Consider the following 72,089-nt stretch of genomic DNA (forward strand, 5'->3'; position numbering starts at 1 on the left):
AATGGAATGGAAAGGAATCGTATTTAATGGAAAGGAATGCAATGGAATGGAATGGATTGGATTGGATTGGAATGGAATGGAATGGAATGGAATTAAATGGAATACAATGGAATGGAATGCAATGGAATAGAATGGAATGGAATGAAAAGCAATGGAATGGAATGGAACCAACCCGAGTAGAACGGAATGGAATGGAATGCAATGGAATGGAATGGAATGGAATGGAATGCAATTTAATGGAATGGAATGGAATGGAATGGAATCAACTCGATTAGAACGGAATGGAATGGAAAGGAATGCAATAGAATGGCATGGGATGGAATGGAAAGGAATGGATTGGAATCAACAAGAGTAGAATGGAATGGAATGGAACTGAACGGAATGGAATGTAATGGAGTGGAATGGAATTTAAAGGAATGGAATGGAATGCAATGGAATTCAACGGAATGGAATGGAATGGAAAGTAATGCAGTTGAATGGAATGGAATGGAATGCAATGGAATGGAATGGAATGGAATGGAATGGAATGCAATGGAATGGAGTCGATTCAACCCAAGGAGAAAGAAATGCAATGGAATGGAATGGAATGGAATGGAATGGAATGGAATGGAATGGAATGGAATGGCATCAACCTGAGAAGAACGGAATGGAATGGAATGGAATGGAATCAACCTGAGAAGAACGGAATGGAATTTAATGGAATGGAATGGAATGGACTGGAATGGAATAGAATGGAATTGGTTCAACCCGAGTAGAACGGAACGGAATGGAGCAGAACGGAATACAATGGAATTGAATCAACACGAGTAGAATGGAATGGAATGGAATGAAATGCAAAGGAATCTAATGGGATGGAATTGAATGGAATGGAATCAACCCGATTAGAACGGAATGGAGTGGAATGGAATGGAATGGAATGAGATGGAATGGAGTGAAATGCAATGGAATGGAATGGAATGGAATGGAAAGGAATGGAATGGAGTGGAATGGAATGGAATGGAATGGATTGGAAAGGAGTCGTATTTAATGGAAAGGAATGCAATGGAATGGAATGGATTGGATTGGATTGGAATGGAATGGAATGGAATGGAATTAAATGGAATACAATGGAATGGAATGCAATGGAATAGAATGGAATGGAATGAAAAGCAATGGAATGGAATGGAACCAACCCGAGTAGAACGGAATGGAATGGAATGCAATGGAATGGAATGGAATGGAATGGAATGGAATGGAATGGAATGCAATTTAATGGAATGGAATGGAATCAACTCGATTAGAAAGGAATGGAATGGAAAGGAGTGCAATGGAATGGAATGGGATGGAATGGAAAGGAATGGATTGGAATCAACACGAGTAGAATGGAATGGAATGGAACTGAACGGAATGGAATGTAATGGAGTGGAATGGAATTTAAAGGAATGGAATGTAATGGAGTGGAATGGAATTTAAAGAATGGAATGGAATGGAATGGAATGGAATGGAATGGAATGGAATGGAATGGAATGCAATGGAATGGAGTCGATTCAACCCAAGGAGAAAGGAATGCAATGGAATGGAATTGAATGGAATGGAATGGAATGGAATGGAATGGAATGGAATGGCATCAACCTGAGAAGAACGGAATGGAATGGAATGGAATGGAATCAACCTGAGAAGAACGGAATTGAATGGAATGGAATGGAATGGACTGGAATGGAATGGAATGGAATTGGTTCAACCCGAGTAGAACGGAACGGAATGGAGGGGAACGGAATACAATGGAATTGAATCAACCCGAGTAGAATGGAATGGAATGGAATGAAATGCAAAGAATGTAATGGGATGGAATTGAATGGAATGGAATCAACCCGATTAGAACGGAATGGAGTGGAATGGAATGGAATGGAATGAGATGGAATGGAGTGAAATGCAATGGAATGGATTGGAATGGAATGGAAAGGAATGGAATGGAATGGAATCAACCCAAGTAGAACGAAATGGAATGGAATGGAATGGAATCAACCCGAGAAGAACGGAATGGAATGGAATGGAATGGAAAGGAATGGAATGGAATGGAATCAACCCAAGTAGAACGAAATGGAATGGAATGGAATGGAATCAACCCGAGAAGAGCGGAATGGAATGGAATGGAATGGAATGGAATGGAATGGAATGGAATGGAATGGAATGGAATGGAATGGAATGGAATGGAATGGAATGGAATGGAATGGAATGGAATAGAATGAAATGGAATCCTATAGAATGGAATTGAATCAGCCTGAGTAGAATCGAATGGAATGTAACGGAATGGAATGGAATGGAAGGGAACGGAATACAATGGAATTGAATCAACCAGAGTAGAACGGAAAGGAAAGGAATGGAATTGATTGGAATGGAATGGAATGGAATGGAATGGAATGGAAGGGAAAGGAATGGAATGAAGTGGGATGGAATGGAACGGAATGGAATGGAATGGAATGGAATTTTATGGAATGGAATGGAATGCAATGGAATGCAATGGAATGGAATGGAATGCAAAGGATTGCAATGGAATGGAATGGAAAGGAATGGAATGGAATGGAATCAACCTGAGAAGAACGGAACGGAGTGGAATGGAATGGAATGGAATGGAATGGAATGGAATGGAATGGAATGGAATGGCATGGAATGGAATGGAATGGAATGGAATGGAGTGGAATGCAATGGAATCAACCCGAGAAGAACGGAACACAAAGGAATGGAATGGAATGGAATGGAATGGAATGGAATGGATTGGAATGGAATGGAATGGAATAGAATGGAATTGGTTCAACCCGAGTAGAACGGAACGGAACGGAACGGAACGGAAAGCAATACAATGGAATTGAATCAACCCTAGTAGAATGGAATGGAATGGAATGGAATGGAAAGGAATGGAATGGGATGGAATTGAATGGAATGGAATCAACCCCATTAGAATGGAATGGAATGGAAAGGAATGGTATGGAATGGAATGGAATGGAATGGAACGGAATGAAATGGAATGGAATGAAAAGCAGTGGAATGGAATGGAAAGGAATGGAATGGAATGGAGTCAACCCGAGTAGAACGAACTGTGATGGAATGGAATGGAAAGGAATGGAATGGAGTGGCATGGAATGGAATGCAGTGGAATGGAATGGAATGGAATGGAATGGAATGGAATGGAATGGAATGGAATGGAATGGAATCAACCCGAGTAGAATGGAATAGAATGGAATGGAATGGAACGCAAAGGAATCGAATGGAATGGAATGCAATGGAATCGAATGGAATGGAATGGAATGGAATGGAAAGGAGTGGAATGGAACGGAATGGAATGGAATGGAGTGGAATGGAATGGAATGGAAAGGTATGGAATGCAATGGAATGGAATGGAACGGAATGGAATGGAATGGAAAGGAGTGGAATGAAATGGAATGCAATGTAATGGAATGGAATGGAATGGAACGGAATGGAATGGAAAAGAATGGAACTGCATCAACCCGAGTAGAACGGAACGGAACAGAACGAAATGGAAGGGATCGGAATAGAATGGAATTGAATCAACCCGAGTAGAACGGAAAGCATTGGAATGAAATGGAAAGGAACGGAATGGAATGGAATGGAATGGAATGGAATGGAATGGAATGGAATGGAATGGAATGGAGTGGAATGGAATGGAATCAACCCGAGAAGAACGGAATGGAAAGGAATGGAATGGAATGGAATGGAATGGAATGGAATGGAATGGAATGGAATGGAATGGAAAGGAATCGTATTTAATGGAAAGGAATGCAATGGAATGGAATGGATTGGATTGGATTGGAATGGAATGGAATGGAATGGAATTAAATGGAATACAATGGAATGGAATGCAATGGAATAGAATGGAATGGAATGGAAAGCAATGGAATGGAATGGAACCAACCCGAGTAGAACGGAATGGAATGGAATGGAATGGAATGGAATGGAATGGAATGGAATGGAATGCAATTTAATGGAATGGAATGGAATGGAATGGAATCAACTCGATTAGAACGGAATGGAATGGAAAGGAATGCAATAGAATGGAATGGGATGGAATGGAAAGGAATGGATTGGAATCAACAAGAGTAGAATGGAATGGAATGGAACTGAACGGAATGGAATGTAATGGAGTGGAATGGAATTTAAAGGAATGGAATGGAATGCAATGGAATTCAACGGAATGGAATGGAATGGAAAGGAATGCAGTTGAATGGAATGGAATGCAATGGAATGGAATGTAATGGAATGGAATGGAATGCAATGGAATGGAATGGAATGCAATGGAATGGAGTCGATTCAACCCAAGGAGAAAGAAATGCAATGGAATGGAATGGAATGGAATGGAATGGAATGGAATGGAATGGAATGGCATCAACCTGAGAAGAACGGAATGGAATGGAATGGAATGGAATCAACCTGAGAAGAACGGAATGGAATGGAATGGAATGGAATGGAATGGAATGGAATGGAATGGAATAGAATGGAATTGGTTCAACCCGAGTAGAACGGAACGGAATGGAGCAGAACGGAATACAATGGAATTGAATCAACCCGAGTAGAATGGAATGGAATGGAATGAAATGCAAAGGAATCTAATGGGATGGAATTGAATGGAATGGAATCAACCCGATTAGAACGGAATGGAGTGGAATGGAATGGAATGGAATGAGATGGAATGGAGTGAAATGCAATGGAATGGAATGGAATGGAATGGAAAGGAATTGAATGGAATGGAATCAACCCAAGTAGAACGAAATGGAATGGAATGGAATGGAATCAACCCGAGAAGAACGGAATGGAATGGAATGGAATGGAAAGGAAAGGAATGGAATGGAATCAACCGAAGTAGAACGAAATGGAATGGAATGGAATGGAATCAACCAGAGAGGAGCGGAATGGAATGGAATGGAATGGAATGGAATGGAATGGAATGGAATGGAATGGAATGGAATGGAATGGAATGGAATAGAATGAAATGGAATGGTATAGAATGGAATTGAATCAGCCCGAGTAGAATCGAATGGAATGGAACGGAATGGAATGGAATGGAAGGGAACGGAATGCAATGGAATTGAATCAACCAGAGTAGAACGGAAAGGAAAGGAATGGAATTGATTGGAATGGAATGGAATGGAATGGAATGGAACAGAATGGAACGGAAAGAAATGGAATGGAGTGGGATGGAATGGAACGGAATGGAATGGAATGGGATGGAATTTAATGGAATGGAATGGAATGCAATGGAATGCAACGGAATGGAATGGAATGCAAAGGATTGCAATGGAATGGAATGGAATGCAATGGAATGGAATGGAATCAACCTGAGAAGAACGGAACGGAGTGGAATGGAATGGAATGGAATGGAAGGGAATGGAATGGAATGGAATGGAATGGAATGGAATGGAATGGAATGGAATGGAATGGAGTGGAATGCAATGGAATCAACCCGAGAAGAACAGAACACAAAGGAATGGAATGGAATGGAATGGAATGGAATGGAATGGAATGGAATGGAATGGAATGGAATGGAATGGAATGGAATGGATTGGAATGGAATGGAATGGAATAGAATGGAATTGGTTCAACCCGAGTAGAACGGAACGGAATGGAATGGAACGGAAAGGAATACAATGGAATTGAATCAACCCTAGTAGAATGGAATGGAATGGAATGGATTGGAAAGGAATGGAATGGGATGGAATTGAATGGAATGGAATCAACCCGATTAGAATGGAATGGAATGGAAAGGAATGGTATGGAATGGAATGGAATGGAATGGAACGGAATGAAATGGAATGGAATGAAAAGCAGTGGAATGGAATGGAAAGGAATGGAATGGAATGGAATCAACCCGAGTAGAAAGAACTGTGATCGAATGGAATGGAAAGGAATGGAATGGAAAGGTATGGAATGGAGTGGCATGGAATGGAATGCAGTGGAATGGAATGGAATGGAATGGAATGGAATGGAATCAACCCGAGTAGAATGGAATAGAATGGAATGCAATGGAACGCAATGGAATCGAATGGAATGGAATGCAATGGAATCGAATGGAATGGAATGGAATGGAATGGAAAGGAGAGGAATGGAACGGAATGGAATGGAATGGAATGGAATGGAATGGAAAGGAATGGAATGGAATGGAATGGAAAGGTATGGAATGCAATGGAATGGAATGGAACGGAATGGAACGGAATGGAATGGAAAAGAATGGAACTGAATAAACCCGAGTAGAACAGAACGGAACAGAACGAAACGGAAGGGATCGGAATAGAATGGAATTGAATCAACCCGAGTAGAACGGAACGCATTGGAATGAAATCGAATGGAATGGAATGGAATGGAATGGAAGGGAATGGAATGGAATGGAGTGAAATGGAATGGAATCAACCAGAGAAAAACGGAATGGAAAGGAATGGAATGGAATGGAATGGAATGGAATGGAATGGAATGGAATGGAAAGGAATCGTATTTAATGGAAAGGAATGCAATGGAATGGAATGGATTGGATTGGATTGGAATGGAATGGAATGGAATGGAATTAAATGGAATACAATGGAATGGAATGCAGTGGAATAGAATGGAATGGAATGAAAAGCAATGGAATGGAATGGAACCAACCCGAGTAGAACGGAATGGAATGGAATGCAATGGAATGGAATGGAATGGAATGGAATGGAATGGAATGGAATGGAATGGAATGGAATGGAATGCAAATTAATGGAATGGAATGGAATCAACTCGATTAGAAAGGAATGGAATGGAAAGGAGTGCAATGGAATGGAATGGGATGGAATGGAAAGGAATGGATTGGAATCAACACGAGTAGAATGGAATGGAATGGAACTGAACGGAATGGAATGTAATGGAGTGGAATGGAATTTAAAGGAATGGAATGGAATGGAATGGAATGCAATGGAATGGAATGGAATGGAATGGAATGGAATGCAATGGAATGGAGTCGATTCAACCCAAGGAGAAAGGAATGCAATGGAATGGAATTGAATGGAATGGAATGGAATGGAATGGAATGGAATGGCATCAACCTGAGAAGAACGGAATGGAATGGAATGGAATGGAATCAACCTGAGAAGAACGGAATGGAATGGAATGGAATGGAATGGACTGGAATGGAATGGAATGGAATTGGTTCAACCCGAGTAGAACGGAACGGAATGGAGGGGAACGGAATACAATGGAATTGAATCAACCCGAGTAGAATGGAATGGAATGGAATGAAATGCAAAGAATGTAATGGGATGGAATTGAATGGAATGGAATCAACCCGATTAGAACGGAATGGAGTGGAATGGAATGGAATGGAATGAGATGGAATGGAGTGAAATGCAATGGAATGGAATGGAATGGAATGGAATGGAATGGAATCAACCCAAGTAGAACGAAATGGAATGGAATGGAATGGAATCAACCCGAGAAGAACGGAATGGAATGGAATGGAATGGAAAGGAATGGAATGGAATGGAATCAACCCAAGTAGAACGAAATGGAATGGAATGGAATGGAATCAACCCGAGAAAAACGGAATGGAATGGAATGGAATGGAGAGGAATGGAATGGAATGGAATCAACCCAAGTAGAACGAAATGGAATGGAATGGAATGGAATCAACCCGAGAAGAACGGAATGGAATGGAATGGAATGGAATGGAATGGAATGGAATGGAATGGAATGGAATGGAATGGAATGGAATGGAATGGAATAGAATGAAATGGAATGGTATAGAATGGAATTGAATCAGCCCGAGTAGAATCGAATGGAATGGAACGGAATGGAATGGAATGGAAGGGAACGGAATACAATGGAATTGAATCAACCAGAGTAGAACGGAAAGGAAAGGAATGGAATTGATTGTAATGGAATGGAATGGAATGGAATGGAATGGAATGGAACGGAAAGGAATGGAATGGAGTGGGATGGAATGGAACGGAATGGAATGGAATGGAATGGAATTTAATGGAATGGAATGGAATGCAATGGAATGCAAGGGAATGGAATGGAATGCAAAGGATTGCAATGGAATGGAATGGAAAGGAATGGAATGGAATGGAATCAACCTGAGAAGAACGGAACGGAGTGGAATGGAACGGAATGGAATGGAGTGGAATGGAATGGAATGGAATGGAATGGAGTGGAATGCAATGGAATCAACCCGAGAAGAACGGAACACAAAGGAATGGAATGGAATGGAATGGAATGGAATGGAATGGAATGGAATGGAATGGATTGGAATGGAATGGAATGGAATAGAATGGAATTGGTTCAACCCGAGTAGAACGGAACGGAACGGAACGGAACGGAAAGGAATACAATGGAATTGAATCAACCCTAGTAGAATGGAATGGAATGGAATGGAATGGAAAGGAATGGAATGGGATGGAATTGAATGGAAAGGAATCAACCCCATTAGAATGGAATGGAATGGAAAGGAATGGTATGGAATGGAATGGAATGGAATGGAACGGAATGAAATGGAATGGAATGAAAAGCAGTGGAATGGAATGGAAAGGAATGGAATGGAATGGAATCAACCCGAGTAGAACGAACTGTGATGGAATGGAATGGAAAGGAATGGAATGGAGTGGCATGGAATGGAATGCAGTGGAATGGAATGGAATGGAATGGAAAGGAGTGGAATGGAACGGAATGGAATGGAATGGAATGGAAAGGTATGGAATGCAATGGAATGGAATGGAACGGAATGGAAGGGAATGGAATGGAATGGAATGGAATGGAAAGGAGTGGAATGAAATGGAATGCAATGTAATGGAATGGAATGGAATGGAACGGAATGGAATGGAAAAGAATGGAACTGCATCAACCCGAGTAGAACGGAATGGAACAGAACGAAATGGAAGGGATCGGAATAGAATGGAATTGAATCAACCCGAGTAGAACGGAACGCATTGGAATGAAATGGAAAGGAATGGAATGGAATGGAATGGAATGGAATGGAATGGAATGGAATGGAATGGAATGGAGTGGAATGGAATGGAATCAACCCGAGAAGAACGGAATGGAAAGGAATGGAATGGAATGGAATGGAATGGAATGGAATGGAATGCAGTAAAATCTTATTAACTCAACCCGAATAGAACGGAACGAAACGGAACGGAACTGAATGGAACGGAATAGAATGGAATTTAATCAACACGAGTAGAATGGAATGGAATGGAATGGAATGGAATGGAATGGAATGGAATGGAATGGAATGGAGTGGAATGGAATGGAATGAAATTAGCCGGATTGGAGAGAAATGGAATGGAATGGAATGGAATGGAATGAAATTAGCCGGATTGGAGAGAAATGGCATGGAATGGAATGGAATGAAATGGAATGGAATAAACCCGAGAACAGCGGAAGGGAATGGAATGGAACGGAATGGATTGGCGTGGAATGGAATGGAATGGTATGGAATGTAATCAACCCCAGAAGAATGGAATGGAACGGAATTTAATTGAATGGAATGGAATGCAATGTTATGGAATAGAATGGAATTGAATCAACACAAAGAGAACGGAATGGGACAGAATGGAATGGAATGGAAAGGAATGGAACAGACTAGAATGGAATTGAATCAACCAGAGAAGAATGGAATGGAATGGAATGGAATGGAATGGAATGGAATGGAATGGAATGGAATGGAAAGGAATGGAATTGAATGGAGTGGAATGGAATGGAATGGAATGGAGTGGAAAGGAATTTAAAGGTATGGAATGTAATGCAATGGAATTCAACGGAATGGAATGGAATGGAAAGGAATGCAATTGAATGGAATGGAATGGAATGCAATGGAATGGTATGGAATGGAATGGAATGGAATGCAATGGAATGGAATGGATTCAACCCAAGGAGAAAGGAATGCAATGGAATGGAATGGATTGGAATGGAATGGAATGGAATGGAATGGAATGGAATGGCATCATCCTGAGAAGAACGGAATGGAATGGAATGGAATGGAATCACTCTGAGAAGAACGGAATGGAATGGAATGTAATGGAATGGAATGGACTGGAATGGAATAGAATGGAATTGGTTCAACCCGAGTAGAACGGAACGGAATGGAGCGGAACGGAATACAATGGAATTGAATCAACCCGAGTAGAATGGAATGGAATGGAATGAAATGCAAAGGAATGGAATGCGATGGAATTGTTTGGAATGGAATCAACCCAATTAGAACGGAATGGAGTGGAATGGAATGGAATGGAATGAGATGGAATGGAGTGAAATGCAAAGGAATGGAATGGAATGGAAAGGAAAGGAATGGAATGGAATGGAATCAACCCAAGTAGAACGAAATGGAATGGAATGGAATGGAATCAACCCGAGAAGAACGGAATGGAATGGAATGGAATGGAATGGAATGGAATGGAATAGAATGGAATGGAATGGAATGGAATGGAATGGAATGGAATAGAATGAAATGGAATGGTATAGAATGGAATTGAATTAGCCCGAGTAGAATCGAACAGAATAGAACGTAATGGAATGGAATGGAAGGGAACGGAATACAATGGAATTGAAACAACCAGAGTAGAACGGAAAGGAAAGGAATGGAATTGATTGGAATGTAATGGAATGGAATGGAATGGAATGGAACGGAAAGGAATGGAATGGAGTGGGATGGAATGGAACGGAATGGAATGGAATGGAATGGAATTTAATGGAATGGAATGGAATTCAACGGAATGCAACGGAATGGAATGGAATGCAAAGAATGCAATGGAATGGAATGGAATGGAATGGAATCAACCTGAGAAGAACGGAACGGAGTGGAATGGAATGGAATGGAATGGAATGGAATGGAATGGAATGGAATGGAATGGAATGGAAAGGAATGGAAAGGATTGGAATGGAATGGAATGGAATAGAATTGAATTGGTTCAACCCGAGTAGAACGGAACGGAACGGAACGGAAAGGAATACAATGGAATTGAATCCACCCTAGTAGAATGGAATGGAATGGAATGGAATGGAAAGGAATGGAATGGGATGGAATTGAATGGAATGGAATCAACCCTATTAGAATGGAATGGAATGGAAAGAATGGTATGGAATGGAACGGAATGGAATGGAACGGAATGAAATGGAATAGAAAGAAAAGCAGTGGAATGGAATGGAAAGGAATGGAATGGAATGGAATCAACCCGAGTAGAACGAACTGTGATGGAGTGGAATGGAATGGAATGGAATGGAGTGGCATGGAATGGAATTGAGTGGAATGGAATGGAATGGAAAGGAATGGAATGGAATGGAATGGAATGAAATGGAATCAACCCGAGTAGAATGGAATAGAATGGAATGGAATGGAACGCAATGGAATCGAATGGAATGGAATGCAATGGAATCGAATGGAATGGAATGGAATGGAATGGAATGGAAAGGAGTGGAATGGAACGGAATGGAATGGAATGGAATGGAATGGAATGGAATCGAATGGAAAGCTATGGAATGCAATGGAATGGAATGGAACAGAATGGAATGGAAAGGAATGGAATGGAATGGAATGGAATGGAATGGAATGGAATGGAATGGAAAGGAGTGGAATGTAATGGAATGCAATGGAATGGAATGGAATGGAACGAAATGGAATGGAAAAGAATGGAACTGAATCAACCCGAGTAGAACGGAACGGAACAGAACGAAACGGAAGGGATCGGAATAGAATGGAATTGAATCAAGCCGAGTAGAACGGAACGCATTGGAATGAAATGGAATGGAATGGAATGGAAAAGAAAGGAATGGAATGGAATAGAATGGAATGGAATGGAATGGAATGGAATGGAGTGGAATGGAATGGAATGGAACCATACCGAGAAGAAGGGAATGGAATGGAATGGGATGGGATGGAATGGAATGGAATGGAATGGAATGGAATGGAATGGAATTGAATGGAATGGAACGGAATGGAATTGAGTGGAATGGAATGGAATGGAATGGATTCGAATGGAATCGAATGGAATGGAATGGAATAGAATGGAATCAACCCGAGTAGAACTTAATGGGATGGAATGGAATGGAATGGAATGGAATGGAATTGAATGGAATAGAGTGGAATTGAATCAACACGAGTAGAACGCAACGGAACTAAACGGAACGGATTAGAACGGAATGCAACAGAATAGAATTTAATTGAATCAACCAGAGTGGAATGGAACGGAACAGAGTGGAATGGAAAGGAATGGAATGGAAGGGAATGGAATGGAATGGAATGGAATGGAATGCAATGGAATGGAATAGAATGGAATGGAATCAACCCTGGTGGAGAGAAATGGAAAAGAATGGAATGGAATGGAATGGAATGGAATGGAATGGAATGGAATGGAATGGAATGGAATGGAATGGAATCATCCCGAGAAGAAAGGAATGGAAAGGAATGGAATGGATTGGAATGAAATGAAATGGAATGGAAAAGAATGGAATTGAATCAACACGAATAGAACTTAACGGAATGGAATGTAATGGAGTGGAATAGAATGCAATTGAATCCACCCGAGTAGAACGGAATGGAATGGAATGGAATGGAGTGGAATGGAATGCAATGGAATTAAACGGAATAGAATGGAATGGAATGGAATGGAATCAAACCGAGTAGAATGGTATGGAATGGAATGGAATGGAATGGAATGGAATGGAATGGAATGGAATGGAATGGAATGCAATGGAATGGAATGGAAAGGATTGCAATGCAATGGAATGGAATGGAATGGAATGGAATTGAATGGAATGGAATGGAATCGAATGGAGTGGATTGGAATGGAATTTAGTGGAATGGAATGGAATGGAATCAACCCGAGTAAAACGGAATGGAATTTAATGGAATGGAATGGAATGGAATGGAATGGAACGGAAAGGAATGGAATGGAGTGGGATGGAATGGAACGGAATGGAATGGAATGGAATGGAATTTAATGGAATAGAATGGAATGCAATGGAATGCAACGGAATGGAATGGAATGCAAAGAAATGCAATGGAATAGAATGGAATGGAATGGAATCAACCTGAGAAGAACGGAACGGAGTGGAATGGAATGGAATGGAATGGAATGGAAGGGAATGGAATGGAATGGAATGGAATGGAGTGGAATGCAATGGAATCAACCCGAGAAGAACGGTACATAAAGGAATGGAATGGAATGGAATGGAAAGGAATGGAATGGAATGGTAAGGATTGGAATGGAATGGAATGGAATAGAATGGAATTGGTTCAACCCGAGTAGAACGGAACGGAACGGAAAGGAATACAATGGAATTGAATCAACCCTGGTAGAATGGAATGGAATGGAATGGAATGGAATGGAATGGAAAGGAATGGAATGGGATGGAATTGAATGGAATGGAATCAACCCTATTAGAATGGAATGGAATGGAAAGGAATGGTATGGAATGGAATGGAATGGAATGGAACGGAATGAAATGGAATGGAATGAAAAGCAGTGGAATGGAATGGAAAGGAATGGAATGGAATGGAATCAACCCGAGTAGAACGAACTGTGATGGAGTGTAATGGAATGGAATGGAATGGAAAGGAATGGAATGGAATGGAATGGAATGGAAAGGAGTGGAATGAAATGGAATGCAATGGAATGGAATGGAATGGAACGAAATGGAATGGAAAAGAATGGAACTGAATCAACTCGAGTAGAACGGAACGGAACAGAACGAAACGGAAGGGATCGGAATAGAATGGAAAAGTATCAAGCCGAGTAGAACGGAACGTATTGGAATGGAATGGAATGGAATGGAATGGAATGGAATGGAATGGAATGGAATGGAATGGAATGGAATGGAATGGAATGGAATGGAGTAGAATGGAATGGAATCAACCCGAGAAGAACGGAATGGAAAGGAATGGAATGGAATGGAATTGAATGGAATGGAATGGAATGGAATGGAATGGAATGGAATGGAATGGAATGCAGTAGAATCTTATTAACTCAACCCGAATAGAACGGAATGGAACGGAACAGAACGGAACGGAATAGAATGGAATTTAATCAACACGAGTAGAATGGAATGGAATGGAATGGAATGGAATGGAATGGAATGGAATGGAATGGAATGGAAAGGAATAAATTTAGCCAGATTGGAAGGAAATGGAATGGAATGGAATGGAATGGAATGGAATGGAATGGAATAAACCAGAGTAGAATGGAATGAAATGGAACGGAATGGAATGGAATGGAATGGAATGGAATGGAATGGAATGGAATGGAATGGAATGGAATGGAATGGAATGGAATGGAATGGAATGGAATGGAATCAACCCGAGAAGAGGGGAAGGGAATGGAATGGAACGGAATGGATTGGCGTGGAATGGAATGGAATGGTATGGAATGTAATCAACCCGAGAAGAATGGAATGGAATGGAATTTAATTGAATGGAACGAAACAAAATGGAATGGAATAGAATTGAATTGAATCAACCCGAGGAGAACAGAATGGAACAGTATGGAACGGAACGGAACGGAATGGAACGGAGGAGAATGGAATTGAATCAACCCGAGTAGAATGGAATGGACTTGAATGGAATGGAAAGGAATGGAATGGAATGGAATGGAATGGAATGGAATGGAATGGAATGGAATGGAATGGAATGGAACCATCCCGAGAAGAAGGGAATGGAATGGAATGGGATGGGATGGAATGGAATGGAATGGAATGGAATGGAATGGAATTGAATGGAATAGAATGGAATTGAATCAACACGAGTAGAACGCAACGGAACAGAACGGAACGGATTAGAACGGAATGGAACAGAATAGAATTTAATTGAATCAACCAGAGTGGAATGGAACGGAACGGAGTCTAATGGAAAGGAATGGAATGGAATGGAATGGAATGGAATGGAATGGAATGGAATGGAATGGAACGGAATGGAATGGAATAGAATGGAATGGAATCAACCCTGGTGGAGAGAAATGGAAAAGAATGGAATGGAATGGAATGGAATGGAATGGAATGGAATGGAATGGAATGGAATGGAATGGAATCATCCCGAGAAGAACGGAATGGAATGGAATGGAATGGATTGGAATGGAATGAAATGGAATGTAAAAGAATGGAATTGAATCAACACGAATAGAACTTAACGGAATGGAATGTAATGGAGTGGAATAGAATGCAATTGAATCCACCCGAGTAGAACGGAATGGAATGGAATGGAATGGAGTGGAATGGAATGCAATGGAATTAAACGGAATAGAATGGAATGGAATGGAATGGAATCAAACCGAGTAGAATGGTATGGAATGGAATGGAATGGAATGGAATGGAATGGAATGGAATGGAATGGAATGGAATGGAATGGAACGGAACGGAATGGAACGGAAAGGAATAGAATGGAGTTGAATAAAAACGAATCTAATGGAAAATAATGGAATGGAATGGAAAGGAATAGAATGGAATTGTATCAACCCAAGTAGAATGGAACGGAATGGAACGTAACGGAGTGGAATAGAATACAATCGAATCCACCCGACTAGAACGGACTGGAATGTAATGGAATGGAATGCAATGGAATGGGAAGGAATGGAATGGAATGGAATGGAATTGAATGGAATGGAATGGAATGGAATGCAATGGAATCAAGCTGAGTAGATTGGAATGCAATGGAACGGAACGGAACGGAATAGAATGGAATTGAATCAACACGAGTAGAATGGAATGGAATGGAATGGAATGGAATGGAATGGAAAGAATGGAACGGAATGGAATGGAATGAAATGGAATGGAATGGAATCAAACCGAGTGGAGGAAAATGGTATGGAATGGGATGGATTGGAATGGAATGGAATGGAATGGAATGGAAAGGAATGGAATGCAATGGAATGGAATGGAAAGGATTGCAATGCAATGGAATGGAATGGAATGGAATGGAATGGAATGGAATTGAATGGAATGGATTGGAATGGAATTTAGTGGAATGGAATGGAATGGAATCAACCTGAGTAGAACGGAATGGAATGGAATGGAATGGAATGGAACGGAAAGGAATGGAATGGAGTGGGATGGAATGGAACGGAATGGAATGGAATGGAATGGAATTTAATGGAATGGAATGGAATGCAATGGAATGCAACGGAATGGAATGGAATGCAAAGGAATGCAATGGAATGGAATGGAATGGAATGGAATGGAATCAACCTGAGAAGAACGGAACGGAGTGGAATGGAATGGAATGGAATGCAAGGGAATGGAATGGAAAGGAATGGAATGGAATGCAATGGAATGGAATGGAAAGGAATAAAATTAGCCGGATTGGAGAGAAATGGAATGGAATGGAATGGAATGGAATGGAATGGAATGGAATAAACCCGAGTAGAATGGAATGGAATGGAATGGAATGGAATGGAATGGAATGGAATGGAATGGAATGGAATGGAATGGAATGGAATCAACCCGAGAAGAGCGGAAGGGAATGGAATGTAACGGAATGGATTGGCGAGGAATGGAATGGAATGGTATGGAATGTAATCAACCCAAGAAGAATGGAAAGGAATGGAATTTAATTGAATGGAACGAAATGCAATGGAATGGAATAGAATGGAATTGAATCAACCCGAAGAGAGCGGAATGGAACAGTATGGAAAGGAACGGAACAGAATGGAACGGAGTAGAAAGGAATTAAATCAACCCGAGTAGAATGGAATGGACTTGAATGGAATGGGAAGGAATGGAATGGAATGGAAAGGAATGGAACCATCCCGAGAAGAAGGGAATGGAATGGAATGGGATGGGATGGAATGGAATGGAATGGAATGGAAAGGAATGGAATGGAATGGAATGGAATGGAATGGAATGGAATGGAATGGAATTGAATGGAATAGAATGGAATTGAATCAACACGAGTAGAACGCAACGGAACTGAACGGAACGGATTAGAACGGAATGGAACAGAATAGAATTTAATTGAATCAACCAGAGTGGAATGGAACGGAACGGAGTGGAATGGAAAGGAATGGAATGGAATGGAATGGAATGGAATGGAATGGAATGGAATGGAATGGAATGGAATGGAATAGAATGGAATGGAATCAACCCTGGTGGAGAGAAATGGAAAAGAATGGAATGGAATGGAATGGAATGGAATGGAATGGAATGGAATGGAATGGAATGGAATGGAATCATCCCGAGAAGAAAGGAATGGAAAGGAATGGAATGGATTGGAATGGAATGAAATGGAATGGAAAAGAATGGAATTGAATCAACACGAATAGAACTTAACCGAATGGAATGTAATGGTGTGGAATAGAATGCAATTGAATCCACCCGAGTAGAACGGAATGGAATGGAATGGAATGGAGTGGAATGGAATGCAATGGAATTAAACGGAATAGAATGGAATGGAATGGAATGGAATCAAACCGAATAGAATGGTATGGAATGGAATGGAATGGAATGGAATGGAATGGAATGGAATGGAATGGAATGGAATGGAATGGAATGGAATGCAATGGAATGGAATGGAAAGGATTGCAATGCAATGGAATGGAATGGAATGGAATGGAATGGAATGGATTGGAATGGAATTTAGTGGAATGGAATGGAATGGAATCAACCCGAGTAAAACGGAATGGAATGGAGTGGAATGGAATGGAATGGAATGGAATGGAACGGAAAGGAATGGAATGGAGTGGGATGGAATGGAACGGAATGGAATGGAATGGAATGGAATTTAATGGAATGGAATGGAATGCAATGGAATGCAACGGAATGGAATGGAATGCAAAGAAATGCAATGGAATGGAATGGAATGGAATGGAATCAACCTGAGAAGAACCGAACGGAGTGGAATGGAATGGAATGGAATGGAATGGAATGGAAGGGAATGGAATGGAATGGAATGGAATGGAGTGGAATGCAATGGAATCAACCCGAGAAGAACGGTACATAAAGGAATGGAATGGAATGGAATGGAATGGAATGGAATGGAATGGAATGGAATGGAAAGGTATGGAATGCAATGGAATGGAATGGAACGGAATGGAACGGAATGGAATGGAAAAGAATGGAACTGAATAAACCCGAGTAGAACAGAACGGAACAGAACGAAACGGAAGGGATCGGAATAGAATGGAATTGAATCAACCCGAGTAGAACGGAACGCATTGGAATGAAATGGAATGGAATGGAATGGAATGGAATGGAATGGAATGGAATGGAATGGAGTGAAATGGAATGGAATCAACCAGAGAAAAACGGAATGGAAAGGAATGGAATGGAATGGAATGGAATGGAATGGAATGGAATGGAATGGAATGGAAAGGAATCATATTTAATGGAAAGGAATGCAATGGAATGGAATGGATTGGATTGGATTGGAATGGAATGGAATGGAATGGAATTAAATGGAATACAATGGAATGGAATGCAATGGAATAGAATGGAATGGAATGAAAAGCAATGGAATGGAATGGAACCAACCCGAGTAGAACGGAATGGAATGGAATGCAATGGAATGGAATGGAATGGAATGGAATGGAATGGAATGGAATGGAATGGAATGGAATGGAATGCAATTTAATGGAATGGAATGGAATCAACTCGATTAGAAAGGAATGGAATGGAAAGGAGTGCAATGGAATGGAATGGGATGGAATGGAAAGGAATGGATTGGAATCAACACGAGTAGAATGGAATGGAATGGAACTGAACGGAATGGAATGTAATGGAGTGGAATGGAATTTAAAGGAATGGAATGGAATGGAATGGAATGCAATGGAATGGAATGGAATGGAATGGAATGGAATGCAATGGAATGGAGTCGATTCAACCCAAGGAGAAAGGAATGCAATGGAATGGAATTGAATGGAATGGAATGGAATGGAATGGAATGGAATGGCATCAACCTGAGAAGAACGGAATGGAATGGAATGGAATGGAATCAACCTGAGAAGAACGGAATGGAATGGAATGGACTGGAATGGAATGGAATGGAATTGGTTCAACCCGAGTAGAACGGAACGGAATGGAGGGGAACGGAATACAATGGAATTGAATCAACCCGAGTAGAATGGAATGGAATGGAATGAAATGCAAAGAATGTAATGGGATGGAATTGAATGGAATGGAATCAACCCGATTAGAACGGAATGGAGTGGAATGGAATGGAATGGAATGAGATGGAATGGAGTGAAATGCAATGGAATGGAATGGAATGGAATGGAATGGAATGGAATCAACCCAAGTAGAACGAAATGGAATGGAATGGAATGGAATCAACCCGAGAAGAACGGAATGGAATGGAATGGAATGGAAAGGAATGGAATGGAATGGAATCAACCCAAGTAGAACGAAATGGAATGGAATGGAATGGAATCAACCCGAGAAAAACGGAATGGAATGGAATGGAATGGAGAGGAATGGAATGGAATGGAATCAACCCAAGTAGAACGAAATGGAATGGAATGGAATGGAATCAACCCGAGAAGAACGGAATGGAATGGAATGGAATGGAATGGAATGGAATGGAATGGAATGGAATGGAATGGAATGGAATGGAATGGAATAGAATGAAATGGAATGGTATAGAATGGAATTGAATCAGCCCGAGTAGAATCGAATGGAATGGAACGGAATGGAATGGAATGGAAGGGAACGGAATACAATGGAATTGAATCAACCAGAGAAGAAAGGAAAGGAAAGGAATGGAATTGATTGTAATGGAATGGAATGGAATGGAATGGAATGGAATGGAACGGAAAGGAATGGAATGGAGTGGGATGGAATGGAACGGAATGGAATGGAATGGAATGGAATTTAATGGAATGGAATGGAATGCAATGGAATGCAAGGGAATGGAATGGAATGCAAAGGATTGCAATGGAATGGAATGGAAAGGAATGGAATGGAATGGAATCAACCTGAGAAGAACGGAACGGAGTGGAATGGAATGGAATGGAATGGAATGGAATGGAATGGAATGGAATGGAATGGAGTGGAATGCAATGGAATCAACCCGAGAAGAACGGAACACAAAGGAATGGAATGGAATGGAATGGAATGGAATGGAATGGAATGGAATGGAATGGATTGGAATGGAATGGAATGGAATAGAATGGAATTGGTTCAACCCGAGTAGAACGGAACGGAACGGAACGGAACGGAAAGGAATACAATGGAATTGAATCAACCCTAGTAGAATGGAATGGAATGGAATGGAATGGAAAGGAATGGAATGGGATGGAATTGAATGGAAAGGAATCAACCCCATTAGAATGGAATGGAATGGAAAGGAATGGTATGGAATGGAATGGAATGGAATGGAACGGAATGAAATGGAATGGAATGAAAAGCAGTGGAATGGAATGGAAAGGAATGGAATGGAATGGAATCAACCCGAGTAGAACGAACTGTGATGGAATGGAATGGAAAGGAATGGAATGGAGTGGCATGGAATGGAATGCAGTGGAATGGAATGGAATGGAATGGAAAGGAGTGGAATGGAACGGAATGGAATGGAATGGAATGGAAAGGTATGGAATGCAATGGAATGGAATGGAACGGAATGGAAGGGAATGGAATGGAATGGAATGGAATGGAAAGGAGTGGAATGAAATGGAATGCAATGTAATGGAATGGAATGGAATGGAACGGAATGGAATGGAAAAGAATGGAACTGCATCAACCCGAGTAGAACGGAATGGAACAGAACGAAATGGAAGGGATCGGAACAGAATGGAATTGAATCAACCCGAGTAGAACGGAACGCATTGGAATGAAATGGAAAGGAATGGAATGGAATGGAATGGAATGGAATGGAATGGAATGGAATGGAATGGAATGGAGTGGAATGGAATGGAATCAACCCGAGAAGAACGGTATGGAAAGGAATGGAATGGAATGGAATGGAATGGAATGGAATGGAATGGAATGCAGTAAAATCTTATTAACTCAACCCGAATAGAACGGAACGAAACGGAACGGAACTGAATGGAACGGAATAGAATGGAATTTAATCAACACGAGTAGAATGGAATGGAATGGAATGGAATGGAATGGAATGGAATGGAATGGAATGGAATGGAGTGGAATGGAATGGAATGAAATTAGCCGGATTGGAGAGAAATGGAATGGAATGGAATGGAATGGAATGAAATTAGCCGGATTGGAGAGAAATGGCATGGAATGGAATGGAATGAAATGGAATGGAATAAACCCGAGAACAGCGGAAGGGAATGGAATGGAACGGAATGGATTGGCGTGGAATGGAATGGAATGGTATGGAATGTAATCATCCCCAGAAGAATGGAATGGAACGGAATTTAATTGAATGGAATGGAATGCAATGTTATGGAATAGAATGGAATTGAATCAACACAAAGAGAACGGAATGGGACAGAATGGAATGGAATGGAAAGGAATGGAACAGACTAGAATGGAATTGAATCAACCAGAGAAGAATGGAATGGAATGGAATGGAATGGAATGGAATGGAATGGAATGGAATGGAATGGAAAGGAATGGAATTGAATGGAGTGGAATGGAATGGAATGGAATGGAGTGGAAAGGAATTTAAAGGTATGGAATGTAATGCAATGGAATTCAACGGAATGGAATGGAATGGAAAGGAATGCAATTGAATGGAATGGAATGGAATGCAATGGAATGGTATGGAATGGAATGGAATGGAATGCAATGGAATGGAATGGATTCAACCCAAGGAGAAAGGAATGCAATGGAATGGAATGGATTGGAATGGAATGGAATGGAATGGAATGGAATGGAATGGCATCATCCTGAGAAGAACGGAATGGAATGGAATGGAATGGAATCACTCTGAGAAGAACGGAATGGAATGGAATGTAATGGAATGGAATGGACTGGAATGGAATAGAATGGAATTGGTTCAACCCGAGTAGAACGGAACGGAATGGAGCGGAACGGAATACAATGGAATTGAATCAACCCGAGTAGAATGGAATGGAATGGAATGAAATGCAAAGGAATGGAATGCGATGGAATTGTTTGGAATGGAATCAACCCGATTAGAACGGAATGGAGTGGAATGGAATGGAATGGAATGAGATGGAATGGAGTGAAATGCAAAGGAATGGAATGGAATGGAAAGGAAAGGAATGGAATGGAATGGAATCAACCCGAGAAGAACGGAATGGAATGGAATGGAATGGAATGGAATGGAATGGAATAGAATGGAATGGAATGGAATGGAATGGAATAGAATGAAATGGAATGGTATAGAATGGAATTGAATTAGCCCGAGTAGAATCGAACAGAATAGAACGTAATGGAATGGAATGGAAGGGAACGGAATACAATGGAATTGAAACAACCAGAGTAGAACGGAAAGGAAAGGAATGGAATTGATTGGAATGTAATGGAATGGAATGGAATGGAATGGAACGGAAAGGAATGGAATGGAGTGGGATGGAATGGAACGGAATGGAATGGAATGGAATGGAATTTAATGGAATGGAATGGAATTCAACGGAATGCAACGGAATGGAATGGAATGCAAAGAATGCAATGGAATGGAATGGAATGGAATGGAATCAACCTGAGAAGAACGGAACGGAGTGGAATGGAATGGAATGGAATGGAATGGAATGGAATGGAATGGAAAGGAATGGAAAGGATTGGAATGGAATGGAATGGAATAGAATTGAATTGGTTCAACCCGAGTAGAACGGAACGGAACGGAACGGAAAGGAATACAATGGAATTGAATCAACCCTAGTAGAATGGAATGGAATGGAATGGAATGGAAAGGAATGGAATGGGATGGAATTGAATGGAATGGAATCAACCCTATTAGAATGGAATGGAATGGAAAGAATGGTATGGAATGGAACGGAATGGAATGGAACGGAATGAAATGGAATAGAAAGAAAAGCAGTGGAATGGAATGGAAAGGAATGGAATGGAATGGAATCAACCCGAGTAGAACGAACTGTGATGGAGTGGAATGGAATGGAATGGAATGGAGTGGCATGGAATGGAATTGAGTGGAATGGAATGGAATGGAAAGGAATGGAATGGAATGGAATGGAATGAAATGGAATCAACCCGAGTAGAATGGAATAGAATGGAATGGAATGGAACGCAATGGAATCGAATGGAATGGAATGCAATGGAATCGAATGGAATGGAATGGAATGGAATGGAATGGAAAGGAGTGGAATGGAACGGAATGGAATGGAATGGAATGGAATGGAATGGAATGGAATCGAATGGAAAGCTATGGAATGCAATGGAATGGAATGGAACAGAATGGAATGGAAAGGAATGGAATGGAATGGAATGGAATGGAATGGAATGGAATGGAATGGAAAGGAGTGGAATGTAATGGAATGCAATGGAATGGAATGGAATGGAACGAAATGGAATGGAAAAGAATGGAACTGAATCAACCCGAGTAGAACGGAACGGAACAGAACGAAACGGAAGGGATCGGAATAGAATGGAATTGAATCAAGCCTAGTAGAACGGAACGCATTGGAATGAAATGGAATGGAATGGAATGGAAAAGAAAGGAATGGAAAGGAATAGAATGGAATGGAATGGAATGGAATGGAATGGAGTGGAATGTAATGGAATCAACCCGAGAAGAACGGTATGGAAAGGAATGGAATGGAAAGGAATGGAATGGAATGGAATGGAATGGAATGGAATGGAATGCAGTAGAATCTTATTAACTCAACCCGAATAGAACGGAACGGAACGGAACAGAACGGAACGGAATAGAATGGAATTTAATCAACACGAGTAGAATGGAATGGAATGGAATGGAATGGAATGGAATGGAATGGAATGGAATGGAAAGGAATAAAATTAGCCGGATTGGAGAGAAATGGAATGGAATGGCATGGAATGGAATGGAATGGAATAAACCCGAGTAGAATGGAATGAAATGGAACGGAATGGAATGGAATGGAATGGAATGGAACGGAATGGAATGGAATGGAATGGAATGGAATGGAATGGAACGGAATGGAATGGAATGGAATGGAATGGAATGGAATGGAATGGAATGGAATGGAATGGAATCAACCAGAGAAGAGCGGAAGGGAATGGAATGGAACGGAATGGATTGGCGTGGAATGGAATGGAATGGTATGGAATGTAATCAACCCGAGAAGAATGGAAAGGAATGGAATTTAATTGAATGGAACGAAATGCAATGGAATGGAATAGAATGGAATTGAATCAACCCGAAGAGAACAGAATGGAACAGTATGGAAAGGAACGGAACGGAATGGAACGGAGTAGAAAGGAATTAAATCAACCCGAGTAGAATGGAATGGACTTGAATGGAATGGAAAGGAATGGAATGGAATGGAATGGAATGGAATGGAATGGAATGGAATGGAACCATACCGAGAAGAAGGGAATGGAATGGAATGGGATGGGATGGAATGGAATGGAATGGAATGGAATGGAATGGAATGGAATGGAATTGAATGGAATGGAACGGAATGGAATTGAGTGGAATGGAATGGAATGGAATGGATTCGAATGGAATCGAATGGAATGGAATGGAATAGAATGGAATCAACCCGAGTAGAACTTAATGGGATGGAATGGAATGGAATGGAATGGAATGGAATTGAATGGAATAGAGTGGAATTGAATCAACACGAGTAGAACGCAACGGAACTAAACGGAACGGATTAGAACGGAATGGAACAGAATAGAATTTAATTGAATCAACCAGAGTGGAATGGAACGGAACAGAGTGGAATGGAAAGGAATGGAATGGAAGGGAATGGAATGGAATGGAATGGAATGGAATGCAATGGAATGGAATAGAATGGAATGGAATCAACCCTGGTGGAGAGAAATGGAAAAGAATGGAATGGAATGGAATGGAATGGAATGGAATGGAATGGAATGGAATGGAATCATCCCGAGAAGAAAGGAATGGAAAGGAATTGAATGGATTGGAATGAAATGAAATGGAATGGAAAAGAATGGAATTGAATCAACACGAATAGAACTTAACGGAATGGAATGTAATGGAGTGGAATAGAATGCAATTGAATCCACCCGAGTAGAACGGAATGGAATGGAATGGAATGGAGTGGAATGGAATGCAATGGAATTAAACGGAATAGAATGGAATGGAATGGAATGGAATCAAACCGAGTAGAATGGTATGGAATGGAATGGAATGGAATGGAATGGAATGGAATGGAATGGAATGGAATGCAATGGAATGGAATGGAAAGGATTGCAATGCAATGGAATGGAATGGAATGGAATGGAATGGAATGGAATGGAATCGAATGGAGTGGATTGGAATGGAATTTAGTGGAATGGAATGGAATGGAATCAACCCGAGTAAAACGGAATGGAATTTAATGGAATGGAATGGAATGGAATGGAATGGAATGGAAAGGAATGGAATGGAGTGGGATGGAATGGAACGGAATGGAATGGAATGGAATGGAATTTAATGGAATAGAATGGAATGCAATGGAATGCAACGGAATGGAATGGAATGCAAAGAAATGCAATGGAATAGAATGGAATGGAATGGAATCAACCTGAGAAGAACGGAACGGAGTGGAATGGAATGGAATGGAATGGAATGGAAGGGAATGGAATGGAATGGAATGGAATGGAGTGGAATGCAATGGAATCAACCCGAGAAGAACGGTACATAAAGGAATGGAATGGAATGGAATGGAATGGAATGGAATGGTAAGGATTGGAATGGAATGGAATGGAATAGAATGGAATTGGTTCAACCCGAGTAGAACGGAACGGAAAGGAAAGGAATACAATGGAATTGAATCAACCCTGGTAGAATGGAATGGAATGGAATGGAATGGAATGGAATGGAATGGAATGGAATGGAATGGAACGGAATGGAATGGAATAGAATGGAATGGAATCAACCCTGGTGGAGAGAAATGGAAAAGAATGGAATGGAATGGAATGGAATGGAATGGAATGGAATGGAATGGAATGGAATGGAATGGAATGGAATGGAATGGAATCATCCCGAGAAGAACGGAATGGAATGGAATGGAATGGATTGGAATGGAATGAAATGGAATGGAAAAGAATGGAATTGAATCAACACGAATAGAACTTAACGGAATGGAATGTAATGGAGTGGAATAGAATGCAATTGAATCCACCCGAGTAGAACGGAATGGAATGGAATGGAATGGAGTGGAATGGAATGCAATGGAATTAAACGGAATAGAATGGAATGGAATGGAATGGAATCAAACCGAGTAGAATGGTATGGAATGGAATGGAATGGAATGGAATGGAATGGAATGGAATGGAATGGAATGGAATGGAACGGAACGGAATGGAACGGAAAGGAATAGAATGGAGTTGAATAAAAACGAATCTAATGGAAAGTAATGGAATGGAATGGAAAGGAATAGAATGGAATTGTATCAACCCAAGTAGAATGGAACGGAATGGAACGTAACGGAGTGGAATAGAATACAATCGAATCCACCGGACTAGAACGGACTGGAATGGAATGGAATGGAATGCAATGGAATGGGAAGGAATGGAATGGAATGGAATGGAATTGAATGGAATGGAATGGAATGGAATGCAATGGAATCAAGCTGAGTAGATTGGAATGCAATGGAACGGAACGGAACGGAATAGAATGGAATTGAATCAACACGAGTAGAATGGAATGGAATGGAATGGAATGGAATGGAATGGAATGGAAAGAATGGAACGGAATGGAATGGAATGAAATGGAATGGAATGGAATCAAACCGAGTGGAGGAAAATGGTATGGAATGGGATGGATTGGAATGGAATGGAATGGAATGGAATGGAAAGGAATGGAATGCAATGGAATGGAATGGAAAGCATTGCAATGCAATGGAATGGAATGGAATGGAATGGAATGGAATGGAATGGAATGGAATGGAATGGAATGGATTGGAATGGAATTTAGTGGAATGGAATGGAATGGAATCAACCTGAGTAGAACGGAATGGAATGGAATGGAATGGAATGGAACGGAAAGGAATGGAATGGAGTGGGATGGAATGGAACGGAATGGAATGGAATGGAATGGAATTTAATGGAATGGAATGGAATGCAATGGAATGCAACGGAATGGAATGGAATGCAAAGGAATGCAATGGAATGGAATGGAATGGAATGGAATCAACCTGAGAAGAACGGAACGGAGTGGAATGGAATGGAATGGAATGCAAGGGAATGGAATGGAAAGGAATGGAATGGAATGCAATGGAATGGAATGGAATGGAGTGGAATGCAATGGAATCAACACGAGAAGGACGGTACACAAAGGAATGGAATGGAATGGAATGGAATGGAATGGAATGGAATGGAATGGAAAGGAATGGAATGGAATGGAAAGGATTGGAATGGAATGGAATGGAATAGAATGGAATTGGTTCAACCCGAGTAGAACGGAACGGAACGGAACGGAACGGAAAGGAATACAATGGAATTGAATCAACCCTAGTAGAATGGAATGGAATGGAATGGAATGGAATGGAATGGAATGGAAAGGAATGGAATGGGATGGAATTGAATGGAATGGAATCAACCCTATTAGAAAGAATGGAATGGAAAGGAATGGTATGGAATGCAATGGAATGGAATGGAACGGAATGAAATGGAATGGAATGAAAAGCAGTGGAATGGAATGGAATCAACCCGAGTAGAACGAACTGTGATGGATTGCAATGGAATGGAATGGAATGGAGTGGCATGGAATGGAATTGAGTGGAAACGAATGGAATGGAATGGAATGGAATGGAATGGAATGGAATTGAGTGGAAACGAATGGAATGGAATGGAATGGAATGGAATGGAATGGAATGGAATGGAATGAAATGGAATCAACCCGAGTAGAATGGAATAGAATGGAATGGAATGGAACGCAATGGAATCGAATGGAATGGAATGCAATGGAATCGAATGGAATGGAATGGAATGGAATGGAATGGAAAGGAGTGGAAAGGAACGGAATGGAATGGAATGGAATGGAATGGAATGGAATGAAATGGAAAGGTATGGAATGCAATGCAATGGAATGGAACGGAATGGAACGGAATGGAATGGAAAAGAATGGAACTGAATCAACCCAAGTAGAACAGAACGGAACAGAACGAAACGGAAGGGATCGGAATAGAATGGAATTGAATCAACCCGAGTAGAACGGAACGCGTTGGAATGAAATGGAATGGAATGGAATGGAATGGAATGGAAAGGAATGGAATGGAATGGAATGGAATGGAATGGAGTGGAATGGAACGGAATCAACCCGAAAAGAACGGAACACAAAGGAATGGAATGGAATGGAATGGAATGGAATGGAATGGAATGGAATGGAATGGAATGGAATGGAAAGGAATGGAAAGGATTGGAATGGAATGGAATGGAATAGAATGGAATTGGTTCAACCCGAGTAGAACGGAACGGAACGGAACGGAAAGGAATACAATGGAATTGAATCAACCCTAGTAGAATGGAATGGAATGGAATGGAATGGAAAGGAATGGAATGGGATGGAATTGAATGGAATGGAATCAACCCTATTAGAATGGAATGGAATGGAAAGAATGGTATGGAATGGAACGGAATGGAATGGAACGGAATGAATTGGAATAGAAAGAAAAGCAGTGGAATGGAATGGAAAGGAATGGAATGGAATGGAATCAACCCGAGTAGAACGAACTGTGATGGAGTGGAATGGAATGGAATGGAATGGAGTGGCATGGAATGGAATTGAGTGGAATGGAATGGATTGGAAAGGAATGGAATGGAATGGAATGGAATGAAATGGAATCAACCCGAGTAGAATGGAATAGAATGGAATGGAATGGAACGCAATGGAATCGAATGGAATGGAATGCAATGGAATCGAATGGAATGGAATGGAATGGAATGGAATGGAAAGGAGTGGAATGGAACGGAATGGAATGGAATGGAATGGAATGGAATCGAATCGAATGGAAAGCTATGGAATGCAATGGAATGGAATGGAACAGAATGGAATGGAAAGGAATGGAATGGAATGGAATGGAATGGAATGGAATGGAATGGAATGGAATGGAAAGGAGTGGAATGTAATGGAATGCAATGGAATGGAATGGAATGGAACGAAATGGAATGGAAAAGAATGGAACTGAATCAACCCGAGTAGAACGGAACGGAACAGAACGAAACGGAAGGGATCGGAATAGAATGGAATTGAATCAAGCCGAGTAGAACGGAACGCATTGGAATGAAATGGAATGGAATGGAATGGAAAAGAAAGGAATGGAATGGAATAGAATGGAATGGAATGGAATGGAATGGAATGGAGTGGAATGTAATGGAATCAACCCGAGAAGAACGGTATGGAAAGGAATGGAATGGAAAGGAATGGAATGGAATGGAATGGAATGGAATGGAATGGAATGCAGTAGAATCTTATTAACTCAACCCGAATAGAACGGAACGGAACGGAGCAGAACGGAACGGAATAGAATGGAATTTAATCAACACGAGTAGAATGGAATGGAATGGAATGGAATGGAATGGAATGGAATGGAATGGAATGGAATGGAAAGGAATAAAATTAGCTGGATTGGAGAGAAATGGAATGGAATGGCATGGAATGGAATGGAATGGAATAAACCCGAGTAGAATGGAATGAAATGGAACGGAATGGAATGGAATGGAATGGAATGGAACGGAATGGAATGGAATGGAATGGAATGGAATGGAACGGAATGGAATGGAATGGAATGGAATGGAATGGAATGGAATGGAATGGAATGGAATGGAATCAACCAGAGAAGAGCGGAAGGGAATGGAATGGAACGGAATGGATTGGCGTGGAATGGAATGGAATGGTATGGAATGTAATCAACCCGAGAAGAATGGAAAGGAATGGAATTTAATTGAATGGAACGAAATGCAATGGAATGGAATAGAATGGAATTGAATCAACCCGAAGAGAACAGAATGGAACAGTATGGAAAGGAACGGAACGGAATGGAACGGAGTAGAAAGGAATTAAATCAACCCGAGTAGAATGGAATGGACTTGAATGGAATGGAAAGGAATGGAATGGAATGGAATGGAATCATCCCGAGAAGAAAGGAATGGAAAGGAATGGAATGGATTGGAATGGAATGAAATGGAATGGAAAAGAATGGAATTGAATCAACACGAATAGAACTTAACGGAATGGAATGTAATGGAGTGGAACAGAATGCAATTGAATCCACCCGAGTAGAACGGAATGGAATGAATGGAATGGAGTGGAATGGAATGCAATGGAATTAAACGGAATAGAATGGAATGGAATGGAATGGAATCAAACCGAGTAGAATGGTATGGAATGGAATGGAATGGAATGGAATGGAATGGAATGGAATGGAATGGAATGCAATGGAATGGAATGGAAAGGATTGCAATGCAATGGAATGGAATGGAATGGAATGGAATGGAATGGAATGGAATGGAATGGAATGGAATCGAATGGAGTGGATTGGAATGGAATTTAGTGGAATGGAATGGAATGGAATCAACCCGAGTAAAACGGAATGGAATTTAATGGAATGGAATGGAATGGAATGGAATGGAACGGAAAGGAATGGAATGGAGTGGGATGGAATGGAACGGAATGGAATGGAATGGAATGGAATTTAATGGAATAGAATGGAATGCAATGGAATGCAACGGAATGGAATGGAATGCAAAGAAATGCAATGGAATAGAATGGAATGGAATGGAATCAACCTGAGAAGAACGGAACGGAGTGGAATGGAATGGAATGGAATGGAATGGAAGGGAATGGAATGGAATGGAATGGAATGGAGTGGAATGCAATGGAATCAACCCGAGAAGAACGGTACATAAAGGAATGGAATGGAATGGAATGGAATGGAATGGAATGGAATGGTAAGGATTGGAATGGAATGGAATGGAATAGAATGGAATTGGTTCAACCCGAGTAGAACGGAACGGAACGGAAAGGAATACAATGGAATTGAATCAACCCTGGTAGAATGGAATGGAATGGAATGGAATGGAATGGAAAGGAATGGAATGGGATGGAATTGAATGGAATGGAATCAACCCTATTAGAATGGAATGGAATGGAAAGGAATGGTATGGAATGGAATGGAATGGAATGGAACGGAATGAAATGGAATGGAATGAAAAGCAGTGGAATGGAATGGAAAGGAATGGAATGGAATGGAATCAACCCGAGTAGAACGAACTGTGATGGAGTGTAATGGAATGGAATGGAATGGAAAGGAATGGAATGGAATGGAATGGAATGGAATGGAAAGGAGTGGAATGAAATGGAATGCAATGGAATGGAATGGAATGGAACGAAATGGAATGGAAAAGAATGGAACTGAATCAACTCGAGTAGAACGGAACGGAACAGAACGAAACGGAAGGGATCGGAATAGAATAGAAAAGTATCAAGCCGAGTAGAACGGAACGTATTGGAATGGAATGGAATGGAATGGAATGGAATGGAATGGAATGGAATGGAATGGAATGGAGTAGAATGGAATGGAATCAACCCGAGAAGAACGGAATGGAAAGGAATGGAATGGAATGGAATTGAATGGAATGGAATGGAATGGAATGGAATGGAATGGAATGGAATGCAGTAGAATCTTATTAACTCAACCCGAATAGAACGGAATGGAACGGAACAGAACGGAACGGAATAGAATGGAATTTAATCAACACGAGTAGAATGGAATGGAATGGAATGGAATGGAATGGAATGGAATGGAATGGAATGGAATGGAAAGGAATAAATTTAGCCAGATTGGAAGGAAATGGAATGGAATGGAATGGAATGGAATGGAATGGAATAAACCAGAGTAGAATGGAATGAAATGGAACGGAATGGAATGGAATGGAATGGAATGGAATGGAATGGAATGGAATGGAATGGAATGGAATGGAATCAACCCGAGAAGAGGGGAAGGGAATGGAATGGAACGGAATGGATTGGCGTGGAATGGAATGGAATGGTATGGAATGTAATCAACCCGAGAAGAATGGAATGGAATGGAATTTAATTGAATGGAACGAAACAAAATGGAATGGAATAGAATTGAATTGAATCAACCCGAGGAGAACAGAATGGAACAGTATGGAACGGAACGGAACGGAATGGAACGGAGGAGAATGGAATTGAATCAACCCGAGTAGAATGGAATGGACTTGAATGGAATGGAAAGGAATGGAATGGAATGGAATGGAATGGAATGGAATGGAATGGAATGGAATGGAATGGAACCATCCCGAGAAGAAGGGAATGGAATGGAATGGGATGGGATGGAATGGAATGGAATGGAATGGAATGGAATGGAATGGAATGGAATAGAATGGAATTGAATCAACACGAGTAGAACGCAACGGAACAGAACGGAACGGATTAGAACGGAATGGAACAGAATAGAATTTAATTGAATCAACCAGAGTGGAATGGAACGGAACGGAGTCTAATGGAAAGGAATGGAATGGAATGGAATGGAATGGAATGGAATGGAATGGAATGGAATGGAATGGAACGGAATGGAATGGAATAGAATGGAATGGAATCAACCCTGGTGGAGAGAAATGGAAAAGAATGGAATGGAATGGAATGGAATGGAATGGAATGGAATGGAATGGAATGGAATGGAATGGAATGGAATGGAATGGAATGGAATCATCCCGAGAAGAACGGAATGGAATGGAATGGAATGGATTGGAATGGAATGAAATGGAATGTAAAAGAATGGAATTGAATCAACACGAATAGAACTTAACGGAATGGAATGTAATGGAGTGGAATAGAATGCAATTGAATCCACCCGAGTAGAACGGAATGGAATGGAATGGAATGGAGTGGAATGGAATGCAATGGAATTAAACGGAATAGAATGGAATGGAATGGAATGGAATCAAACCGAGTAGAATGGTATGGAATGGAATGGAATGGAATGGAATGGAATGGAATGGAATGGAATGGAATGGAATGGAATGGAACGGAACGGAATGGAACGGAAAGGAATAGAATGGAGTTGAATAAAAACGAATCTAATGGAAAGTAATGGAATGGAATGGAAAGGAATAGAATGGAATTGTATCAACCCAAGTAGAATGGAACGGAATGGAACGTAACGGAGTGGAATAGAATACAATCGAATCCACCCGACTAGAACGGACTGGAATGTAATGGAATGGAATGCAATGGAATGGGAAGGAATGGAATGGAATGGAATGGAATGGAATGGAATTGAATTGAATGGAATGGAATGGAATGCAATGGAATCAAGCTGAGTAGATTGGAATGCAATGGAACGGAACGGAACGGAATAGAATGGAATTGAATCAACACGAGTAGAATGGAATGGAATGGAATGGAATGGAATGGAATGGAAAGAATGGAACGGAATGGAATGGAATGAAATGGAATGGAATGGAATCAAACCGAGTGGAGGAAAATGGTATGGAATGGGATGGATTGGAATGGAATGGAATGGAATGGAATGGAAAGGAATGGAATGCAATGGAATGGAATGGAAAGGATTGCAATGCAATGGAATGGAATGGAATGGAATGGAATGGAATGGAATGGAATGGAATGGAATGGATTGGAATGGAATTTAGTGGAATGGAATTGAATGGAATCAACCTGAGTAGAACGGAATGGAATGGAATGGAATGGAATGGAACGGAAAGGAATGGAATGGAGTGGGATGGAATGGAACGGAATGGAATGGAATGGAATGGAATTTAATGGAATGGAATGGAATGCAATGGAATGCAACGGAATGGAATGGAATGCAAAGGAATGCAATGGAATGGAATGGAATGGAATGGAATGGAATCAACCTGAGAAGAACGGAACGGAGTGGAATGGAATGGAATGGAATGCAAGGGAATGGAATGGAAAGGAATGGAATGGAATGCAATGGAATGGAATGGAAAGGAATAAAATTAGCCGGATTGGAGAGAAATGGAATGGAATGGAATGGAATGGAATGGAATGGAATGGAATAAACCCGAGTAGAATGGAATGGAATGGAATGGAATGGAATGGAATGGAATGGAATGGAATGGAATGGAATGGAATGGAATGGAATGGAATCAACCCGAGAAGAGCGGAAGGGAATGGAATGTAACGGAATGGATTGGCGAGGAATGGAATGGAATGGTATGGAATGTAATCAACCCAAGAAGAATGGAAAGGAATGGAATTTAATTGAATGGAACGAAATGCAATGGAATGGAATAGAATGGAATTGAATCAACCCGAAGAGAGCGGAATGGAACAGTATGGAAAGGAACGGAACAGAATGGAACGGAGTAGAAAGGAATTAAATCAACCCGAGTAGAATGGAATGGACTTGAATGGAATGGGAAGGAATGGAATGGAATGGAAAGGAATGGAACCATCCCGAGAAGAAGGGAATGGAATGGAATGGGATGGGATGGAATGGAATGGAATGGAATGGAAAGGAATGGAATGGAATGGAATGGAATGGAATGGAATGGAATGGAATGGAATTGAATGGAATAGAATGGAATTGAATCAACACGAGTAGAACGCAACGGAACTGAACGGAACGGATTAGAACGGAATGGAACAGAATAGAATTTAATTGAATCAACCAGAGTGGAATGGAACGGAACGGAGTGGAATGGAAAGGAATGGAATGGAATGGAATGGAATGGAATGGAATGGAATGGAATGGAATGGAATGGAATGGAATGGAATGGAATGGAATGGAATCAACCCTGGTGGAGAGAAATGGAAAAGAATGGAATGGAATGGAATGGAATGGAATGGAATGGAATGGAATGGAATGGAATGGAATGGAATCATCCCGAGAAGAAAGGAATGGAAAGGAATGGAATGGATTGGAATGGAATGAAATGGAATGGAAAAGAATGGAATTGAATCAACACGAATAGAACTTAACCGAATGGAATGTAATGGTGTGGAATAGAATGCAATTGAATCCACCCGAGTAGAACGGAATGGAATGGAATGGAATGGAGTGGAATGGAATGCAATGGAATTAAACGGAATAGAATGGAATGGAATGGAATGGAATCAAACCGAATAGAATGGTATGGAATGGAATGGAATGGAATGGAATGGAATGGAATGGAATGGAATGGAATGGAATGGAATGGAATGCAATGGAATGGAATGGAAAGGATTGCAATGCAATGGAATGGAATGGAATGGAATGGAATGGAATGGATTGGAATGGAATTTAGTGGAATGGAATGGAATGGAATCAACCCGAGTAAAACGGAATGGAATGGAGTGGAATGGAATGGAATGGAATGGAATGGAACGGAAAGGAATGGAATGGAGTGGGATGGAATGGAACGGAATGGAATGGAATGGAATGGAATTTAATGGAATGGAATGGAATGCAATGGAATGCAACGGAATGGAATGGAATGCAAAGATATGCAATGGAATGGAATGGAATGGAATGGAATCAACCTGAGAAGAACGGAACGGAGTGGAATGGAATGGAATGGAATGGAATGGAATGGAAGGGAATGGAATGGAATGGAATGGAATGGAGTGGAATGCAATGGAATCAACCCGAGAAGAACGGTACATAAAGGAATGGAATGGAATGGAATGGAATGGAATGGAGTGGAATGGAATGGAATGGTAAGGATTGGAATGGAATGGAATGGAATAGAATGGAATTGGTTCAACCCGAGTAGAACGGAATGGAACGGAAAGGAATACAATGGAATTGAATCAACCCTAGTAGAATGGAATGGAATGGAATGGAATGGAATGGAATGGAAAGGAATGGAATGGGATGGAATTGAATGGAATGGAATCAACCCTATTAGAATGGAATGGAATGGAAAGGAATGGTATGGAATGGAATGGAATGGAATGGAACGGAATGAAATGGAATGCAATGAAAAGCAGTGGAATGGAATGGAAAGGAATGGAATGGAATGGAATCAACCCGAGTAGAACGAACTGTGATGGAGTGTAATGGAATGGAATGGAATGGAAAGGAATGGAATGGAATGGAATGGAATGGAAAGGAGTGGAATGAAATGGAATGCAATGGAATGGAATGGAATGGAACGAAATGGAATGGAAAAGAATGGAACTGAATCAACTCGAGTAGAACGGAATGGAACAGAACGAAACGGAAGGGATCGGAATAGAATGGAAAAGTATCAAGCCGAGTAGAACGGAACGTATTGGAATGGAATGGAATGGAATGGAATGGAATGGAATGGAATGGAATGGAATGGAATGGAGTAGAATGGAATGGAATCAACCCGAGAAGAACGGAATGGAAAGGAATGGAATGGAATGGAATTGAATGGAATGGAATGGAATGGAATGGAATGGAATGGAATGGAATGCAGTAGAATCTTATTAACTCAACCCGAATAGAACGGAATGGAACGGAACAGAACGGAACGGAATAGAATGGAATTTAATCAACACGAGTAGAATGGAATGGAATGGAATGGAATGGAATGGAATGGAATGGAAAGGAATAAATTTAGCCAGATTGGAAGGAAATGGAATGGAATGGAATGGAATGGAATGGAATGGAATAAACCAGAGTAGAATGGAATGAAATGGAACGGAATGGAATGGAATGGAATGGAATGGAATGGAATGGAATGGAATGGAATGGAATGGAATGGAATGGAATGGAATCAACCCGAGAAGAGGGGAAGGGAATGGAATGGAACGGAATGGATTGGCGTGGAATGGAATGGAATGGTATGGAATGTAATCAACCCGAGAAGAATGGAATGGAATGGAATTTAATTGAATGGAACGAAACAAAATGGAATGGAATAGAATTGAATTGAATCAACCCGAGGAGAACAGAATGGAACAGTATGGAACGGAACGGAACGGAATGGAACGGAGGAGAATGGAATTGAATCAACCCGAGTAGAATGGAATGGACTTGAATGGAATGGAAAGGAATGGAATGGAATGGAATGGAATGGAATGGAATGGAATGGAATGGAATGGAATGGAACCATCCCGAGAAGAAGGGAATGGAATGGAATGGGATGGGATGGAATGGAATGGAATGGAATGGAATGGAATGGAATTGAATGGAATAGAATGGAATTGAATCAACACGAGTAGAACGCAACGGAACAGAACGGAACGGATTAGAACGGAATGGAACAGAATAGAATTTAATTGAATCAACCAGAGTGGAATGGAACGGAACGGAGTCTAATGGAAAGGAATGGAATGGAATGGAATGGAATGGAATGGAATGGAATGGAATGGAATGGAACGGAATGGAATGGAATAGAATGGAATGGAATCAACCCTGGTGGAGAGAAATGGAAAAGAATGGAATGGAATGGAATGGAATGGAATGGAATGGAATGGAATGGAATGGAATGGAATGGAATGGAATCATCCCGAGAAGAACGGAATGGAATGGAATGGAATGGATTGGAATGGAATGAAATGGAATGTAAAAGAATGGAATTGAATCAACACGAATAGAACTTAACGGAATGGAATGTAATGGAGTGGAATAGAATGCAATTGAATCCACCCGAGTAGAACGGAATGGAATGGAATGGAATGGAGTGGAATGGAATGCAATGGAATTAAACGGAATAGAATGGAATGGAATGGAATGGAATCAAACCGAGTAGAATGGTATGGAATGGAATGGAATGGAATGGAATGGAATGGAATGGAATGGAATGGAATGGAATGGAATGGAACGGAACGGAATGGAACGGAAAGGAATAGAATGGAGTTGAATAAAAACGAATCTAATGGAAAGTAATGGAATGGAATGGAAAGGAATAGAATGGAATTGTATCAACCCAAGTAGAATGGAACGGAATGGAACGTAACGGAGTGGAATAGAATACAATCGAATCCACCCGACTAGAACGGACTGGAATGTAATGGAATGGAATGCAATGGAATGGGAAGGAATGGAATGGAATGGAATGGAATTGAATGGAATGGAATGGAATGGAATGCAATGGAATCAAGCTGAGTAGATTGGAATGCAATGGAACGGAACGGAACGGAATAGAATGGAATTGAATCAACACGAGTAGAATGGAATGGAATGGAATGGAATGGAATGGAATGGAAAGAATGGAAAGGAATGGAATGGAATGAAATGGAATGGAATGGAATCAAACCGAGTGGAGGAAAATGGTATGGAATGGGATGGATTGGAATGGAATGGAATGGAATGGAATGGAAAGGAATGGAATGCAATGGAATGGAATGGAAAGGATTGCAATGCAATGGAATGGAATGGAATGGAATGGAATGGAATGGAATGGAATGGAATGGAATGGATTGGAATGGAATTTAGTGGAATGGAATGGAATGGAATCAACCTGAGTAGAACGGAATGGAATGGAATGGAATGGAATGGAACGGAAAGGAATGGAATGGAGTGGGATGGAATGGAACGGAATGGAATGGAATGGAATGGAATTTAATGGAATGGAATGGAATGCAATGGAATGCAACGGAATGGAATGGAATGCAAAGGAATGCAATGGAATGGAATGGAATGGAATGGAATGGAATCAACCTGAGAAGAACGGAACGGAGTGGAATGGAATGGAATGGAATGCAAGGGAATGGAATGGAAAGGAATGGAATGGAATGCAATGGAATGGAATGGAAAGGAATAAAATTAGCCGGATTGGAGAGAAATGGAATGGAATGGAATGGAATGGAATGGAATGGAATGGAATAAACCCGAGTAGAATGGAATGGAATGGAATGGAATGGAATGGAATGGAATGGAATGGAATGGAATGGAATGGAATGGAATGGAATGGAATGGAATGGAATCAACCCGAGAAGAGCGGAAGGGAATGGAATGTAACGGAATGGATTGGCGAGGAATGGAATGGAATGGTATGGAATGTAATCAACCCAAGAAGAATGGAAAGGAATGGAATTTAATTGAATGGAACGAAATGCAATGGAATGGAATAGAATGGAATTGAATCAACCCGAAGAGAGCGGAATGGAACAGTATGGAAAGGAACGGAACAGAATGGAACGGAGTAGAAAGGAATTAAATCAACCCGAGTAGAATGGAATGGACTTGAATGGAATGGGAAGGAATGGAATGGAATGGAAAGGAATGGAACAATCCCGAGAAGAAGGGAATGGAATGGAATGGGATGGGATGGAATGGAATGGAATGGAATGGAAAGGAATGGAATGGAATGGAATGGAATGGAATGGAATGGAATGGAATGGAATTGAATGGAATAGAATGGAATTGAATCAACACGAGTAGAACGCAACGGAACTGAACGGAACGGATTAGAACGGAATGGAACAGAATAGAATTTAATTGAATCAACCAGAGTGGAATGGAACGGAACGGAGTGGAATGGAAAGGAATGGAATGGAATGGAATGGAATGGAATGGAATGGAATGGAATGGAATGGAATGGAATAGAATGGAATGGAATCAACCCTGGTGGAGAGAAATGGAAAAGAATGGAATGGAATGGAATGGAATGGAATGGAATGGAATGGAATGGAATGGAATGGAATGGAATGGAATCATCCCGAGAAGAAAGGAATGGAAAGGAATGGAATGGATTGGAATGGAATGAAATGGAATGGAAAAGAATGGAATTGAATCAACACGAATAGAACTTAACCGAATGGAATGTAATGGTGTGGAATAGAATGCAATTGAATCCACCCGAGTAGAACGGAATGGAATGGAATGGAATGGAGTGGAATGGAATGCAATGGAATTAAACGGAATAGAATGGAATGGAATGGAATGGAATCAAACCGAATAGAATGGTATGGAATGGAATGGAATGGAATGGAATGGAATGGAATGGAATGGAATGGAATGGAATGGAATGGAATGGAATGCAATGGAATGGAATGGAAAGGATTGCAATGCAATGGAATGGAATGGAATGGAATGGAATGGAATGGATTGGAATGGAATTTAGTGGAATGGAATGGAATGGAATCAACCCGAGTAAAACGGAATGGAATGGAGTGGAATGGAATGGAATGGAATGGAATGGAACGGAAAGGAATGGAATGGAGTGGGATGGAATGGAACGGAATGGAATGGAATGGAATGGAATTTAATGGAATGGAATGGAATGCAATGGAATGCAACGGAATGGAATGGAATGCAAAGAAATGCAATGGAATGGAATGGAATGGAATGGAATCAACCTGAGAAGAACGGAACGGAGTGGAATGGAATGGAATGGAATGGAATGGAATGGAAGGGAATGGAATGGAATGGAATGGAATGGAGTGGAATGCAATGGAATCAACCCGAGAAGAACGGTACATAAAGGAATGGAATGGAATGGAATGGAATGGAATGGAATGGAATGGAATGGAATGGTAAGGATTGGAATGGAATGGAATGGAATAGAATGGAATTGGTTCAACCCGAGTAGAACGGAACGGAACGGAAAGGAATACAATGGAATTGAATCAACCCTAGTAGAATGGAATGGAATGGAAGGGAATGGAATGGAAAGGAATGGAATGGGATGGAATTGAATGGAATGGAATCAACCCTATTAGAATGGAATGGAATGGAAAGGAATGGTATGGAATGGAATGGAATGGAATGGAACGGAATGAAATGGAATGCAATGAAAAGCAGTGGAATGGAATGGAAAGGAATGGAATGGAATGGAATCAACCCGAGTAGAACGAACTGTGATGGAGTGTAATGGAATGGAATGGAATGGAAAGGAATGGAATGGAATGGAATGGAATGGAAAGGAGTGGAATGAAATGGAATGCAATGGAATGGAATGGAATGGAACGAAATGGAATGGAAAAGAATGGAACTGAATCAACTCGAGTAGAACGGAACGGAACAGAACGAAATGGAAGGGATCGGAATAGAATGGAAAAGTATCAAGCCGAGTAGAACGGAACGCATTGGAATGCAATGGAATGGAATGGAATGGAATGGAATGGAATGGAATGGAATGGAATGGAATGGAATGGAATGGAGTGGAATGGAATGGAATCAACCCGAGAAGAACGGAATGGAAAGGAATGGAATGGAATGGAATTGAATGGAATGGAATGGAATGGAATGGAATGGAATGGAATGGAATGGAATGCAGTAGAATCTTATTAACTCAACCCGAATAGAACGGAATGGAACGGAACAGAACAGAACGGAATAGAATGGAATTTAATCAACACGAGTAGAATGGAAAGGAATGGAATGGAATGGAATGGAATGGAATGGAATGGAATGGAATGGAAAGGAATAAATTTAGCCGGATTGGAAGGAAATGGAATGGAATGGAATGGAATGGAATGGAATGGAATGGAATAAACCCGAGTAGAATGGAATGAAATGGAACGGAATGGAATGGAATGGAATGGAATGGAATGGAATGGAATGGAATGGAATGGAATGGAATGGAATGGAATGGAATGGAATGGAATCAACCCGAGAAGAGGGGAAGGGAATGGAATGGAACGGAATGGATTGGCGTGGAATGGAATGGAATGGTATGGAATGTAATCAACCCGAGAAGAATGGAATGGAATGGAATTTAATTGAATGGAACGAAATGCAATGGAATGGAATAGAATTGAATTGAATCAACCCGAGGAGAACAGAATGGAAAAGTATGGAACGGAACGGAACGGAATGGAACAGAGTAGAATGGAATTGAATCAACCCGAGTAGAATGGAATGGACTTGAATGGAATGGAAAGGAATGGAATGGAATGGAATGGAATGGAATGGAATGGAATGGAATGGAACCATACCGAGAAGAAGGGAATGGAATGGAATGGGATGGGATGGAATGGAATGGAATGGAATGGAATGGAATGGAATGAAATGGAATGGAATGGAATAGAATGGAATTGAATCAACACGAGTAGAACGCAACGGAACTGAACGGAACGGATTAGAACGGAATGGAACAGAATAGAATTTAATTGAATCAACCAGAGTGGAATGGAACGGAACGGAGTCTAATGGAAAGGAATGGAATGGAATGGAATGGAATGGAATGGAATGGAATGGAATGGAATGGAATAGAATGGAATGGAATCAACCCTGGTGGAGAGAAATGGAAAACAATGGAATGGAATGGAATGGAATGGAATGGAATGGAATGGAATGGAATGGAATGGAATGGAATCATCCCGAGAAGAACAGAATGGAATGGAATGGAATGGATTGGAATGGAGTGAAATGGAATGGAAAAGAATGGAATTGAATCAACACGAATAGAACTTAACGGAATGGAATGTAATGGAGTGGAATAGAATGCAATTGAATCCACCCGAGTAGAACGGAATGGAATGGAATGGAATGGAGTGGAATGGAATGCAATGGAATTAAACGGAATAGAATGGAATGGAATGGAATGGAATCAAACCGAGTAGAATGGTATGGAATGGAATGGAATGGAATGGAATGGAATGGAATGGAATGGAATGGAATGGAACGGAACGGAATGGAACGGAAAGGAATAGAATGGAGTTGAATAAAAACGAATCAAATGGAAAGTAATGGAATGGAATGGAAAGGAATAGAATGGAATTGAATCAACCCAAGTAGAATGGAACGGAATGGAACGTAACGGAGTGGAATAGAATACAATCGAATCCACCCGACTAGAACGGACTGGAATGGAATGGAATGGAATGCAATGGAATGGGAAGGAATGGAATGGAATGGAATGGAATTGAATGGAATGGAATGGAATGGAATGCAATGGAATCAAGCTGAGTAGATTGGAATGCAATGGAACGGAACGGAACGGAATAGAATGGAATTGAATCAACACGAGTAGAATGGAATGGAATGGAATGGAATGGAATGGAAAGGAATGGAACGGAATGGAATGGAATGAAATGGAATGGAATGGAATCAAACCGAGTGGAGGAAAATGGTATGGAATGGAATGGAATGGAATGGAATGGAATGGAATGGAATGGAATCATCCCGGGAAGAACGGAATGGAATGGAATGGAATGGAATGGAATGGAATGGAATGGAATGGAATGGAATGGAATGGAATAGAATAGAATGGAATAGAATCAACCCGTGTAGAATGTAATGCAATGGAATGGAATGGAAAGGAATGGAATGCAATGGAATGGAATGGAAAGGATTGCAATGGAATGGAATGGAATGGAATGGAATGGAATGGAATGGAATGGATTAGAATGGAATTTAGTGGAATGGAATGGAATGGAATCAACCCGAGTAGAACGGAATGGAATGGAATGGAATGGAATGGAATAGAATGGAATGGAAAGGAATGGAATGGAGCGGGATGGAATGGAACGGAATGGAATGGAATGGAATGGAATTTAATGGAATGGAATGGAATGCAATGGAATCAAGCTTAGTAGATTGGAATGCAATGGAACGGAACGGAACGGAATAGAATGGAATTGAATCAACACGAGTAGAATGGAATGGAATGGAATGGAATGGAATGGAAAGGAATGGAACGGAATGGAATGGAATGAAATGGAATGGAATGGAATCAAACCGAGTGGAGGAAAATGGTATGGAATGGAATGGAATGGAATGGAATGGAATGGAATGGAATCATCCCGGGAAGAACGGAATGGAATGGAATGGAATGGAATGGAATGGAATGGAATGGAATGGAATGGAATGGAATGGAATAGAATGGAATAGAATCAACCCGTGTAGAATGTAATGCAATGGAATGGAATGGAAAGGAATGGAATGCAATGGAATGGAATGGAAAGGATTGCAATGCAATGGAATGGAATGGAATGGAATGGAATGGAATGGAATGGATTAGAATGGAATTTAGTGGAATGGAATGGAATGGAATCAACCCGAGTAGAACGGAATGGAATGGAATGGAATGGAATGGAATAGAATGGAACGGAAAGGAATGGAATGGAGTGGGATGGAATGGAACGGAATGGAATGGAATGGAATGGAATTTAATGGAATGGAATGGAATGCAATGGAATGCAACGGAATGGAATGGAATGCAAAGGAATGCAATGGAATGGAATGGAATGGAATGGAATCAACCTGAGAAGAACGGAACGGAGTGGAATGGAATGGAATGGAATGGAAGGGAATGGAATGGAAAGGAATGGAATGGAATGCAATGGAATGGAATGGAATGGAATGGAATGGAGTGGAATGCAATGGAATCAACCCGAGAAGGACGGTACACAAAGGAATGGAATGGAATGGAATGGAATGGAATGGAATGGAATGGAATGGAAAGGAATGGAATGGAATTGAAAGGATTGGAATGGAATGGAATGGAATAGAATGGAATTGGTTCAACCCGAGTAGAACGGAACGGAACGGAACGGAACGGAAAGGAATACAATGGAATTGAATCAACCCTAGTAGAATGGAATGGAATGGAATGGAATGGAATGGAATGGAAAGGAATGGAATGGGATGGAATTGAATGGAATGGAATCAACCCTATTAGAATGGAATGGAATGGAAAGGAATGGTATGGAATGGAATGGAATGGAATGGAACGGAATGAAATGGAATGGAATGAAAAGCAGTGGAATGGAATGGAATCAACCCGAGTAGAACGAACTGTGATGGATTGGAATGGAATGGAATGGAATGGAGTGGCATGGAATGGAATTGAGTGGAATGGAATGGAATGGAATGGAATGGAATGGAATGGAATGGAATGGAATGGAACGCAATGGAATCGAATGGTATGGAATGCAATGGAATCGAATGGAATGGAATGGAATGGAATGGAATGGAATGGAATGGAAAGGAGTGGAAAGGAACGGAATGGAATGGAATGGAATGGAATGGAATGGAATGGAATGGAATGGAATGGAATGGAATGGAATGGAAAGGTATGGAATGCAATGGAATGGAATGGAACGGAATGGAACGGAATGGAATGGAAATGAATGGAACTGAATCAACCAGAGTAGAACAGAACGGAACAGAACGAAACGGAAGGGATCGGAATAGAATGGAATTGAATCAACCCGAGTAGAACGGAATGCATTGGAATGAAATGGAATGGAATGGAATGGAATGGAATGGAATGGAATGGAATGGAATGGAATGGAGTGAAATGGAATGGAATCAACCCGAGAAGAACGGAATGGAAAGGAATGGAATGGAATGGAATGGAATGGAATGGAATGGAATGGAATGGAATGGAATGGAAAGGAATCGTATTTAATGGAAAGGAATGCAATGGAATGGAATGGATTGGATTGGATTGGAATGGAATGGAATGGAATGGAATTAAATGGAATACAATGGAATGGAATGCAATGGAATAGAATGGAATGGAATGAAAAGCAATGGAATGCAATGGAACCAACCCGAGTAGAACGGAATGGAATGGAATGCAATGGAATGGAATGGAATGGAATGCAATTTAATGGAATGGAATGGAATGGAATGGAATCAACTCGATTAGAAAGGAATGGAATGGAAAGGAGTGCAATGGAATGGAATGGGATGGAATGGAAAGGAATGGATTGGAATCAACAAGAGTAGAATGGAATGGAATGGAACTGAACGGAATGGAATGTAATGGAGTGGAATGCAATTTAAAGGAATGGAATGGTATGGAATGGAATGCAATGGAATGGAATGGAATGGAATGGAATGGAATGCAATGGAATGGAGTCGATTCAACCCAAGGAGAAAGGAATGCAATGGAATGGAATTGAATGGAATGGAATGGAATGGAATGGAATGGAATGGCATCAACCTGAGAAGAACGGAATGGAATGGAATGGAATGGAATGGAATCAACCTGAGAAGAACGGAATGGAATGGAATGGAATGGAATGGACTGGAATGGAATGGAATGGAATTGGTTCAACCCGAGTAGAACGGAACGGAATGGAGGGGAACGGAATACAATGGAATTGAATCAACCCGAGTAGAATGGAATGGAATGGAATGAAATGCAAAGAATGTAATGGGATGGAATTGAATGGAATGGAATCAACCCGATTAGAACGGAATGGAGTGGAATGGAATGGAATGGAATGAGATGGAATGGAGTGAAATGCAATGGAATGGATTGGAATGGAATGGAAAGGAATGGAATGGAATGGAATCAACCCAAGTAGAACGAAATGGAATGGAATGGAATGGAATCAACCCGAGAAGAACGGAATGGAATGGAATGGAATGGAAAGGAATGGAATGGAATGGAATCAACCCAAGTAGAACGAAATGAAATGGAATGGAATGGAATCAACCCGAGAAGAACGGAATGGAATGGAATGGAATGGAACGGAATGGAATGGAATGGAATGGAATGGAATGGAATGGAATGGAATGGAATAGAAAGAAATGGAATGGTATAGAATGGAATTGAATCAGCCCGAGTAGAATCGAATGGAATGGAACGGAATGCAATGGAATGGAAGGGAACGGAATACAATGGAATTGAATCAACCAGAGTAGAACGGAAAGGAAAGGAATGGAATTGATTGGAATGGAATGGAATGGCATGGAACGGAAAGGAATGGAATGAAGTGGGATGGAATGGAACGTAATGGAATGGAATGGAATGGAATTTAATGGAATGGAATGGAATGGAATGGAATGCAACGGAATGCAATGGAATGCAAAGGATTGCAATGGAATGGAATGGAATGGAATGGTATGGAATGGAATCAACCTGAGAAGAACGGAACGGAGTGGAATGGAATGGAATGGATTGGAATGGAATGGAATGGAATGGAATGGAATGGAATGGAATGGAATGGAATGGAATGGAATGGAGTGGAATGCAATGGAATCAACCCGAGAAGAACGGAACACAAAGGAATGGAATGGAATGGAATGGAATGGAATGGAATGGAATGGAATGGAATGGAATGGAATGGATTGGAATGGAATGGAAAGGAATAGAATGGAATTGGTTCAACCCGAGTAGAACGGAACGGAACGGAACGGGACGGAAAGGAATACAATGGAATTGAGTCAACCCTAGTAGAATGGAATGGAATGGAATGGTATGGAAAGGAATGGAATGGGATGGAATTGAATGGAATGGAATCAACCCGATTAGAATGGAATGGAATGGAAAGGAATGGTATGGATTGGAATGGAATGGAATGGAACGGAATGAAATGGAATGGAATGAAAAGCAGTGGAATGGAATGGAAAGGAATGGAATGGAATGGAATCAACCCGAGTACAACGAACTGTGATGGAATGGAATGGAAAGGAATGGAATGGAGTGGCATGGAATGGAATGCAGTGGAATGGAATGGAATGGAATGGAATGGAATGGAATCAACCCGAGTAGAATGGAATAGAATGGAATGGAATGGAACGCAATGGAATCGAATGGAATGGAATGCAATGGAATGGAATGGAATGGAATGGAATGGAATGGAAAGGAGTGGAATGGAACGGAATGGAATGGAATGGAATGGAATGGAATGGAATGGAATGGAATGGAATGGAAAGGTATGGAATGCAATGGAATGGAATGGAACGGAATGGAAGGGAATGGAAAGTAATGGAATGGAATGGAAAGGAGTGGAATGAAATGGAATGCAATGGAATGGAATGGAATGGAATGGAATGGAATGGAATGGAAAAGAATGGAACTGAATCAACCCGAGTAGAACGGAACGGAACAGAACGAAACGGAAGGGATCGGAATAGAATGGAATTGAATCAAGCCGAGTAGAACGGAACGCATTGGAATGAAATGGAATGGAATGGAATGGAATGGAATAGAATGGAATGGAATGGAATGGAATGGAGTGGAATGGAACGGAATCAACCCAAGAAGAACGGTATGGAAAGGAATGGAATGGAATGGAATGGAATGGAATGGAATGGAATGGAATGGAATGGAATGGAATGGAATGGAATGCAGTAGAATCTTATTAACTCAACCCGAATAGAACGGAATGGAACGGAACAGAACGGAACGGAATAGAATGGAATTTAATCAACACGAGTAGAATGGAATGGAATGGAATGGAATGGAATGGAATGGAATGGAATGGAAAGGAATAAATTTAGCCGGATTGGAAGGAAATGGAATGGAATGGAATGGAATGGAATGGAATGGAATAAACCCGAGTAGAATGGAATGAAATGGAACGGAATGGAATGGAATGGAATGGAATGGAATGGAATGGAATGGAATGGAATGGAATGGAATGGAATGGAATCAACCCGAGAAGAGGGGAAGGGAATGGAATGGAACGGAATGGATTGGCGTGGAATGGAATGGAATGGTATGGAACGTAATCAACCCGAGAAGAATGGAATGGAATGGAATTTAATTGAATGGAACGAAATGCAATGGAATGGAATAGAATTGAATTGAATCAACCCGAGGAGAACAGAATGGAAAAGTATGGAACGGAACGGAACGGAATGGAACGGAGGAGAATGGAATTGAATCAACCCGAGTAGAATGGAATGGACTTGAATGGAATGGAAAGGAATGGAATGGAATGGAATGGAATGGAATGGAATGGAATGGAATGGAATGGAACCATCCCGAGAAGAAGGGAATGGAATGGGATGGGATGGAATGGAATGGAATGGAATGGAATGGAATGGAATGGAATGGAATGGAATGGAATGGAATTGAATGGAATAGAATGGAATTGAATCAACACGAGTAGAACGCAACGGAACTGAACGGAACGGATTAGAACGGAATGGAACAGAATAGAATTTAATTGAATCAACCAGAGTGGAATGGAACGGAACGGAGTCTAATGGAAAGGAATGGAATGGAATGGAATGGAATGGAATGGAATGGAATGGAATGGAATGGAATGGAATGGAATAGAATGGAATGGAATCAACCCTGGTGGAGAGAAATGGAAAAGAATGGAATGGAATGGAATGGAATGGAATGGAATGGAATGGAATGGAATTGAATGGAATGGAATGGAATCATCCCGAGAAGAACGGAATGGAATGGAATGGAATGGATTGGAATGGAATGAAATGGAATGGAAAAGAATGGAATTGAATCAACACGAATAGAACTTAACGGAATGGAATGTAATGGAGTGGAATAGAATGCAATTGAATCCACCCGAGTAGAACGGAATGGAATGGAATGGAATGGAGTGGAATGGAATGCAATGGAATTAAACGGAATAGAATGGAATGGAATGGAATGGAATCAAACCGAGTAGAATGGTATGGAATGGAATGGAATGGAATGGAATGGAATGGAATGGAATGGAATGGAATGGAACGGAACGGAATGGAACGGAAAGGAATAGAATAGAGTTGAATAAAAACGAATCTAATGGAAAGTAATGGAATGGAATGGAAAGGAATAGAATGGAATTGTATCAACCCAAGTACAATGGAACGGAATGGAACGTAACGGAGTGCAATAGAATACAATCGAATCCACCCGACTAGAACGGACTGGAATGGAATGGAATGGAATGCAATGTAACGGGAAGGAATGGAATGGAATGGAATGGAATTGAATGGAATGGAATGGAAGGGAATGCAATGGAATCAAGCTGAGTAGATTGGAATGCAATGGAACGGAACGGAACGGAATTGAATGGAATTGAATCAACACGAGTAGAATGGAACGGAATGGAATGGAATGGAATGGAAAGGAATGGAACGGAATGGAATGGAATGAAATGGAATGGAATGGAATCAAACCGAGTGGAGGAAAATGGTATGGAATGGGATGGATTGGAATGGAATGGAATGGAATGGAATGGAATGGAATGGAATGGAATGGAATGGAATGCAATCATCCCGGGAAGAACGGAATGGAATGGAATGGAATGGAATGGAATGGAATAGAATGGAATAGAATCAACCCGTGTAGAATGAAATGCAATGGAATGGAATGGAAAGGAATGGAATGCAATGGAATGGAATTTAAAGGATTGCAATGCAATGGAATGGAATGGAATGGAATGGAATGGAATGGAATGGAATGGAATGGATTGGAATGGAATTTAGTGGAATGGAATGGAATGGAATCAACCAGAGTAGAACGGTATGGAATGGAATGGAATGGAATGGAATGGAATGGAATGGAACGGAAAGGAATGGAATGGAGTGGGATAGAATGGAACGGAATGGAATGGAATGGAATGGAATTTAATGGAATGGAATGGAATGCAATGGAATGCAACAGAATGGAATGGAATGCAAAGGAATGCAATGGAATGGAATGGAATGGAATGGAATCAACCTGAGAAGAACGGAATGGAGTGGAATGGAATGGAATGGAATGGAAGGGAATGGAATGGAAAGGAATGGAATGGAATGCAATGGAATGGAATGGAATGGAATGGAATGGAGTGCAATGCAATGGAATCAACCCGAGAAGGACGGTACACAAAGGAATGGAATGGAATGGAATGGAATGGAATGGAATGGAATGGAATGGAATGGAATGGAAAGGAATGGAATGGAATGGGAAGGATTGGAATGGAATGGAATGGAATAGAATGGAATTGGTTCAACCCGAGTAGAACGGAACGGAACGGAACGGAACGGAAAGGAATAAAATGGAATTGAATCAACCCTAGTAGAATGGAATGGAATGGAATGGAATGGACTGGAAAGGAATGGAATGGGATGGAATTGAATGGAATGGAATCAACCCTATTAGAATGGAATGGAATGGAAAGGAATGGTATGGAATGGAATGGAATGGAATGGAACGGAATGAAATGGAATGGAATGAAAAGCAGTGGAATGGAATGGAATCAACCCGAGTAGAACGAACTGTGATGGATTGGAATGGAATGGAATGGAATGGAGTGGCATGGAATGGAATTGAGTGGAATGGAATGGAATGGAATGGAATGGAATGGAATGGAATGGAATGGAATGGAATGGAATCAACCCGAGTAGAATGGAATAGAATGGAATGGAATGGAACGCAATGGAATCGAATGGAATGGAATGCAATGGAATGGAATGGAATGGAATGGAATGGAATGGAATGGAATTGAAAGGAGTGGAAAGGAACGGAATGGAATGGAATGGAATGGAATGGAATGGAATGGAATGGAATGGAATGGAAAGGTATGGAATGCAATGCAATGGAATGGAACGGAATGGAACGGAATGGAATGGAAAAGAATGGAACTGAATCAACCCGAGTAGAACAGAACGCAACAGAACGAAACGGAAGGGATCGGAATAGAATGGAATTGAATCAACCCGAGTAGAACGGAACGCATTGGAATGAAATGGAATGGAATGGAATGGAATGGAATGGAATGGAATGGAATGGAATGGAATGGAAAAGAATCGTATTTAATGGAAAGGAATGCAATGGAATGGAATGGATTGGATTGGATTGGAATGGAATGGAATGGAATGGAATTAAATGGAATACAATGGAATGGAATGCAATGGAATAGAATGGAATGGAATGAAAAGCAATGGAATGCAGTGGAACCAACCCGAGTCGAACGGAATGGAATGGAATGCAATGGAATGGAATGGAATGGAATGGAATGGAATGGAATGCAATTTAATGGAATGGAATGGAATGGAGTGGAATCAACTCGATTAGAAAGGAAAAGAATGGAAAGGAGTGCAATGGAATGGAATGGGATGGAATGGAAAGGAATGGATTGGAATCAACACGAGTAGAATGGAATGGAATGGAACTGAACGGAATGGAATGTAATGGAGTGGAATGGAATTTAAAGGAATGGAATGGAATGGAATGGAATGCAATGGAATGGAATGGAATGGAATGGAATGGAATGCAATGGAATGGAGTCGATTCAACCCAAGGAGAAAGGAATGCAATGGAATGGAATTGAATGGAATGGAATGGAATGGAATGGAATGGAATGGAATGGAATGCAATCAACCTGAGAAGAACGGAATGGAATGGAATGGAATGGAATGGACTGGAATGGAATGGAATGGAATTGGTTCAACCCGAGTAGAACGGAACGGAATGGAGGGGAGCGGAATACAATGGAATTGAAGCAACCCGAGTAGAATGGAATGGAATGGAATGAAATGCAAAGAATGTAACGGGATGGAATTGAATGGAATGGAATCAACCCGATTAGAACGGAATGGAGTGGAATGGAATGGAATGGAATGAGATGGAATGGAGTGAAATGCAATGGAATGGATTGGAATGGAATGGAAAGGAATGGAATGGAATGGAATCAACCCAAGAAGAACGAAATGGAATGGAATGGAATGGAATCAACCCGAGAAGAACGGAATGGAATGGAATGGAATGGAAAGGAATGGAATGGAATGGAATCAACCCAAGTAGAACGAAATGGAATGGAATGGAATGGAATCAACCCGAGAAGAACGGAATGGAATGGAATGGAATGGAATGGAATGGAATGGAATGGAATGGAATGGAATGGAATGGAATAGAATGAAATGGAAAGGTATAGAATGGAATTGAATCAGCCCGAGTAGAATCGAATGGAATGGAACGGAATGCAATGGAATGGAAGGGAACGGAATACAATGGAATTGAATCAACCAGAGTAGAACGGAAAGGAAAGGAATGGAATTGATTGGAGTGGAATGGAATGGAATGGAATGGAATGGAACGGAAAGGAATGGAATGAAGTGGGATGGAATGGAACGGAATGGAATGGAATGGAATGGAATTTAATGGAATGGAATGGAATGGAATGGAATGGAATGGAATGGAATGGAATGGAATGGAATGGAATGGAATGGAATGGAATGGAGTGGAATGCAATGGAATCAACCAAAGAAGAACGGAACACAAAGGAATGGAATGGAATGGAATGGAATGGAATGGAATGGAATGGAATGGAATGGATTGGAATGGAATGGAATGGAATAGAATGGAATTGGTTCAACCCGAGTAGAACGGAACGGAACGGAACGGAACGGAAAGGAATACAATGGAATTGAATCAACCCTAGTAGAATGGAATGGAATGCAATGGAATGGAAAGGAATGGAATGGGATGGAATTGAATGGAATGGAATCAACCCGATTAGAATGGAATGGAATGGAAAGGAATGGTATGGAATGGAATGGAATGGAATGGAACGGAATGAAATGGAATGGAATGAAAAGCAGTGGAATGGAATGGAAAGGAATGGAATGGAATGGAATCAACCCGAGTAGAACGAACTGTGATGGAATGGAATGGAAAGGAATGGAATGGTGTGGCATGGAATGGAATGCAGTGGAATGGAATGGAATGGAATGGAATGGAATCAACCCGAGTAGAATGGAATAGAATGGAATGGAATGGAACGCAACGGAATCGAATGGAATGGAATGCAATGGAATGGAATGTAATGGAATGGAATGGAATGGAATGGAAAGGAGTGGAATGGAACGGAATGGAATGGAATGGAATGGAATGGAATGGAATGGAATGGAATGGAATGGAATGGAATGGAAAGGTATGGAATGCAATGGAATGGAATGGAACGGAATGGAAGGGAACGGAAAGTAATGGAATGGAATGGAAAGGAGTGGAATGAAATGGAATGCAATGTAATGGAATGGAATGGAATGGAACGGAATGGAATGGAAAAGAATGGAACTGCATCAACCCGAGTAGAACGGAACGGAACAGAACGAAATGGAAGGGATCGCAATAGAATGGAATTGAATCAACCCGAGTAGAACGGAACGCATTGGAATGAAATGGAATGGAATGGAATGGAATGGAATGGAATGGAATGGAAGGGAATGGAATGGAATGGAATGGAATGGGATGGAGTGGAATGGAATGGAATCAACCCGAGAAGAACGGAATGGAAAGGAATGGAATGGAATGGAATGGAATGGAATGGAATGGAATGGAATGGAATGGAATGCAGTAAAATCTTATTAACTCAACCCGAATAGAACGGAACGAAATGGAACGGAACTGAACGGAACGGAATAGAATGGAATTTAATCAACACGAGTAGAATGGAATGGAATGGAATGGAATGGAATGGAATGGAATGGAATGGAATGGAATGGAATGGAATGGAATGGAATGGAATGAAATTAGCCGGATTGGAGAGAAATGGAATGGAATGGAATGGAATGGAATGGAATGGAATGGAATGAAATTAGCCGGATTGGAGAGAAATGGAATGGAATGGAATGGAATGGAATGGAATGGAATGGAATAAACCCGAGTAGAATGGAATGAAATGGAACGGAATGGAATGGAATGGAATGGAATGGAAAGGAATGGAATGGAATGGAATGGAATGGAATGGAATGGAATGGAATGGAATGGAATGGAATGGAATCAACCCGAGAAGAGCGGAAGGGAATGGAATGGAACGGAATGGATTGGCGTGGAATGGAATGGAATGGTGTGGAATGTAATCAACCCGAGAAGAATGGAATGGAACGGAATTTAATTGAATGGAATGGAATGCAATGTTATGGAATAGAATGGAATTGAATCAACCCAAAGAGAACGGAATGGGACAGAATGGAATGGAATGGAACGAAATGGAACAGACTAGAATGGAATTGAATCAACCAGAGAAGAATGGAATGGAATGGAATGGAATGGAATGGAATGGAATGGAATGGAATGGAATGGAATGGAATGGAATGGAAAGGAATGGAATGGAATGGAGTGGAATGGAATGGAATGGAATGGAGTGGAAAGGAATTTAAAGGTATGGAATGTAATGCAATGGAATTCAACGGAATGGAATGGAATGGAAAGGAATGCAATTGAATGGAATGGAATGGAATGCAATGGAATGGAATGGAATGGAATGGAATGGAATGGAATGGAATGGAATGGAATGGATTCAACCCAAGGAGAAAGGAATGCAATGGAATGGAATGGAATGGAATGGAATGGAATGGAATGGAATGGAATGGAATGGAATGGAAAGGAATGGAATGGCATCATCCTGAGAAGAACGGAATGGAATGGAATGGAATGGAATCAATCTGAGAAGAACGGAATGGAATGGAATGGAATGGAATGGAATGGAATGGAATGGACTGGAATGGAATAGAATGGAATTGGTTCAACCCGAGTAGAATGGAACAGAATGGAGCGGAACGGAATACAATGGAATTGAATCAACCCGAGTAGAATGGAATGGAATGGAATGAAATGCAAAGGAATGGAATGCGATGGAATTGATTGGAATGGAATCAACCCGATTAGAACGGAATGGAGTGGAATGGAATGGAATGGAATGAGATGGAATGGAGTGAAATGCAAAGGAATGGAATGGAATGGAAAGGAAAGGAATGGAATGGAATGGAATCAACCCAAGTAGAACGAAATGGAATGGAATGGAATGGAATCAACCAGAGAAGACCGGAATGGAATGGAATGGAATAAAATGTAATGGAATGGAATGGAATGGAATGGAATGGAATAGAATGAAATGGAATGGTATAGAATGGAATTGAATCAGCCCGAGTAGAATCGAACGGAATGGAACGTAATGGAATGGAATGGAAGGGAACGGAATAGAATGGAATTGAATAAACCAGAGTAGAACGGAAAGGAAAGGAATGGAATTGATTGGAATGTAATGGAATGGAAAGGAATGGAATGGAACGGAAAGGAATGGAATGGAGTGGGATAGAATGGAACGGAATGGAATGGAATGGAATGGAATTAAATGGAATGGAATGGAATTCAACGGAATGCAATGGAATGGAATGGAATGCAGAGGAATGCAATGGAATGGAATGGAATGGAATGGATTCAACCTGAGAAGAACGGAACGGAGTGGAATGGAATGGAATGGAATGGAATGGAATGGAATGGAATGGAATGGAATGGAATGGAATGGAATGGAGTGGAATGCAATGGAATCAACCCGAGAAGAACGGAACACAAAGGAATGGAATGGAATGGAATGGAATGGAATGGAATGGAATGGAATGGAATGGAATGGAATGGAAAGGATTGGAATGGAATGGAATGGAATAGAATGGAATTGGTTCAACCCGAGTAGAACGGAACGGAACGGAACGGAATGGAAAGGAATACAATGGAATTGAATCAACCCTAGTAGAATGGAATGGAATGGAATGGAATGGAAAGGAATGGAATGGGATGGAATTGAATGTAATGGAATCAACCCTATTAGAATGGAATGGAATGGAAAGGAATGGTATGGAATGGAACGGAATGGAATGGAACGGAATGAATTGGAATAGAAAGAAAACCAGTGGAATGGAATGGAAAGGAATGGAATGGAATGGAATCAACCCGAGTAGAACGAACTGTGATGGAGTGGAATGGAATGGAATGGAATGGAGTGGCATGGAATGGAATTGAGTGGAATGGAATGGAATGGAATGGAATGGAATGGAATGGAATGGAATGGAATCAACCCGAGTAGAATGGAATAGAATGGAATGCAATGGAACGCAATGGAATCGAATGGAATGGAATGCAATGGAATCGAATGGAATGGAATGGAATGGAATGGAAAGGAGTGGAATGGAACGGATTGGAATGGAATGGAATGGAATGGAATGGAATGGAATGGAATCGAATGGAAAGGTATGGAATGCAATGGAATGGAATGGAACAGAATGGAATGGAAAGGAATGGAATGGAATGGAATGGAATGGAATGGAATGGAATGGAATGGAAAGGAGTGGAATGAAATGGAATGCAATGGAATGGAATGGAATGGAACGAAATGGAATGGAAAAGAATGGAACTGAATCAACCCGAGTAGAACGGAACGGAACAGAACGAAACGGAAGGGATCGGAATAGAATGGAATTGAATCAAGCCGAGTAGAACGGAACGCATTGGAATGAAATGGAATGGAATGGAATGGAATGGAATGGAATGGAACAGAATGGAATGGAATGGAATGGAATGGAGTGGAATGGAACGGAATCAACCCGAGAAGAACGGTATGGAAAGGAATGGAATGGAATGGAATGGAATGGAATGGAATGGAATGGAATGGAATGGAATGGAATGCAGTAGAATCTTATTAACTCAACCCGAATAGAACGGAACGGAAAGTAACAGAACGGAACGGAATAGAATGGAATTTAATCAACACGAGTAGAATGGAATGGAATGGAATGGAATGGAATGGAATGGAATGGAATGGAATGGAAAGGAATAAAATTAGCCGGATTGGAGAGAAATGGAATGGAATGGCATGGAATGGAATGGAATGGAATAAACCCGAGTAGAATGGAATGAAATGGAACGGAATGGAATGGAATGGAATGGAATGGAATGGAATGGAATGGAATGGAATGGAACGGAATGGAATGGAATGGAATCAACCCGAGAAGAGGGGAAGGGAATGGAATGGAACGGAATGGATTGGCGTGGAATGGAATGGAATGGTATGGAATGTAATCAACCCGAGAAGAATGGAATGGAATGGAATTTAATTGAATGGAACGAAATGCAATGGAATGGAATAGAATGGAATTGAATCAACCCGAAGAGAACGGAATGGAACAGTATGGAATGGAACGGAACGGAATGGAACGGAGTAGAAAGGAATTGAATCAACCCGAGTAGAATGGAATGGACTTGAATGGAATGGAAAGGAATGGAATGGAATGGAATGGAATGGAACCATCCCGAGAAGAAGGGAATGGAATGGAATGGGATGGGATGGAATGGAATGGAATGGAATGGAAAGGAATGGAATGGAATGGAATGGAATGGAATGGAATGGAATGGAATGGAATTGAATGGAATAGAATGGAATTGAATCAACAAGAGTAGAACGCAACGGAACTGAACGGAACGGATTAGAACGGAATGGAACAGAATAGAATTTAATTGAATCAACCAGAGTGGAATGGAACGGAACGGAGTGGAATGGAAAGGAATGGAATGGAAGCGAATGGAATGGAAAGGAATGGAATGGAATGGAATGGAATAGAATGGAATGGAATCAACCCTGGTGGAGAGAAATGGAAAAGAATGGAATGGAATGGAATGGAATGGAATGGAATGGAATGGAATCATCCCGAGAAGAACGGAATGGAAAGGAATGGAATGGATTGGAATGGAATGAAATGGAATGGAAAAGAATGGAATTGAATCAACACGAATAGAACTTAACGGAATGGAATGTAATGGAGTGGAATAGAATGCAATTGAATCCACCCGAGTAGAACGGAATGGAATGGAATGGAATGGAGTGGAATGGAATGCAATGGAATTAAACGGAATAGAATGGAATGGAATGGAATGGAATCAAACCGAGTAGAATGGTATGGAATGGAATGGAATGGAATGGAATGGAATGGAATGGAATGGAATGGAAAGGAACGGAACGGAATGGAACGGAAAGGAATAGAATGGAGTTGAATAAAAACGAATCTAATGGAAAGTAATGGAATGGAATGGAAAGGAATAGAATGGAATTGTATCAACCCAAGTAGAATGGAACGGAATGGAACGTAACGGAGTGGAATAGAATACAATCGAATCCACCCGAATAGAACGGACTGGAATGGAATGGAATGGAATGCAATGGAATGGGAAGGAATAGAATGGAATGGAATGGAATGGAATGGAATGGAATGGAATGGAATGGAATGGAAAGGAATGCAATGGAATCAACCTGAGTAGATTGGAATGCAATGGAAAGGAATGGAAAGGAATGCAATGGAATCAACCTGAGTAGATTGGAATGCAATGGAACGGAATGGAACGGAATAGAATGGAATTGAATCAACACGAGTAGAATGGAATGGAATGGAATGGAATGGAATGGAATGGAAAGGAATGGAATGGAATGGAATGGAATGAAATGGAATGGAATGGAATCAAACCGAGTGGAGGAAAATGGTATGGAAAGGGATGGATTGGAATGGAATGGAATGGAATGGAATGGAATGGAATGGAATGGAATGGAATGGAATGGAATGGAATGGAATCTTCCCGGGAAGAACGGAATGGAATGGAATGGAATGGAATGGAACAGAATTGAATAAAATGGAATAGAATCAACCCGTGTAGAATGTAATGCAATGGAATGGAATGAAAAGGAATGGAATGCAATGGAATGGAATGGAAAGGATTGCAATGCAATGGAATGGAATGGAATGGAATGGAATGGATTGGAATGGAATTTAGTGGAATGGAATGGAATGGAATCAACCCGAGTAGAACGGAATGGAATGGAATGGAATGGAATGGAATGGAATGGAATGGAATGGAATGGAATGGAATGGAACGGAAAGGAATGGAATGGAGTGGCATGGAATGGAACGGAATGGAATGGAATGGAATGGAATTTAATGGAATGGAATGGAATGCAATGGAATGCAATGGAATGGAATGGAATGCAAAGGAATGCAATGGAATGGAATGGAATGGAATGGAATCAACCTGAGAAGAACGGAACGGAGTGGAATGGAATGGAATGGAATGGAATGGAATGGAATGGAATGGAATGGAATGGAATGGAGTGGAATGCAATGGAATCAACCCGAGAAGAACGGTACATAAAGGAATGGAATGGAATGGAATGGAATGGAATGGAATGGAATGGAATGGAATGGAATGGAATGGAATGGAAAGGATTGGAATGGAATGGAATGGAATAGAATGGAATTGGTTCAACCCGAGTAGAACGGAACGGAACGGAACGGAACGGAAAGGAATACAATGGAATTGAACCAACCCTAGTAGAATGGAATGGAATGGAATGGAATGGAATGGAATGGAAAGGAATGGAATGAGATGGAATTGAATGGAATGGAATCAACCCTATTAGAATGGAATGGAATGGAAAGGAATGGTATGGAATGGAATGGAATGGAATGGAATGGAATGGAATGGAAGGAAATGGAATGGAATGAAAAGCAGTGGAATGGAATGGAAAGGAATGGAATGGAATGGAATCAACCCGAGTAGAACGAACTGTGATGGAGTGGAATGGAATGGAATTGAATGGAATGGAAAGGAATGGAATGGAATGGAATGGAATGGAAAGGAGAGGAATGAAATGGAATGCAAAGGAATGGAATGGAATGGAACGAAATGGAATGGAAAAGAATGGAACTGAATCAACCCGAGTAGAACGGAACGGAACAGAACGAAACGGAAGGGATCGGAATAGAATGGAATTGAATCAAGCCGAGTAGAACGGAACGCATTGGAATGAAATGGAATGGAATGGAATGGAATGGAATGGAATGGAATGGAATGGAATGGAATAGAATGGAATGGAATGGAATGGAATGGAATGGAGTGGAATGGAATGGAATCAACCCGAGAAGAACGGTATGGAAAGGAATGGAATGGAATGGAATGGAATGGAATGGAATGGAATGGAATAGAATGGAATAGAATCAACCCGTGTAGAATGTAATGCAATGGAATGGAATGGAATGGAATGGAAAGGAATGGAACAGAATGGAATGGAATGAAATGGAATGGAATGGAATCAAACCGAGTGGAGGAAAATGGTATGGAATGGGATGGATTGGAATGGAATGGAATGGAATGGAATGGAATGGAATGGAATGGAATGGAATGGAATGGAATGGAATCATCCCGGGAAGAACGGAATGGAATGGAATGGCATGGAATGGAATGGAATGGAATGGAATGGAATGGAATGGAATGGAATAGAATGGAATAGAATCAACCCGTGTAGAATGTAATGCAATGGAATGGAATGGAAAGGAATGGAATGCAATGGAATGGAATGGAAAGGATTGCAACGCAAAGGAATGGAATGGAGTGGAATGGAATGGAATGGAATGGAATGGAATGGAATGGATTGGAATGGAATTTAGTGGAATGGAATGGAATGGAATCAACCCGAGTAGAAGAGAATGGAATGGAATGGAATGGAATGGAATGGAATGGAATGGAATGGAATGGAACGGAAAGGAATGGAATGGAGTGGGATGGAATGGAACGGAATGGAATGGAATGGAATGGAATTTAATGGAATGGAATGGAATGCAATGGAATGCAACGGAATGGAATGGAATGCAAAGGAATGCAATGGAATGGTATGGAATGGAATGGAATCAACCTGAGAAGAACGGAACGGAGTGGAATGGAATGGAATGGAATGGAAGGGAATGGAATGGAAAGGAATGGAATGGAATGCAATGGAATGGAATGGAATGGAATGGAATGGAATGGAATGGAATGGAATGGAATGGAGTGGAATGCAATGGAATCAACCCGAGAAGAACGGTTCACAAAGGAATGGAATGGAATGGAATGGAATGGAATGGAATGGAATGGAATGGAATGGAATGGAAAGGAATGGAATGGAATGGAAAGGATTTGAATGGAATGGAGTGGAATAGAATGGAATTGGTTCAACCCGAGTAGAATGGAACGGAACAGGACGAAACGGAAGGGATCAGAATAGAATGGAATTGAATCAAGCCGAGTAGAACGGAACGCATTGGAATGAAATGGAATGGAATGGAATGGAATGGAATGGAATGGAATGGAATGGAATGGAATAGAATGGAATGGAATGGAATAGAATGGAATGGAATGGAATGGAATGGAATGGAGTGGAATGGAATGGAATCAACCCGAGAAGAACGGTATGGAAAGGAATGGAATGGAATGGAATGGAATGGAATGGAATGGAATCGAATAGAATGGAATAGAATCAACCCGTGTAGAATGTAATGCAATGGAATGGAATGGAAAGGAATGGAAAGGAATGGAACGGAATGGAATGGAATGGAATGAAATGGAATGGAATGGAATCAAACCGAGTGGAGGAAAATGGTATGGAATGGGATGGATTGGAATGGAATGGAATGGAATGGAATGGAATGGAATGGAATGGAATGGAATGGAATGGAATCATCCCGGGAAGAACGGAATGGAATGGAATGGAATGGAAAGGAATGGAATGGAATGGAATGGAATGGAATGGAATAGAATGGAATAGAATCAACCCGTGTAGAATGTAATGCAATGGAATGGAATGGAAAGGAATGGAATGCAATGGAATGGAATGGAAAGGATTGCAACGCAAAGGAATGGAATGGAGTGGAATGGAATGGAATGGAATGGAATGGAATGGATTGGAATGGAATTTAGTGGAATGGAATGGAATGGAATCAACCCGAGTAGAAGAGAATGGAATGGAATGGAATGGAATGGAATGGAATGGAATGGAACGGAAAGGAATGGAATGGAGTGGGATGGAATGGAACGGAATGGAATGGAATGGAATGGAATTTAATGGAATGGAATGGAATGCAATGGAATGCAACGGAATGGAATGGAATGCAAAGGAATGCAATGGAATGGTATGGAATGGAATGGAATCAACCTGAGAAGAACGGAACGGAGTGGAATGGAATGGAATGGAATGGAAGGGAATGGAATTGAAAGGAATGGAATGGAATGCAATGGAATGGAATGGAATGGAATGGAATGGAGTGGAATGCAATGGAATCAACCTGAGAAGAACGGTTCACAAAGGAATGGAATGGAATGGAATGGAATGGAATGGAATGGAAAGGAATGGAATGGAGTGGAAAGGATTGGAATGGAATGGAGTGGAATAGAATGGAATTGGTTCAACCCGAGTAGAATGGAACGGAACGGAACGGAACGGAAAGGAATACAATGGAATTGAATCAACCCTAGTAGAATGGAATGAAATGGAATGGAATGGAATGGAAAGGAATGGAATGGGATGGAATTGAATGGAATGGAATCAACCCTATTAGAATGGAATGGAATGGAAAGGAATGGTACGGAATGGAATGGAATGGAATGGAACGGAATGAAATGGAATGGAATGAAAAGCAGTGGAATGGAATGGAAAGGAATGGAATGGAATGGAATCAACCCGAGTAGAACGAACTGTGATGGATTGGAATGGAATGGAATGGAATGGAGTGGCATGGAATGGAATTGAGTGGAATGGAATGGAATGCAGTGGAATGGAATGGAATGGAATGAAATGGAATGGAATGAAATGGAATCAACCCGAGTAGAATGGAATAGAATGGAATGGAATGGAACGCAATGGAATCGAATGCAATGGAATCGAATGGAATGGAATGGAATGGAATGGAATGGAATGGAATGGAAAGGAGTGGAAAGGAACGGAATGGAATGGAATCGAATGGAATGGAATGGAATGGAATGGAATGGAATGGAATTGAATGGAATGGAATGGAAAGGTATGGAATGCAATGGAATGGAATGGAACGGAATGGAATGGAAAGGAATGGAATGGAGTGGAATGGAATGGAATGGAATGGAATGGAGTGGAACGAAATGGAATGCAATGGAATGGAATGGAATGGAACGAAATGGAATGGAAAAGAATGGAACTGAATCAACCCGAGTAAAGCGGAACGGAACAGGACGAAACGGAAGGGATCGGAATAGAATGGAATTGAATCAAGCCGAGTAGAACGGAACGCATTGGAATGAAATGGAATGGAATGGAATGGAATGGAATGGAATGGAATGGAATGGAATGGAATGGAATGGAATGGAATGGAATGGAGTGGAATGGAATGGAATCAACCCGAGAAGAACGGAATGGAATGGAATGGAATGGAATGGAATGGAATGGAATGGAATGGAATGGAATGGAATGGAATGGAATGCAGTAGAATCTTATTAACTCAACCCGAATAGAACGGAATGGAACGGAACAGAACGGAACGGAATAGAATGGAATTTAATCAACACGAGTAGAATGGAATGGAATGGAATGGAATGGAATGGAATGGAATGGAATGGAATGGAATGGAATGGAATGGAATGGAATGGAATGGAATGGAATGGAATGGAAAGGAATAAAATTAGCCGGATTGGAGAGAAATGGAATGGAATGGAATGGAATGGAATGGAATGGAATAAACCCGAGTAGAATGTAATGAAATGGAACGGAATGGAATGGAATGGAATGGAATGGAATGGAATGGAATGGAATGGAATGGAATGGAATGGAATGGAATGGAATGGAATGGAATGGAATCAACCCGAGAAGAGTGGAAGGGAATGGAATGGAACGGAATGGATTGGCGTGGAATGGAATGGAATGGTATGGAATGTAATCAACCCGAGAAGAATGGAATGGAATGGAATTTAATTGAATGGAAAGAAATGCAATGGAATGGAATAGAATGGAATTGAATCAACCCGAGGAGAACGGAATGGAACAGTATGGATCGGAACGGAACGGAAAGACACGGAGTAGAATGGAATTGAATCAAGCCGAGTAGAACGGAATGGACTTGAATGGAATGGAAAGGAATGGAATGGAATGGAATGGAATGGAACCATCCCGAGAAGAAGGGAATGGAATGGAATGGGATAGGATGGAATGGAATGGAATGGAATGGAATGGAATGGAATGGAATGGAATGGAATGGAATGGAATGGAATTGAATGGAATAGAATGGAATTGAATCAACACGAGTAGAACGCAACGGAACTGAACGGAACGGATTGGAACGGAATGGAACAGAATAGAATTTAATTGAATCAACCAGAGTGGAATGGAACGGAACGGAGTGGAATGGAAAGGAATGGAATGGAATGGAATAGAATGGAATAGAATCAACCCGTGTAGAATGTAATGCAATGGAATGGAATGGAAAGGAATGAAATGCAATGGAATGGAATGGAAAGGATTGCAATGCAATGGAATGGAATGGAATGGAAAGGAATGCAATGGAATGGGAAGGAATGGAATGGAATCAACCTGAGTAGATTGGAATGCAATGGAACGGAACGGAACGGAATAGAATGGAATTGAATCAACACGAGTAGAATGGAATGGAATGGAATGGAATGGAATGGAATGGAATGGAATGGAATGGAATGGAAAGGAATGGAATGGAATGGAATGGAATGGAATGGAATGAAATGGAATGGAATGGAATCAAACCGAGTTGAGGAAAATGGTATGGAATAGGATGGATGGGATGGATTGGAATGGAATGGAATGGAATGGAATGAAATGGAATGGAATGGAATCAAACCGAGTTGAGGAAAATGGTATGGAATAGGATGGATGGGATGGATTGGAATGGAATGGAATGGAATGGAATGGAATGGAATGGAATGGAATAGAATGGAATAGAATCAACCCGTGTAGAATGTAATGCAATGGAATGGAATGGAAAGGAATGAAATGCAATGGAATGGAATGGAAAGGATTGCAATGCAATGGAATGGAATGGAATGAAAAGGAATGCAATGGAATGGGAAGGAATGGAATGGAATGGAATGGAATGGAATGGAATGGAATGGAATGGAATGGAATGGAATGGAATGGAATCAACCTGAGTAGATTGGAATGCAATGGAACGGAACGGAACGGAAGAGAATGGAATTGAATCAACACGAGTAGAATGGAATGGAATGGAATGGAATGGAATGGAAAGGAATGGAATGGAATGGAAAGGAATGAAATGGAATGGAATGGAATCAAATCGAGTGGAGGAAAATGGTATGGAATGGGATGGATTGGAATGGAACGGAATGAAATGGAATGGAATCATCCCGGGAAGAACGGAGTGGAATGGAATGGAATGGAATGGAATGGAATGGAATGGAATGGAAAGGATTGCAATGCAATGGAATGGAATGGAATGGAAAGGAATGGAATGGATTGGAATGGAATTTAGTGGAATGGAATGGAATGGAATCAACCCGAGTAGAACGGAATGGAATAGAATGGAATGGAATGGAATGGAATGGAATGGACTGGAATGGAACGGAAAGGAATGGAATGAAGTGGGATGGAATGGAACGGAATGGAATGGAATGGAAAGGAATTTAATGGAATGGAATGGAAAGCAATGGAATTCAACGGAATGGAATGGAATGTAAAGGAATGCAATGGAATGGAATCAAATGGAATGGAATCAACCTGAGAAGAACGGAACGGAGTGGAATGGAATGGAACGGAATGGAAGGGAATGGAATGGAATGGAATGGAATGGAATGGAAAGGAATGGAATGGAATGGAATGGAGTGCAATGCAATGGAATCAACCCGAGAAGAACGGTACACAAAGGAATGGAATGGAATGGAATGGAATGGAATGGAATGGAATGGAATGGAAAGGAAAGGATTGGAATGGAATGGAATGGAATGGAATGGAATGGAAAGGATTGGAATGGAATGGAATGGAATAGAATGAAATTGGTTCAACCCGAGTAGAACGGAACTGAACGGAACGGAACGGAAAGGAATACAATGGAATTGAATCAACCCTAGTAGAATGGAATGGAATGGAATGGAATGGAATGGAATGGAATGGAATGGAATCAACCTGAGTAGATTGGAATGCAATGGAACGGAACGGAACGGAATAGAATGGAATTGAATCAACACGAGTAGAATGGAATGGAATGGAATGGAATGGAATGGAATGGAAACGAATGGAATGGGATGGAATTGAATGGAATGGAATCAACCCTATTAGAATGGAATGGAATGGAAAGGAATGGTATGGAATGGAATGGAATGGAATGGAACGGAATGAAATGGAATGGAATGAAAAGCAGTGGAATGGAATGGAAAGGAATGGAATGGAATGGAATCAACCCGAGTAGAACGAACTGTGATGGATTGGAATGGAATGGAATGGAATGGAGTGGCATGGAATGGAATTGAGTGGAATGGAATGGAATGGAATGGAATGGAATGGAATGGAATGGAATGAAATGGAATCAACCCGAGTAGAATGGAATAGAATGGAATGGAATGGAACGCAATGGAATAGAATGGAATGGAATGCAATGGAATCGAATGGAATGGAATGGAATGGAATGGAAAGGAGTGGAATGGAACGGAATGGAATGGAATCGAACGGAATGGAATGGAATGGAATGGAATGGAAAGGTATGGAATGCAATGGAATGGAATGGAACAGAATGGAATGGAAAGGAATGGAATGGAATGGAACGGAAAGGAATGGAATGAAGTGGGATGGAATGAAATGGAATGGAATGGAATGGAATGGAATGGAATGGGATGGAATGGAATGGAATGGAATGGAGTGGAATGGAATGGAATCAACCCGAGAAGAACGGTATGGAAAGGAATGGAATGGAATGGAATGGAATGGAATGGAATGGAATGGAATGGAATGGAATGGAATGGAATGCAGTAGAATCTTATTAACTCAACCCGAATAGAACGGAATGGAGCGGAACAGAACGGAACGGAATAGAATGGAATTTAATCAACACGAGTAGAATGGAATGGAAAGGAATGGAATGGAATGGAAAGGAATAAAATTAGCCGGATTGGAGAGAAATGGAATGGAATGGAATGGAATGGAATGGAATAAACCCGAGTAGAATGGAATGAAATGGAACGGAATGGAATGGAATGGAATGGAATGGAATGGAATGGAATGGAATGGAATGGAATGGAATGGAATGCAATGGAATGGAATGGAATGGAATCAACCCGAAAAGAGCGGAAGGGAATGGAATGGAACGGAATGGATTGGCGTGGAATGGAATGGAATGGTATGGAACGTAATCAACCCGAGAAGAATGGAATGGAATGGAATTTAGTTGAATGGAACGAAATGCAATGGAATGGAATAGAATGGAATTGAATCAACCCGAAGAGAACGGAATGGAACAGTATGAAACGGAACGGAACGGAATGGAACGGAGTAGAATGGAATTGAATCAACCCGAGTAGAATGGAATAGACTTGAATGGAATGGAAAGGAATGGAATGCAATGGAATGGAATGGAACCATCCCGAGAAGAAGGGAAAGGAATGGAATGGGATGGGATGGAATGGAATGGAATGGAATGGAATGGAATGGAATGGAATGGAATAGAATGGAATTGAATCAACACGAGTAGAACGCAACGGAACTGAACGGAACGGATTAGAACGGAATGGAACAGAATAGAATTTAATTGAATCAACCAGAGTGGAATGGAACGGAACGGAGTGGAATGGAATGGAATGGAATGGAATGGAATGGAAAGGAAAGGAATAGAATGGAATGGAATCAACCCTGGTGCAGAGAAATGGAAAAGAATGGAATGGAATGGAATGGAATGGAATGGAATCATCCCGAGAAGAACGGAATGGAATGGAATGGAATGGATTGGAATGGAATGAAATGGAATGGAAAAAAATGGAATTGAATCAACACGAATAGAACTTAACGGAATGGAATGTAATGGAGTGGAATAGAATGCAATTGAATCCACCCGAGTAGAACGGAATGGAATGGAATGGAATGGAGTGGAATGCAATGCAATGGAATTAAACGGAATAGAATGGAATGGAATGGAAAGGAATCAAACCGAGTAGAATGGTATGGAATGGAATGGAATGGAATGGAATGGAATGGAATGGAATGGAATGGAATGGAATGGAACGGAACGGAATGGAACGGAAAGGAATAGAATGGAGCTGAATAAAAACGAATTTAACGGAAAGTAATGGAATGGAATGGAAAGGAATAGAATGGAACTGTATCAACCCAAGTAGAATGGAACGGAATGGAACGTAACGGAGTGGAATAGAATACAATCGAATCCACCCGACTAGAACGGACTGGAATGGAATGGAATGGAATGCAATGGAATGGGAAGGAATGGAATGGAATGGAATGGAACGGAATGGAATGGAATGGAATGGAATGGAATGGAATGCAATGGAATCAACCTGAGTAGATTGGAATGCAATGGAATGGAACGGAAAGGAATAGAATGGAATTGAATCAACACGAGTAGAATGCAATGGAATGGAATGGAATGGAAAGGAATGGAATGGAATGGAATGGAATGAAATGGAATGGAATGGAATCAAATCGAGTGGAGGAAAATGGTATGGAATGGGATGGATTGGAATGGAATGGAATGGAATGGAATGGAATGGAATGGAATGGAATGGAATGGAATGGAATGGAATCATCCCGGGAAGAACGGAATGGAATGGAATGGAATGGAATGGAATGGAATGGAATGGAATGGAATGGAATAGAACCAACCCGTGTAGAATGTAATGCAATGGAATGGAATGGAAAGGAATGGAATGCAATGGAATGGAAAGGAAAGGATTGCAATGCAATGGAATGGAATGGAATGGAATGGAATGGAATGGAATGGAATGGAATGGAATCATCCCGGGAAGAACGGAATGGAATGGAATGGAATGGAATGGAATGGAATGGAATGGAATGGAATGGAATGGAATAGAACCAACCCGTGTAGAATGTAATGCAATGGAATGGAATGGAAAGGAATGGAATGCAATGGAATGGAAAGGAAAGGATTGCAATGCAATGGAATGGAATGGAATGGAATGGAATGGAATGGAATGGAATGGAATGGAATGGAATGGATTGGAATGGAATTTAGAGGAATGGAATGGAATGGAATCAACCCGAGTAGAACGGAATGGAATGGAATGGAACGGAATGGAATGGAATGGAATGGAATGGAATGGAATGGAATGGAATGAAATGTAATGGAGTGGAATCAACCCGAGAATAAAGAATGGAATGGAATGGAATGGAAAGGAATGGAATGGAATAGAATGGAATTGAATCTCCCCGAGTAGAATGGAATGGAATGGACACTAAAGAAAAGGAACCGAGCAGAACTGAATAGAATGGAATTATATCAACCCGAGTAGAATGAAATGGAATGGAACGGAATGGAATGGAATGGAATGGGATGGAAAGGAAAGGAATGGAATCAACCCGATTAGAAAGGAACAGAACGGAACGGAAAGGAACGGAATGGAATTGAACGAAATGGAAGGGAATGGAATGGAATCAACCCGAGAAGAATGGAATGGAATGGAATGGAATGGAATGGAATGGAATGGAATGGAATGGAATGGAATGGAATGGAATGGAATAGAATGGAATTGAATCAACCCGAGTAGAATGCAATGTAATGGAATTGATAGGAATGGTATGGAATGGAATGGCGTGGAATGGAATGGAATCAACACGAGTAGAAAGGAATTGAATGGAGTGGAATGGAAAGAATGAAACGGAAAGTATTGGAATGGAATGGAATGGAATGGAATCAACCCGAGAAGAAAGGAATGGAATGGAATGGAATGAAATGGAATTGAATTGAATGGAATGGAAAGTAAAGGAAAGGAACGGAACGGAACAGAATAGAATGGAATTGAATCAACCCGAGTAGAATGGAATGGAATGGAACGGAACGGAATGGAACGGAATGGAATGGATTTGAATGGAATTGAATCAACCCGTGTAGAATGGAATGGAATGGAAAGGAATGGAATGGAATGGAATGGAATTGAATGGACTGGAATGGAATCAACCTGAGAAGAAAGGAATGGAATGGAATGGAATGGAATGGAATGGAATGGAATGGAATGGAATGGAATGGAATGGAATGGAATGGAATCAACCCGAAAAGAGCGGAAGGGAATGGAATGGAACGGAATGGATTGGCGTGGAATGGAATGGAATGGTATGGAACGTAATCAACCCGAGAAGAATGGAATGGAATGGAATTTAGTTGAATGGAACGAAATGCAATGGAATGGAATAGAATGGAATTGAATCAACCCGAAGAGAACGGAATGGAACAGTATGAAACGGAACGGAACGGAATGGAACGGAGTAGAATGGAATTGGATCAACCCGAGTAGAATGGAATAGACTTGAATGGAATGGAAAGGAATGGAATGCAATGGAATGGAATGGAACCATCCCGAGAAGAAGGGAAAGGAATGGAATGGGATGGGATGGAATGGAATGGAATGGAATGGAATGGAATGGAATGGAATGGAATAGAATGGAATTGAATCAACACGAGTAGAACGCAACGGAACTGAACGGAACGGATTAGAACGGAATGGAACAGAATAGAATTTAATTGAATCAACCAGAGTGGAATGGAACGGAACGGAGTGGAATGGAATGGAATGGAATGGAATGGAATGGAAAGGAAAGGAATAGAATGGAATGGAATCAACCCTGGTGCAGAGAAATGGAAAAGAATGGAATGGAATGGAATGGAATGGAATGGAATCATCCCGAGAAGAACGGAATGGAATGGAATGGAATGGATTGGAATGGAATGAAATGGAATGGAAAAAAATGGAATTGAATCAACACGAATAGAACTTAACGGAATGGAATGTAATGGAGTGGAATAGAATGCAATTGAATCCACCCGAGTAGAACGGAATGGAATGGAATGGAATGGAGTGGAATGCAATGCAATGGAATTAAACGGAATAGAATGGAATGGAATGGAAAGGAATCAAACCGAGTAGAATGGTATGGAATGGAATGGAATGGAATGGAATGGAATGGAATGGAATGGAATGGAATGGAACGGAACGGAATGGAACGGAAAGGAATAGAATGGAGCTGAATAAAAACGAATTTAACGGAAAGTAATGGAATGGAATGGAAAGGAATAGAATGGAACTGTATCAACCCAAGTAGAATGGAACGGAATGGAACGTAACGGAGTGGAATAGAATACAATCGAATCCACCCGACTAGAACGGACTGGAATGGAATGGAATGGAATGCAATGGAATGGGAAGGAATGGAATGGAATGGAATGGAACGGAATGGAATGGAATGGAATGGAATGGAATGGAATGCAATGGAATCAACCTGAGTAGATTGGAATGCAATGGAATGGAACGGAAAGGAATAGAATGGAATTGAATCAACACGAGTAGAATGCAATGGAATGGAATGGAATGGAAAGGAATGGAATGGAATGGAATGGAATGAAATGGAATGGAATGGAATCAAATCGAGTGGAGGAAAATGGTATGGAATGGGATGGATTGGAATGGAATGGAATGGAATGGAATGGAATGGAATGGAATGGAATGGAATGGAATCATCCCGGGAAGAACGGAATGGAATGGAATGGAATGGAATGGAATGGAATGGAATGGAATGGAATGGAATAGAACCAACCCGTGTAGAATGTAATGCAATGGAATGGAATGGAAAGGAATGGAATGCAATGGAATGGAAAGGAAAGGATTGCAATGCAATGGAATGGAATGGAATGGAATGGAATGGAATGGAATGGAATGGAATGGAATCATCCCGGGAAGAACGGAATGGAATGGAATGGAATGGAATGGAATGGAATGGAATGGAATGG

This window comes from Gorilla gorilla, chromosome 4, assembly GCF_029281585.2.
Source record: "Gorilla gorilla gorilla isolate KB3781 chromosome 4, NHGRI_mGorGor1-v2.1_pri, whole genome shotgun sequence".
NCBI lineage: Eukaryota > Metazoa > Chordata > Mammalia > Primates > Hominidae > Gorilla > Gorilla gorilla.